Here is a 71,273-nt window from a genome sequence, read left to right as displayed (position 1 = left end):
CCGGATGACCGTCCACGAGCCGGGCGGGAGGTGGGGGAACAGGCGGTGGACACAGAGGACTGCTACGGACCGGCTTGACCTGAGAGACGTGAAACGTCGGATGGACACGCCAGGAAGCCGGGAGCCTGAGACGGACCGCCGAGGGGCCGACGACAGCAGTGATCTCATAGGGGCCAACATAGCGGGGAGCCAACTTTCGAGAAAGCGACCGCAAGGGAATGTCCTTAGCACAAAGCCACACCCGTTGTCCAGGCCGATACGCCGGAGCGACAGAGCGGCGACGATCCGCATAATCCCGTTGCCGGTCGACAGTTGCAAGGAGAGCCCGCCGGACCCTCCGCCACACCCGCCGGCAGCGTTGAAGGTGATGCTGGACCGAAGGAACAGCCAAATCCGCCCTATCCTCTGGGAACAACGGTGGCTGATATCCCAGCGAGGCCTCAAAGGGCGACAAACCCGTCGCCGAAGACGTGAGAGAATTATGGGCATACTCCACCCAAGGCAACTGAGACGACCAGGCCGCCGGGTTCAGTGACGAGACGCAGCGAAGAGCGGATTCCAACTCCTGGTTCAAACGCTCAGTCTGGCCATTGGTCTGCGGATGGAAACCAGAACTCAAGTTGACCTTGGCACCCAGGGCCGTACAGAAGGCCTTCCACACTCGGGAGACAAACTGAGGCCCCCTGTCAGACACAATCTCCGAGGGTATGCCATGAAGACGGAACACATGGTCTGTAAGGAGCTGGGTGGTCTCTGCAGCCGTCGGCAGCTTGTCCAGGGCCACGAAGTGAGCCGCCTTGGAAAACCGATCAACTATGGACAGAACCACCGTCTTCCCCGAAGAGGCTGGGAGGCCGGTAACAAAATCCAAGGCGATATGAGACCAAGGCCTATGCGGGGTACTCAGCGGTCGGAGTAAGCCAGACGGGGGCCGATTAGAGGTCTTGTTATGGGCACAAACGGAACAGGCAGCTACATAAGCCTTCACATCCTTGTCCATAGAACGCCACCAGAAATACCTCTTCAACAAAGCCGTGGTCCTACTCACTCCGGGATGGCAAGTAAACCGGGCTGTATGGATCCAATGGATAACAGCCGACCGGGCGGCAGAGGGCACAAAACGCCGACCGGGCGGGCCGGTTCCCGGATCAACGTCGTCCCGTAGTCCTTGGCGTATAGCCTCCTCCACATCCCAGGTGAGGGAGCCAATCCTGCAGGTGGAAGGGAGAATGAGCTCCGGGTCCCGGGAGTCCGAGTCCGAGGAGTACTGGCGAGACAGAGCATCGGGTTTAAGATTCCTGGAACCAGGGCGATAGGAAATATCAAAGTTAAATCGAGCAAAGAAAAGGGACCACCGAGCCTGGCGGGAGTTCAGTCTTTTAGCCGTTCTGAGATAAGTCAGATTCTTGTGATCTGTCCAGATGATAAATGGATGTTCCGACCCCTCCAGCCAATGGCGCCACTCCTCCAAAGCCAACTTAATGGCCAGGAGCTCCCTATCCCCAACGTCATAGTTCTGTTCGGCAGGAGAAAGGCGTCGAGAAAAATAGGCGCAGGGCTGGAGCTTGCCACGAGGACCAGAACGCTGAGACAGCACAGCCCCCACCCCCACACTTGAAGCATCAACCTCCACCACAAACTGCCTACTCGTGTCAGGATGGACTAAAACAGGAGCCGAAGTGAAAAGTCGCTTGAGTGTGGCAAAGGCCGAGTGAGCCTCGGGGGACCAAACGAAGGGGACCCGGGAGGAAGTAAGGCGAGTGAGAGGCGCAGCCACCCGACTGTAGTCCCTGACAAAACGCCTGTAGAAATTTGCGAAGCCAAGGAACTGCTGCAGCTGTCTACGCGAACCAGGAACGGGCCACTCCACCACTGCCTTAACTTTTACAGGGTCCGTCTTCACCTGCCCTTCCGCCAGTAAGTAGCCCAGAAACGAGATAGACGAGACATGAAAGTCACACTTCTCGGCCTTCACATAAAGGCGGTTCTCCAACAGTCGCTGCAGCACACTCCGGACATGCACCCGATGTTCCTCAAGGGACTGAGAAAAAAAAAAAAATCAGAATGTCGTCCAGATAAACAAACACAAAAACATTCAAAAAAAATCCCGGAGCACGTCATTCACCAGTGCCTGGAAGACTGCAGGGGCATTGGTGAGGCCAAACGGCATCACCAGGTATTCAAAATGCCCCAGAGGAGTGTTAAAAGCAGTCTTCCACTCGTCACCCTCCCTTATGTGGACAAGGTGGTATGCATTCCTCAAGTCCAACTTAGAGAAGACAGTGGCCCCGTGGAGGGGTTCGAAAGCTGAACTGATCAAAGGCAGGGGATACCTGTTCCTAATCGTGATCGCATTAAGGCCCCTATAATCAATGCACGGCCGGAGCGACGCATCCTTCTTAGAAACAAAAAAGAAACCAGCGGCCACCGGTGAAGAAGAAGGACGAATGAGACCGGCCGCCAGCGAATCCCGGACGTACGTCTCCATAGTCCCCCTCTCCGAACGGGACAGGTTATAGAGACGGCTGGAGGGCAGAGGGGCACCGGGGAGGAGATCAATAGCACAATCATAGGGCCGATGAGGAGGCAGCGACAGAGCCCTGTCTTTACTGAACACTTCTTGTAGATCATGATATTCAGGAGGGACAGAGGAAAGGTCAGGGGGGGAGACAACCACTGGAGGAGAAACAAAAGCCCCCGAGGGCAGAGCTGACTTTAAACAGTTGGCGAGACAAAACAAACTCCAACTCGCTACTTTCTTCCCTGCCCAGTCAATGTGCGGATTGTGCTTCTGCAACCACGGAAAACCAAGGATCACTGGCACGTCAAGGGAAGAGGTGGCAAAGAGAGTTATGTCTTCCTGATGATTACCTGACGTGACTAACTTGACAGGCGCGGTCCGGTGAGTGATCATCGTGAACACCTCATTATTCAGAGCGGCGGCCGGGATCGGAGGCTCGAGCGGAATGAGGGGCAAATCGAACGATTTAGCCACCGCAGCATCTATCAAATTCTGCTCCGACCCGGAGTCAACGAGAGCACGGAGAGAATGAGCCTTAGTACCGGACATCAACGAAACCGAAAGCAAAAAACGGGGTTTATCACTCTTAAAAACACTGCCCACCCGTAACCCTGGACTTACCGGCGGGCCACGCCTTTTGGCCGGACTGGGCAAACAGCGATGCGATGGCCGCTTCCCCCGCAGTAGAAGCACTCTCCGGCTCGGAAACGCCGCTCCCGCTCCTCAGGAGTGAGCCGAGCGCGGCCAATCTGCATAGGCTCAGGGGAAGGAGATCGAGAACGGACGGATGATGTCACCGGAAGCGACGGGGGTAACGCCGAAACGGCCGCGGGTCGAAACAGAGACGGAGAGGGTTTGGACCGCCTCTCAGCGTCTCTCTCCCTCAGTCGACTATCGATCCTGAGAGCAAGAGAGGCAAGCGCTTCAAACGTGGCCGGCTCGTCGTGCACAGCCAGCTGATCCTTCAGTTGTTCGGAAAGGGACGCTAGGAAAATACCCCGCAGCGCAGCATCCGGCCAACCCGCTTCAACAGCAGCGGTGCGGAACTCGATCGCATATTCCGCAACGCTGCGTTTTCCCTGGCGGAGTCCCAACAGCCTCTTAGCTGCAGTACCCTCAGAGATCGGGTGAGCGAACGTAGCCTTGAATTCCTTGAGGAAGTCCTCATAGGAACACGAGGCAATAGGATGAGAAAACGAAAAACGCCTCAGCCCACGCAAGCGCCTTACCCCTAAGCAACCCAACAAAATGGGAAATCTTGGCAGCCTCATTAGGAAACGCGTGCGGCGTGCGATTGACGAACAACGACCACTGAAACAGGAACCCCCCACACAGCCCCAGCTCTCCATGAAAAGGCTCCGGTGGAGGAGAAGAGATGCCCCGATAAGCCGATTCAGGACGCGCAACGGCGGGTGCAGGCAACGGTCCCGGCTGACTAGGAAAAACGGGTGGATTAGGCTCCCTGATTTCTGACAACCGGGTAAGTAACTCCTCCTGTTTTTCACTGATAGCATTACACTGGTCCATTAAGGACGTCAAAGTCTGTTCATGCCGTCCTAACACCGCGCCCTGTTTGTTAATGGCGGCGCGAATTGGGTCCGCTGAGTCCATTAGTGGCCAGTTCGTTCTGTCACGGACGAGAATGCGGTGGACTCAAGAGCAGACTCAATTTGCTTAGAACTGTGTATAATTTATTGAAAAGAACAAAACGTGAACGGAACTGGGTTTAACAAAAACCATACGCAGAAAACTAAAGGAAATCCGTGGGCGGAGAAACCGGCGTAGAGCACGGGGAGACTTCTAACGGGAACTTCTGTAAACACAGGGGAGAAATGTTACTGAATGGGAAACAAACGAGTAAGGGACAAAGGTACGGAGTGCCAGTGAATAGTCTTGGGCTTACTTGGCGACCCTAGTCATTTAACGGGGAAAAGGCTGCCAGGGGTGTATTCCAAAGAGGGTCAAGAGTGGAGAGTCCGGTCCAGATTTCGAAGAGATGGAGAATACAGACTGAAGGGCAGGCTGAGGAGAAGTGGAGTATATAATCCTCGGGTTCCGAGCAGATGGGAGGACAGGATGGAGACCAAAAACAGCACTACTGGTGAGTGCGATGGGTGGAGAATCTGAAGAATACAGGAAACAAAAACATATTAACCCAAGGTCCAGATATACAGAGTCAGAGCTCAGAGGAGGCCGAGTTTACCACAGATGGTAGCAGGACGAACTGGCGAGGAGTGGCAGGCCGTGCTGGCTTAAAAACCCTCTAGGTGGAGCCCCGGAGATTGACAACAGGTGATGAGCTGGCCAACTCCACTCCCAGGGACAAATGACAGGAACCTGGACCACGCCCAACCAGACACTCCCACAGTATATGACAAAGAGAGCACCTTTGGGATGTGGTAGAATCAAATCTGGGGCAACTGTGTGACGCTGTTATATCAAAATGGACCATCTGAGGAAAGTTTCCAGCAATTTGTTAAATCTGTGCTATCAAACCGGTACTAATGAATTGTGCCTAATAATGTGCGGCAATGTCATAATGTCTCACTTAAATAAAAAAGACAGATATGAGAGACAGGAGTCCAGTGATTAAAATCCCCGTTTTTGGATCTCTGTCCTCCACAAACCTTACAACTACAGGACCACTGGGGGTCTGTTGCGAGCTAAACCTTAGCACTGATCTCTGCTGCACAAACAGTGGAAACCACATCACACATTCTCAAGAACCAGAGTTTAAACACAACACAAACGTAATGACTGTAATAACCACAACACTGCTCAACGGATAGATGTTACACTCACCACAGCAGAGCTCTTCCTTTCTCATTAAATGAAACATGTAGCACGTGATAACTCAGTGTGAGGGCATATAATTAAAAGACTAGTACAAATTAGGTTTAACGCACTAATTAAATTTAAGCAAGGTCATTATTTGTAATTACACTGTGTGTCTGTGATGTATCAGTGCAGGTGCTATTATGATTGATCCTCAGATGTCTTGCCTGGGCACGTCTTGTGTTTCTGTTACCTCATTGAGAAGTGCAGTGGCAAAGATAACACAAAAAGCAGATCATACACACGCGCGCGCGCACACACACACACCAGCCAGGCTTCTCATCCTTACTACACAAGCAAAACAAAAAAAGTTGCACAATGCCTGGAACAAGGCTGTGGATTTGTGTTTTCCTTATTGTTACAGCAACTTTACACTCTCGTCCTATTAACCGCTCATCAGCACATCCTTCTGAGGTTTGCAGGGGATTCTGAGTTGCCCAAGCTAGGACATGCACCCTTCAGGTCAGAAACGCAGAGGTGTCAATCATCACCGCAACCACAACCAATTTAAAATCCCAAGAAAACAGAAAGGAAAAAAATAGCAGTTACAAACTGCGCTGGTTTTCCTTGTCAGACAGGTTTCTTTCCCATGCCAAATGGCTTCCAGATACAAAACAACTTTTTCATAAGAAGTCGTTGCGTAGGATCCATTACTAGAGCAATGAAAAGTTTATGTTTACTGATGCTGTAACCAACCCCGAAGATCGTAAAGTTCCTCTTGTTGTACTCGCAAACAGAGCTATGTGTAAACTATGATGTTACAAGTCACAAATCAACAGACAAAATAGATCTGAAGTCCCTGAGAGCTGTCTGGGGCCAGAGACTTTATATTAATGATGGCTGTAGCTACTGTCAGTACAAAGCACAAACTTCACACATTAGTGGGATTAAACACGCAGCAAGTCACATGATTTGTCAGATAATTTAAATAAAGATGTTTCAAAAGACAGCCCTGCAGCAGCAACTTCAGCTAATCCCCCTTAATTGAATAAATGGAAAAAGATTGATGAATGGATGTTTAAAAAGGCACCAAGAACACAAACATGGTGGTGAGGTCTTTGCCATGGTCTCCCCACTCTCCCCTTCCAGAATCCCTCTCATCTGAAAGAGGGGGAAAAGAAAACTATTACAGGATAAATTTAAATCGCAGAGCCCCTGTGACATTATTAACAGACATAATGGATAATACCATCATTACTTCCCATAAAGAAACATGCAAATTTGTTTTTACTTGACCAGTACTTGACTTTGATTAATTAACTCCTTCATGTGGCCAGTACTTGCAGATGTCTGCAGAGCTCCAGTCAAACCATGAGACCACAGCTGATAGTCAGCCCTTTTTTAGCCCTCAGATCTCAGTATAATGTACAATTGATGGTTGCTATAAAAGTATATGGCAAAGCTAAAGGCAAGAATGCAACTGGCTAAACTTAATTTGACTTACAAAGAGGGACTATGGGGATTTTTTTTAAACCATTATAATACTAGAGTTTCACCAGCATGCCAGTATTGCCAACATACCACTTTTAGGTAATTGAGTCTATGCACCTTTCCTTTGAAAGGACACTGCCAGGAATACCTGCCACTTTACTTCCTTACCTCTTTACCCTCATTGCACTAAGATCTCATTATTTGACAGGGATCTTTGCGGCTCCAGCATCGGGAAACAATAGTATTTCTGTTCATAGAGACAGACACCCACAGAACTATAAAACACTTTATATGAGGGATATAAAAGACCTCTTATAGACTGATTTCTTACAAAAATAAATAAAGTTTATTCTGTTGAAATATTCAACGAATGTCAAAGTGTTGCAACTGCGGAGCTGCTGTGGTTTCTACACAAGTTTTATGCAACTTTCAAGTGCTGTCGGAACTTTTACATGAGTCGAGCAACTAACCAGAAAACAGTCACAGAAAATAACAGGGATATTGGGGATTGTTTGACATGATTATATTAACCAGTTTTAAGCAAGTTACCTTAACTCCAATCAGCAATCATATCAAGAATTCGATATTAGCCATATACTTATTCTTTAAAACATTCTGGTGTTTTCAGTCACAGAATAGGATTGTCTCCCCTCGGAGAAAATGATCTGTGTTTAGACAACTGACTACAACCCAACCTGTTAAAAAAAATCTCCTGGTGATGTAATTAACTTCTATTAATCTAAATGTGGCATAGCTATTTTTTTCAGCTGCTTCCTTGAGGGGTCACCACAACAAATCGTCTGCCCCCATCTCGCCCTTTCTTAGCATTCTCCTCTCTCATAACAATCCTCTGCATATCCTCCTTCACTACATCCACGAACCTCCTATGACCATGTCCAAACTATCCCAGATCCACATCCAACTTGGCCTCCTGACTTCTTGTAAGTGCCACCGTCTCCAAACCACACATGACAGCAGGTCTCCTCTCCACTCTTGCTGCTATGCTTCTGTCACAAATAACCCCTCTTCAGCTATGCCAGCTGAAAATCAATCATTTGATATACCATATATCATTAATTATGGCGCATTTACAACAGATAACGTTCTAAAATTCAACCAACTTTAATATTTGGAAGGACACAAACCCGCAAAATTTCGAACTTCTAAAATCGGAGTCTGAGATGAGGCCCCTGAACGCAGCATACACAGAGCGCTCGGGTGTGACGTAGAGCGCAATCAGGGCTGCTGAGGCAGACTCGGAGCTGAACTCACTCCACATTTAACGGAGGGCTGTCAGCGCTGCGCGGAGCTACTGAGTGAGTGTGTGTGTTTGATGGGGAAAGCGCTTTTAATCCCCTGAACTTTTCGAGAATAAAAGAAGAAACCCCGGGGAGCGCACGGAGCGGACCGTGGCACATGGAAACGCTATGCAGCTGGAGAGACGGCGGTGGACTTTATCGTAGTTTCACTCAAGAGGAGGCTAAGTGAGGCGAGATAAACATGCTCACCCCGATGCTGGCCTCCTTGCTGCCGCTTTTCCTTCTCTTTAGGATTTCTTTCTGCCAATACTCAAGCGACCAGTGCAGCTGGAAGGGCAGGTGAGGTCTACAGACTTTTTTTCCCCCCCCGTTTAACTGAATGTATTTTGAACGTCAAACTAAACTGCTAAATAAGAAAAAGCGAGGATGTGAGCAAACATGAAAGCTGCTGGTGGCGACCTGAAATGACTGTGACTGAAACTCAAGTCGCCGCGGTGATGTGGGAAGCAGGCGGCAGGGTTAGACGATAAATTAAAACAAAGCTAGCCCCTATGGTGGCTGTAGGAAACAAAAGATTTGTGTAGTTTGTGATATAAGTTAAGAAACTACCGTAATTTTTTGTGTGTGAAAAATGTAGTAATGTCAGAGACACGTGTGTTTGGGGTTGTTTTGGACGTATGAATGACACGATGGTTCAACCAAAGATTTTAATAACATGATGGGAGGACGTTGGAATACGAAAATAACATGTTTATGACATCCCACACACAAATCGCCTTTTTATTTTATTTATTTATCTTTTTTACTTATGTTTTATTCCCCCCCTCCCTTCCCCTAAAGAAAGTGTGTGTGTGTGTGTGTGTGTGTGGGACATATGCACACACTCATAGGCTCAAAGTATTAAAGGTAGCCACACAGAGATGTATGATTGATAAACGTCAGGAAATGAAGCATTCACTGGAAAGTTTCACCTCCCATCAAACATCTGCTGAAATCTGTTTTGCAGTTCAGAACTGCGCCTTAAATAAGTGTTTTTTTTTTTTTTTTGTTCTTGTTGTTTTTCATCATCCTGCAGTCAGGAGGGGCTGCCCATACTTTTGAGCTTTCCACCAATAATCTGTTGTTCATTAGGCAGACTCTTGACTAATCTCCTTTAATTGCCTGCAGAAGTGATGAAGTTAGAAAGGACTTAATTAGAGGCATGCTGAGGAGAGCCTGGTTATGGGGCTGCAGAGGCATATGCTCAGCATGTGCTGCGGGTTCCTTTTGAGATCTATGGCAAATTTTGAATTTCAGCATCTCATTTTCAGGAAACTGGGCGTTTCTCCTCCGGAGTCAAACCGCTAGCTTGGCATGTGTATGCTGGTAGACTGCTGATGGCTTCCTGCCTCAGGCTTTGCCACAGAATGACTGACAGAGCCGGAGTTTTCAAATCCCGACCAGGCATTAAGTTCTGGAGGGAGTCATTTGGTCATGCTGGCGCCAGAGGCCGAAGTGCTGCCCGGACAAGTCTCTTCCAGTCTCTTTGGTTGCTTGAAAGCAAGGGGAGGTTCGGTGCGTGACCTGCATTTGCACTTGCATGCTGCAGTCCCAGCTACTGTTGCTGCTGTTGTCTGCCCAGAAGCCCCTGTGTCCCTCCATTCATCCATTTCTGCCTCCAAACCCTTCCCAAAGGCAGCTTGCCAGTGATGCGTTTTGCCAAAGCGCTGGGCGGAACAATGCGGTACGGGGAGTGTGTGTTGGGAGCTGAGGTCATTTTGGCTGCTCCGGCTCGTGACTGGTCATGCAGCCAGTCTTGCGCACGGCCTTAATAATGCTTCAGGAGGAATGTGGTTTAATGTCCTTTGGGTCTGCCAGAGGTCTTCAACTTGGTCAGTTAATTCAGGCTATAAATGCCCCCAAAATCATTTTTAGATTAGTGAATAAGTCTCTTTATTCTTTATTTGGGTAAAGGGGGGTTGAAAAAAATTAAAGCTTTCCAGAGAAATGCCACTTTTATTGCAGCTTGTTTCATATGTTGTGCCTTTTTTCTTTTCTTTATCCAGCGGTCTGACCCATGAAGGCCACACCAGGGATGTGGAGCAGGTGTACCTACGTTGCTCCCAAGGCTCTCTGGAATGGCTTTATCCCACAGGGGCCATCATCGTCAACCTCCGACCCAACATGGTCTCTCCCGCCGCCGCTCGGCTCTCTGTCTGCATTAAACCCTCCGCCGAGTCCAGCGGCACCAACATCTACCTGGACCGCAACGGCAAGCTGAGGTTACTGCTGCCTGAGCAGGACCAGGCTCAGGGCAAGGTGCACTGCTTCGGCATTCAGGAAGGGGCCCTCTTTATTGAGGCTGTCCCCCACATGGACATCAGTCGGCGGATTACGGCGTTCCAGTACGAGCTGGTCAGTGACAGGCACAAGGCGGGGCCGCACTTGCTCGTTGGTAAGATGCATCTTTGACATCTTTAGTGATACCCCTGAAAACTGCTGCTTCTTTGATCTGTGTAGCTCCTATAAAGGCCTTACTTTAGATTCCCTCTAGAACTGAGTGCCTTTGTGCTCTGCCCCTGTGGTGCACACCGAGCACTAAATGCAGCCATCTACTGGTGGAAACTTTTATTAGGTTGGACTCTAATAGTAGGAAACTTAACATTTGCTCCAGCACACTGCAAATACTACATCCAAAGACTTTTTTTTTTTCTAGTAGCATTGTGTTTACATTAAGGATTTTTTTGGGGGGTGGGGGTTCTTGTCAAACTCATATTTTCACCGTGAGGATTAAAAGGTCAAAATCGGCTTTTAAACTTTAGTTTTTCGGGATAAAACGTTCACCTCTCAGCTCATGGATTTGACTTGAACGTTGCACTGTAAGCTTCTATTGTTTTCTTTTTTCTTCTTTTTTGCCTGGCTTGTGTGTGGAGGGGCACAGTCAAACAGAGGGCCTCCAATGGAAAAACAGCCGTGTATTTTCACGCTGCGTACCTGCCAAACCTGCACATTTTCAAGCTGTGCAGCTATGTTTTTTTTTCCCTTCTCTTCCACCTAAAGCAAAATATGAGCAGTATCAGGCCCACATCTGTTTTTACGGCTCTCTTGGTTCACATATTCACATCCTGCGTCATTATCTGGCACAGCAGACAGAAACAGACAGAGAGAGGGTTAAACGTAGAGTAGGAGTTGTTTTGACCGCATTAGCTCGCTCGGCTCAGCTCTGTAGTATAATCTGCTGCTGTAATGTGGCCTGAGATAGCACTGGGATGATTCACAAAGACATTGGTCTCGTGTCATCTGAAGCCTGGAGTCACAGATTGATTGCTGCTGCTCCTCCTTCTTTTTCATGTTTCTTCCTTTCCTCTTCTCTCTGACCTACTGTGCTGGGATTGAGTTGCTCACCATCAAATTGGAATGTATCTCCAACCAGATGTTGGGAGGAACTTCTAGGACCATATAGGCTTGTATTTCCCTTGCTGTCACTCCCTTAACCTCCCTTTCAGCTCGCTTGACTTATTCTCCCTTTTCCTGTCTTCAGTCTCACTATTTCCTACTTCTTAATTTTCTTTCTTGCCTATTTATCATTCTCGTATTTTTCCTTTTCGTTCCCCCCCCCCCTTCCTAGTTGTTTGAAGTGGGTTTCGTCTCTGCTGAGCGGTATTAGCAAGTTGTGCTCCATTACAGTGGAATGCATCTGGTCCCAGATGTTTCAGGGACACTCTAATGTGCCCCTCCACTCCCTCCTTTGCCACTCCTCCCATCCCTCATCCCTCTGTGCTCCTGTGAAGTGGTTCTGATCAGAGTGGCGCTGCATGTGCAGAGGGCCAGAAAGAGATGCTGACTCGGTTCTCAGCCCATTCCTGCGGTTCTATTTCATGTTTGACTTCCTTGGAGAAAAACATAAAAAAAAAAACCAACCTCTGCTCTGGGTGAGGTTGGCCTCTCTGAAGTCTTGGCTCTCCAGCTGCTACTAAGCCATCCAAGCTTGTGGCTGTTTGACCCTTGAGCCCTCTTTAGTGATGTCGCAGTGCCTTGTGTTGCTACACTAGCTGACCTCAAAGATCCCTCACCTCTGTACACCCATCATCAGACAATCCAGCTAAAAGCTAAAAATAAGGTTAAGCTGCGCTCCTAAATATGACCAAGGGTGAACATCACCGCTTTGGCAAGAAGTCTTATTAGATGTATTGCACACACCAAATTAATATTTATGCTCAGTTTTATGACTGGTTGTGCAAATTAGGGTGCTTTCCAGTGCACCGGGCCCACCTGAGTTAACATTTTTTAAACATTCTTCCACTTATTTTGTGGTCAGACGACTGCTCCTTCCTCACCCTCAACCCACTGCTGACTAGACAGTCCTCTTTTTGCTCCCACTCCTCCTCCTACCCCCACCTGCTTCAGAGTACTACTAAGGAAAACCAAAGCAGGTCTAGGGGTTAATAAAGGCATTCTGGTTAGGACAGCCACAGGACCACCTGAGTCAACTAATCACGGAGTTGACTGCTCTCATTAAGGGCCCTTTCTACTGCTATAAAACAGTCTGGACGAGGGGGCAGGCTGAGTTGCTGCTATGCAGACCCCAATCAAAGGTGAAATGGTGCCTGGAGCAGACTTTTAAATAATTGATGTGGGCTATTGTATTTAATTCACATTTTCTTTTTGGAAACTAAATTACCTGCACTTTAATTGCCCTGTGCCTGTGTAATGCAAGATGTGCACGAAACCGGCAAAATCTATCCTCTGTTTGCTTCTTCTGAATGTGGGCCCCCCTTGATGTTATAGTTGCAGTCTAAGTAGGCCTGCTGGAGTGCTGTGAGAGCTCAGGTCAGATGTAACCTCTACTAGTTTTGCTGTTCTTATACCCGTCATCTGGTCCTTGTTTGTCATGGGGTGTCAAGGGGTTCCTGTTTTGGCAAGGGAAGCTGACTGAACAGCTCCCAGGAGCATTAGATATGCATACACACACACACACACACACACACACACACACACACACACACACACACACACACACTCTCTTAGCTTTTTGAGTTGTGCTTACTATCAGCAGCGTGCCTCTGTCTGGTGTATAACTCTGAGCTCAGCTGAATCCTGGTCTCTCATTTCTAAATAAATATTCATTTGTCAGGATGGAAATGACTGTGACCCTAATTGTCTGTATGTGAGGAACACTTACTCAAACACAGCCACAGGTGTGTTTACTGGAAGTCTGTGGGCCTGTTAACACGATTTTTATCACGCCACATGCATTTTTTAATTTTATTTGCACACCATTTTTCTCTGAACTCATCCACCCTCTTTCTTTATTTCCACATAGCGTCCTGTCAGCCCTGCAGTGACACTGAAGTGCTTCTAGCTGTCTGCACAAGTGACTTTGGTAAGTGCTGTTTTGAAGAATTATAGGCTTCCTGCTTCCTGCTGCTGCATGGTTGGCGTCGATGTCCAATACAAACACACAGTTTGAAATATTGCTGTTACCAGTCTCTAAATCCCATCTTCCTGCTTGGTTTTTCCAGTGGCACGAGGCAGCATTAGGAAGGTGGATCAGGAGGAGGAGCACTCATCTGTCACTGTGGAGATCAGTCGCCTTTACAGACAGAAAACCCAGGTCTTTGTATCTGGGGGTGTCAGGGTACGGAGCTGGACTGGCCGTATCAAAATGCCCCTTCAGTGTGGGGTGAGGTCCGGTGAGGGGGAGTTTTTGTTCACTGGGGCCGTGAGGTTTGGGGAAGCCTGGATGGGCTGCGCACCACGCTACAAAGACTTCCTGCGGTTGTATCATGAGGCACAGCAGCAGGGCACCAACCCCTGTCACGTGGACACTAACTGAGCAGGTCATCTGCCCACATTTGGAGATGGAACAAGCCCTCAGTAACTGAGGAGACTGGCCCAGTGGCCCAGAGCCCCTCTCCTCTCCTGCTGCGCCGTGACTCTTTGGAGACAATGGCTGGAGCTGCTGGATGTTGCCAAGCAGCGTGCTAGCCGAACGCCGGTGATGCAACGTGGAATGTGTTCAGACCGCCTTTCTCACGCACGAGGAATCGCAAACTTTTAAATGTAGCAGACCCCATTTGGTTTTTATGTGTATAAAATGTGAATGAATATTGTACATTTTGAAGCTCTGTGTGCTTTGTTCAAAATCAAAACAAAAACAAAAAAAACGTGATGTACAGTTCTGAATTTATTTCCTATGACAGATGTATAAAATGAAAGACTCTTATTTTGTTTAAAAACGTATTGCAGTTTAAAACCTGAGTTATTTTTTTTCAGGTTGTACAATTGTTTAAAAAAAAAAAGAAACCAAAAAGTTTTTTTTGTTTTGTTTTTTTTGTCACTGAGAAGAATAAAAACTTTTATTCCCATGTGCATGCTTACATGTGTGATGTTTGCATACTCTTCATGTATACGTGTGTGTGTGTGTGTGTGTGTGTGGTGGCAGATTTTAGACAAAAGTATTAGTAATCGGAAGATAATTATTTAACTGCTTTGACTTTGACTAACTTGAGCTTTTATTTCTAATTTTATATTTTAGATAAAACTATGGTGGCCTGTAGGTACAAATACAAAACACAAAGGAATGAAAAGCAAAGCAACATTTGAGAAAACAAAGTAAAGACCTCTTTTATTTAAGAAGTGTATCAATATCTAATCTTTAAAAAAATGTTATAAACCAAATTATTAGAAATTAATACTCATTGATAATATTCAATCATTTTGGCCATAATGAACCTAATTTAGGGACACATTAGTGCTCTAAGCCTAAATGCTGCAATTTTAAAGAAACCTGGTGGGTCAAAGTAGCTCAAACAATATTCACAAAGCTGTTAAAGTTTCATTTTCACCTGATTCTCCATTGGAATGGAAACGCAGTCATACGATGTGCATTAGCTTCTTCACCTCAGCTTTGAGCTGAGACTCTCTGCCAGGGGTACAGAGAGATTGATATCAGAGAGTTGGGGTGGATTCCTCTGCACTGGTTCCTGTGGTGATGGGGTGGCTGTGTTTCAAGGTCGATGTGAAAGGCCCCTTTGTTCCAGCGCAGCAGTCTAGTATGGGAGAGACGACTGAAGACAAACCTGAATACAACCCTGTGACGGGGCACGCAGCATAAAGTCGCGCTCTCCAACCACGCTAATTTTGAATGACGTGCACAACTCTGCTCAGGCACCACATTTAAATGAAAGCCTTTCATTTTCATCACCTCTAAATAAAACACAAAGAATCGGAATATTGGAACTTGTAGCTGTGCAGCACCAGCTGATGCAGCCTGTGAGCCAAGCCTGTTGAGATGACATCCAGTTCATGGCCAAGGCTCCTTTTGTCTGACTTTTCACTTTAAACGGAAATGCACCTAGAATGTCTTTCAGTAAGGTGCCCCACACGGACAATAGCTTTTCCAGACAGCACTGCCCATTGAAATGAATGTCTGGATTCCAGCTAAAAAGCCAGAGGTCCTGGAATTGCTCACTGGGAAATGCAAACAGAGTTTCTATGGTAATGATTCCTTACTGTGAACATTTTTTTGCTCTGGCTTTAAGACCAGGAGCCATGGAGTTAGAGGAGCAGGAGGAAGAGGAGGGTAAGTGGGTATTATTTGACTGCTGGGTCCTTCACTGGTTCTCAAAAGAACCCTCTCTCCTTTTTCCCGGGCCAAACGGCATTTTCATTTCAGGTAACAAACACAGAGTGTTCAGGTGTCTACATGACTGCTGTGCTGTGTACCCTTTCATATAAATTTCATATAAGTATCTATATCAGGCAAGCTGTACACATCCTGTGTGTTATGAGGATATTTTCAGAGTTTGTATAATTTGGAATATATTCTTTCTTTCTTTCTTTCTTTCTTTCTTTCTTTCTTTCTTTCTTTCTAGTACACATTGTTTCTTATCCTTTAAAAGTTAAACAATTAATTAAAGGGGAAAAAAATCACAGATTAACCAATATCAGGCCAGGGTGCAAAGTTCCACGGGATGGCTTAAATCAAAAAGTGTTTGATTATACATTAGTGAAGCAGCTTTGCAAAAAAAGAAAAAAGAAAAAGAAAAGAAGCTATCAACAATATAAATACAATTATGATGACCATCGTGTATATTTTCCAGTCAGTGTAGCCAGCTGGTGAGCAGTTCTTCAGAGGCTCTCGTGTCATGAGGGCGTGCATTCAATTAATGCATTGCACACATGCAATCGGTTAAACCTTCTTGGGCGAGGTCAGATTTTGTTGTATTACCAGTTGAGAAGGATCAGTCTCAACCAGACATAAATATGTGGAGCCATTGTGCTGTCTGCGTGATTCAGCCAGAAGTCACTGCATGGTCATCTTGTGGGTGGAATTTTTTTAAAAAGAAGGGAAAAAACTGCTGTTGAAACTACAGCCAGGGTGCAAAGTCAGAAGGAAGGGCAGTCAAGTTAAAGAGCAGGAGAACCCCTGCAGTAGGATGAGGCCGAGTTTCTGAGTTTCGTGTAGTGGTTAATATTTCGGTGCCTCTTTGGGAAGTGCTGGAATGTGGGGAATGTGTTGACTTCACACACACATGCATGCGCGGCAACCCCCAACACACCGCCGCCTTGATTAGCCGGAATCAATAGAGTCTCTGTGGTTTTTCTGTTTGCATGCATGTGTGCGTGTGTGTATGCTAGTGCGTTAGTGTGTATGCCTCCACTGTGCACGTGGCTCTAACCCCAGCACACATAAACACACCGCCCCAGTGGCCAGATAGCTGCCACCCACACTGAGCCACAACTTACTCTGCAGCTGCAGTCCCAACGCCTCCAAGCTGACACAAATCTGCCGTGACACTTCTGTAATGCAGTCACATGTACACGGTGAACATAGTTTATCCGATTTTAAATCCATTTAAAATTTGCCCTTTTTCCTGTCTATTTGTCATGTGGAATATTATTATGCCTTTTATATTGTTTAGTGTTCATTTTATTTGATGAAACTGACTTCAGTTTATGGATTGTAGATGTATGTTTATTATACAAAATTACAGTTCAGCTGTGTACAATTTTCTAAAATTGTACATTTGTTTCGACCGCCTTGTTTTTTGACAGCTGGCCTTTGCTGGATGGGTTTTTCCTTCTCTACTAACTACTTTAAAATGCTGCTCCATAGTAAATATACTGCATTTCTATAGTGGTTTTCTATTTCATTCTTCTTACAAGGTTCATTCACCCTTTCACACACACATTTTTACAAAAACTTTTTTTTCTGTGCCTAACCATTTTGCCTAACATTCACACACACACTCACACTTAGATGGAAATGTCAGGGGCAGCTCGGTGTTTAGTATGTTGCCCAAGGATGCTTCAGCATGCAAACTAGAGACGCCAGGGATAAAACCACCTTCTGGTTATTATATGACCAGCCCTACCTCCTGCCCCAGCTGCCCCAATTGTCAGTCACTTTTTATCTTCTTTGAAAATTTCTTCTTCTGTGATTATTTAAGTGGGATATTTATCATGTTGGAAAATTTACCTTGTGCTGTTCATCAATCTCCTTTTCATCGTATCTTACAATATTTAATCTGTGCCCAGAGCTCTGGTTTCCTTGTGGACGCTGCCTGAGAATTCATCTCTTCAGTGCAAGGTTACATAAATCAAGAAATGCGTGTGTGGCTGTTTTCAAGGATAGCTGATAGTTTGTGTTTTACATAGTTGTGTCTTACTGCTTCATTTGTGATGTCTCGCATCTTTCTGAAATCTCACAGTTCAGTTTCTGACTTGTTTAGACCGTTCCTTTATATGTGCCGTAGAGGTAAAGCAGATCATCAACTAACCAGAGGTTGGTGGTTTGATCCCTGGCACTCCAGTCTGCATACCAAAGTATCCTTGGGCAATATACTAAAGTCTGAGTTGCCCCTTTTTCACTGACTCATTCACATAAGTGTGAATGTTAGATAGAAAGCACATAAATGTAGAAAAAAAGTGATAGTATGAGTGGGTGAATGTTGTGTAAAGCACATTTATGTAAGTGCTTTCATGTATTTAGTCTAAACTGCATTTGTACTCACTGTTCTTGCAGTGGTCACAGTGGCACAAAGGTTCTACTTTAGGGGTCCTTTTTGATAAACATACGGCCTGCGGTCCAGAACCTGCCCACCAAATGAACTAATCTGGCCCACTAATTTGAAAAATGTAGAATGTTTATTTGTTACACAGTAAAAAAAAATCTGTGAATTTACTGATAATTTATTTTGCTTTTTTAGTAAATAAAGCCCATTTTTCCCACAGTGTAAGCCCAGAGAGCCACACTGCAGTCTGCTACTGCAGCATTTCTTCATAATGTGGAAAAACTGAGACATATTGCTAAACACCTGCTTCATCTTTTTAAAGATATCCCAGGGACTGTATGTGTAGTTAAACACATTTTACATGTTAGCGCTTAAACTAAGGGAAGCAGGTTTTTTAATAGCTTGTTGGGCAATAGCCTTACTGTTCCCGCGCACTTCAGATGAAACCGGGCTGTATGTGGCAAATTATAAACGAGTTCTCACTCCTGGTCTAACCTGTTTGCTTATATTGATGAATAGAATAAATTGCTCAGTTTTGCTGCACTCTGCATTGTTGTGCATGATTGCAATCCCACTTCAAGACATACAGAGATGAAACCTTAGAAAAAGTGGTTCAACAAGCTGTTAAGGCCCCTCCCTGCATGATTATTAATCCCCAGTGGGTCATGAGTTTCCCAGTCATAAAATTCCTTGCAGTCACCTCCCCCAACAAGGCTGCATGGCAGGATTAAAGACTAGGGTGTTGGGTGTCTATAGCAAAATGCAACTGCAGGGTCAGAGCATGGCCCTGCATGTCTCAGTATCAGGTATCAAAGAAGATTGGGAAATAACGTGTTCCAACGTACTAAATGTGTAGTATGCATTAAGCAAACCAGACGCTGTCTTCATCAGATGGTTTGGAGATCACCGTAGGTTCGTTTTGGCTGATGGTAGCCTGTCAAGACAAGGTTTCGCTCCATCTTCTAGTTGGCAGACAAGTTTTGGGATCACATCCAGACAAAAATACAGAGTAGCATTGGCCAAAGTCTGCTGATGAAAATAGAGTTCATGCACGTGATAGAAAAACGCCAGACTGCTATGTTTTATCATGTAGATGACTCCCTCTTGGCTGATGTCTGTATTATGACTAATTATTTCTGTTTGTGTGAATGGTGATTTAGTGCTGCAGTCTGCTCCTACAAGACAGCCTTTTGTCCTAAACCGTCCTCTTTCTCAATGAGTGACTGTGCGGCTGCTGTCAGCTCACATGGATCCCAGAGGCAGCGTCGAGGTGCCCCGTTCCCTCGGCAAACATGCCAGTGTCCTCCAGAGTGGGGGGTCCCGCTGCAAGGAGCAACTCTGAGTTCCCCCCACAATGCTCGGCGGCCCAATAAGGGAACAGAATTTGGCTCGGAGGACGTCAAGCAAACATGCAGCAAATGGCACTTTTATTTGCTTGCCGTCACATCCCCTCCCCCAGCGACCTTCATTTACTGGGATCCACAGTGCCATTTCCAGCAGCCCCATGGCAACAGCAGGACTTGTCAACAGGGGTACAACTTTCTCATGATGTCACCGTGCCGTGAATGATTTGCAGCCCCTAGAAAGTTGATGAAACTCCTTGAACTGATATTTTCTTGCAAACACAAAACAACACAAGCTTTGGATTTATAGATATGAAGCTTCACTTTGAACTGGATAGAAGGAGCATATTTTGCATCAAGTTAATAAGAACACGGTCCTGCTTTCTTTCATTCAATGATGCGATACATTGTAACTGGAACATTATAGAAATATTCACAGACCTGAATGACAAAAGCCCATCCTGTCGCTACACCTACCCTGACTCAATCTTGCCTTTGAATGAGCGTGTTGTTGTGTGCTCTATACAACCTGTCATTCATCAGCACTTGCTTCTTTTCTAATTGTGATAATGTGACCTGCTCAGGCCCCATTGCTCTCAGGCCTGTCAGATGCATCGGTCAGAGAGGAAGATCTCCTGTTTGCACAGCCCAGTGAGCACCAGTTGCTTTGCCCTGTTGGTTGACTCCTCCTTGGTAACTGGGCCAACCCACTTTGACCTCTGACCGGGGCTGTGGCCTTTGGATAGGTGGAGAAAAAAATGGCTCCTGCCTAAATTCAGCCATTAAATTCTGGAGTAGACGGGGCCATGCCCTCTAGCCTCCAAAGGAAACACACATTTTAGGGCATTGTGGCATGACAAAGATCATCAGCCCATGGCGGTGCAAGTGCAGAGCGTGATAGATTGCGTAATTTAACATGTGACATTTGATGGATGTCCAAATGAGGGCTATAATAGGTTGTGTGAAGGATAGGTAGGAAGTGAACACTTAGATTTCCACACAGGAGCGGATGTGAGCTGTTTGCTCTGAGGACAGAATGATGGATCGATTCTGAATGGGGGACAACGGCACTAAAGAGGATCTAGGTGCATCCTCCCTGTGTTTAATATACAAACATTACTGTTTGTCCGGACAGCGAGACAGTTTCTAAGGCTAACACAATTCAAAGTAATATGTCAACAACACTGAACAAACCAAGAAATGAATGTGGCAAAAGTCACATTTAGCGAGGTAACAAATAAACATGTTTCCACCCTCATTGACTAATGCTCCACTGCTCCATTCGTGTCAAACAATCCCAATAACCATGCCAGAGTCCTTGGATCCAAGATTTCTCACAAAATTGCGTAGCCACCCCTTCTTTTCTTTTTTGTTTTCAAGGAGCCACACTTTATTGTAATATTTTAAAGTGTGCTTGAGTTATAACAGTTCTTCAGGCTTGTAGTTTTTCATTGGTGATTAAATCCTTTTTCACTCATTTTCAAGCCAGTCCTTGTACCTGACTATTTGAAGCCACTTAACGTTGCTCCATGAAGTGTTTAAGAATAAAAAGGCACCACACTCAAAAGTCCAACCAGTGTTGTGTCTACATACAAAAGGCAACTTAGGAAAATTGCATTTTAAATGACTTTGTTGCTAACAGCCTGTTGCAAAACAATAAATTCTTCCCTAATTTTCAAACTTAATCTACAACTAATGATCATTTTTGTTTTTTTTATTTTTATTTTTGCCCCCCCAAAAAGTGACTCCACCCAAAAATTGAAGAAACTGTAAAAGTGTCAGGCCTAAGAACTATCTGCAGTCGATGAACTATATCTGAAAATGATTTTCTTAAGAAATAGGAAAAAAAACTGAAGCATCAGATTCACAATGACTTCATTTTTCAAACTGAGAAATTACAAGAAAGCGAATAACAATACATGGCTGCTCGTATTTTCACATTTACAACATAAAGAATGGAGGGGTGACTTAAGACTTGTGAATAGCACTTTGGATGTTTAAGATATTTTCTTTCACACCAAGATTATGCCCTCCAAGTCATCTTGGCTCAGTTTTTTAATACACATTGGTGTTGAAACATCTTATACTCTGTATTCCAGGTTACATGCCACAGGAGAGCAGAGGGATTTCATTAAAATCATTACTGGCTGTAAAACAGTGCGCCGAGTCCTGAGCCGTGGCAACAGTTAATAAGCAGACAAGTGTTGGCAACAGCTGAATGGTCAGCTGGGAAAAGAATGGCTGAGGCAAGGGAAAGTATAACTACAGGGGGTCATGCACTCACACTTGCATATGTGTGTAGCTGTTTCGCATAGTAGCTTAGCACAGGTGACTCCCACTGACCATTAATCACAGTCGGGGAACCTGTTGTGTTGCACAGCAGAACAGAAAAATAAGAACACAGTTACAGACCGAGAGGGGATGAAACACATATGTTTGTGGTCTCATTTATCAAGAGAAAGAAAGAAAAAAAGCATGTTTTTATTTTCCCCCTGCTTTGTTTTTGCCAACAATTTATCCCCACTGACTTTTTTTCAGACTGTTTCCTTCTCTTTTTCAGTCTCACTCTTTGGTATCTATTCCAGAAAACTGTGTTGAGGCTGTATGCAAAGGTGGCAACACCGTCACGTCGAGTTTGCCCAGTCGCAGACTAAAGAGACAAGCGCTCTGTAGTGTGACATGCTGTGTAGATTTTGTGAGGATTATCACCGCTCCACTGTGGAATGTCTTACTGGGAGAAATCAGAGTGGATGGATGAGGCCACGGGAGCCCACTCTGCTAAAAATGTGAAGCGGGCTGAAGATTTCCATTTCTAGTTTTTGTCTGTAACTACAGCAAGGCCGAAATGTTAATCTTACTCTTCATTTTATCTTTAAATTGAATCGTTTTAACATATTTATTCAATATTCAGGAGAAGACAGACTGAGGTTTCCATATATTAGAAGTTTGGTTTGATTCCCAGCTCCTCAAGTCAACATGTCAAAGTGGGTGATTGTGGCTCTGAGAGCTTTGAGTGGTCGAGCTAGACTAGAAGCATAAATGCAGTCTGCTTACCATTTTGTGTTGCTTTGTGTTTAAAATTAAAATCCTCATGAATCTCCTTTTATTGTGCAATCTATCTGCATGCAATTTTGTGAGTCTTATATTACTGCATTACTCTTTAAGTTAATTACAAGAACTGCTGATGCTCACTGTACTGTAAAGGATCACACTCTTTAGGGACCCATACTACTTACCTCTTATACAAGTAGTTGCAAATTTTAAAATCACTTGTATGCAGATAGCATCCAGCTGTTCTGCTCTTTCCCACCTAACCAGATTTCTAAACTTGCAGATCTAAAGACATATTAGACTGCCATCAAGTGTTGGTTAAAAGCTCATTTTCAACAATTACATTTCTGACTAAACAGTAGCTCAGATATTTAATCCCAAAGATCAAACAATACCTCAGATCTGCGAGATCTTCTGTAGATTAAAATTTTGTGTAACACTGGGGGTTATCTTGGACAGTTACCTGCCTTTAAGGCTTTTATGTCAGGAAGCTGACTTGATCTTTTCATCTCAGGGACACTGCTGAGGTAAGATGAAATGTTTCCAAGGTGGAATTGGAGAAATTGTTCATGCTCTTATCTTTTCCCGCTGAAATATTTGCAACTGTCTACTTAAATGTCTTGAAAAATCATCTTTAAATCAGGTTCAGTCTGTCTAAAATACAGCTAGGGATTTCATATCTCTCATAATTTGGAGTATCTTCACTCTGCCTCCTCTTAGCTTTGGAGTTCTTGTTTTAACTCTCAAAGCTTTGAATGGTTAAGACACCACAGACCCTCTCCGAACTTTTACTGACCTACTCTTCCAAGATGTTTGTTACGTCTTTGAAGCGTAGGTTACTGCTGGTGCCTTGTACTCATTTTACACTTAAGGCATTCTTTTTTGGCATTTGGGAAGTTTCATGTGTGTTCTTTAATATATGTTTTCCTTTTGTGTATTCTTTTAGGTGTCAAGCACCTTGTTACTTTGTCTGTAAAAGGTGCTTTATAAATGTACTAGAATTGCTTGTAGAGGTTTGCCAAAAGTTGGTCATGATTGAGAAAATGTTCTCATTTCATAGTAAATTAGGCTTAAACAGGCAAAAACGCTGGTAGAGCAATGTTTTTACTCTATGTTTCATTGCTGAACACAGAAGGCTCGACTCGCTTCATTATGCTTTTGCAGCCCAATGTCGCCCCCTGCAGGTTCCTCTTAATGCAGCAGCTTTCGTCGGTGTCGTCGAGGTTGGGGTACATTCCCGTACTTATCACCATTAAGCCTGCAGTGATGGGCCGAGTTACATACAGCATTAAGCCACAAACCAAAGCCATAATAATAGTGCAGTGAGAGCACAGAAAGCGGGCTTTATGTTTAAAGTCTCTCTCCAGTCCCAGAGAGACTGCTCGTATTTCCATCTGTGGTGAAATGCGGATTTATACTGTAGTCATAACAAAGCCTGAACAAGACTGACACTGCGTAATAAAAGGGTTGGATGATCATTTGTTCTGCAGACATAGCTGTCCACAAACTGATGGATTGCTTGACTGTCTAACGTAACAGTGTATAGCATGTATTCATATATCGAGGGATTACCTAACGACACACAGAAGTAAATATACAATAAGGAAGAGCTGCGTCTGCCTTTCTGATGAGGAAAACTGACAAAGACGAGGCATTGCGGGTTCCCCAAAGGCAGCACCGACCCCACGAAAGAGGGAAACTGTACTCTCCTTTCTGCTGAGTGTGACTTGGCCGAGTGTGTGCTTAAAAACTGTGTATCCACAAGGGTCCAGTTTTCAGTGAGAGCCGGGCGATATTTCATACCAAATTTAGAAAGAAAACAGTTAAAGGTATCAAGTTGAGTTCATGACGCCTGGGAAGAAATCCTGTAATAAAATAACAGTTGTTTGCCTGCGAGGGATCTGAGAGGTTGTTTATAATGGGTCTGTGAACACTGATGAACTTTGACGCTATTTGATGACCACAAAAAAACAAGACAGAGGAGCCACGATTTCAGGATTTAATTACGCCAAATTACAAAGAAATAAAACACACGATGCTTTCATTTCTTGAGAAGTTGATGTACAGACTTATAGACAGATCTTTCCTCAGCATATGGAATATAAATAGTGTGGTGAATTTACAGATCAGCAATGGGCTTGTGTGGCCAATAAGGATGCTTTTCTTTGTCCAGCTTTGTTTCTGGGAATGTGTCATTCAGGTCTTCAATCGTCATCTGGTCAAATGGGATCATGTTCTTGAATTTTTCCAGCTGGGAAAGGAAGAAAAGATGATCAGAAAAAAGAAAAAAAACAAAACATGGCTTTAATAAACCCTACTAGGCCTTAAGTGGAAATGTCTCAGCCGACTTTTTTCTCCTTCAGAATAAAATGTGCTGCCAGTTTTCCATGAACACCCAATATTCAGAAGCACTGGGTGCTACTGAATATCCACCTGAATCTGATAAATACAGAGTAAAGTGGTTGCCCCATGATCGGAAGGTTGGGGGTTCGAATCCACTGAACGGCTATTCTGAGGTACCCCTGAGCAAGGTACTGTCCCTACACACTGCTCTCCGGGCGCCTGCTCAGTGGCTGCCCACTGCTTCACTGAGTGAATGGGCCAAATGCAGAGAAAAAAAACAAGTAATTTCCCCACGGGGATCAATAAAGTATACATCATTATTATTATCATTATTATCACTGACTGTGACTGTGTTCTGGACTGCCAATTTATTTAATATTCCTCTGTCTCTGAATGTGTGCCAGCCTGAAATTAAACTGTGGCTGTCAGAGTTGGTGGAGACACGTATACATAATAATGTATACGTGTATATATACACGTATACATTATTATGTATACGTGTGTATATATACATATACTTGTACTTCTGGGAGTATAAGTGTTGAGGGGGGAGCGGAGGCTGCCATTGCAACTTGGATAAATGCTATAATGATTACAGAGTATCTGAAGACTGCCCTTCGCCTCAAACAGGTGGAGCTCCAAACTGCCTTTTCTGCTAATTAATTCTGTGATGTTAACGCTGTGCGCCCCAGTGCACTTTTTCCAGCAGTCACCTGTTGTCTCGGGTGTGGCTATGATACTTTAACCTGATCTAACAGGTGCAAACGTTTTCTGGACCCCTGAGGCAAGTGAAAATCCCGTCATCGCTTCCTGTGTTTCTGCTCCAGCTCCTGACAAACTGCTGCCAGGTACTAACACCTAATGCAAAACCGAGTCAAGTCAAGTAGATGCTAGCGGAAAATAGCCTGATGTTTGAGCTTAAGGAAAGATGGTGTTGAAAAAGTTAAATGTCACTTAAGTTGTCCAAAAATAACAAATGAAAAGTATAAGGCTCACCTGTTTTTCATACTGAGCGATACGAGCCTTGGATGCTTCAATGTAGGCAGTGGCTGTTTTGTTCTGGAAGACAAGTAAACATTACAAAAGACTCATTCATGTGCATGTTCATTATCCGTGTTTATGTTGTGCTTGACTTTTTTTATTTTTTCAAAATTAAACTTTGGATTTTGTCCTTCTCAGCTTTATGTTCAGGATGGGACACACATTCTTACATCCACCATCTCCAAACAGAGGCACTCACCGCTTCCTCCTCCTGAGCATTTATAATTGCTGTCTGAGTGTCTACAGGCTCCGGGACCTTCAGGGCACTGAACTGTGGGACACATTAAATATAAGGTTTATACATTCAAGTAACTGGAAAAAAGGCCACAAGTACGCAAAATACACAAAGCACAGCTGCTAATTTTTTCCCAGTATTTTTAAGCACTGGTTCAAATGTTTCTAACCCCTGTGAAAAACTGTAACTAAAGTGAATCTGGCTGCTGTTTTGGTTTAAACTTTAAAAAATGCTGGAAAAAATGAGTGCAAATTAAAAAGCATGATTATTTTGCCAAAAGCCTGTAACTGGAAAATATCAGTAATATTAATATGACGTTAACATTTTACATTTCTTCATTAAAGCTATCATAGAGGCACTACGACACTGATTCTAAAAATGTTGGGACACTGTGTAAAATGTAAAGAACAGAATTCAAATCATATTTCATTTACAATTCGTTGCTAATAAAACATCTCATTTTGTAACTAATTAGGTTAATTGGCAACAGGGCAGTTGCATGCTTGGTTATATAAAAAGCAGCTTAGATAGGCAGAATCTCAAAAGGAAAGGTGGGCAGAGGTTCACCCATCAACAGACTTTTATTAAAAGTGGTAGATTTTTCATATTTGATATGTTTCAAACACGTTTCTAGGTTTTACTATGAATAAAAAAAAGGAGCTTATGAGATTTACAAATCATTGCATTCTATGTTTATTTGTATGTTGCGTGGGTGCCAACTTCTTTTGAATCGGTACATTTAGTGCAGGCTTACCTTCTTTTCAAACTCATCCACCATGCCTGCTTTAGCCACAACAGATCTGTAGTAGCTCCAGTCAATAGCAGGAGGTTTCTCGGGTAGAGAGGTGAGTCTGTGAACACACAACAGCTAACTTACTGTCATCACAAGACATGTAAACAGACAAGACATGACAGAAGAGCTCCTATTGACAAAATCTGCACACTTTCACAGATGTATTCTGGGCATACTCATGATGCAATGCCAATAACAGATGCAGAGGTCGTCTAAATAAAGTTAATTACAGTTAACTAAATACTAAGAAATAATACCAAACATGTATGACACGGGTGGCAAAGAAGAGCATGCTGGTGACTTCACATCAGGCTATTTTATGGGCGCAATGCGCCTTTGTAAAATGCTGGAACAGGGTTTGAAGACTGAATACACACTTGGCAGCAATGGCATCACTTCGTGTCTTCAGGTTGTTGAACATGGTCCTCTGGTTGGGCGGCACCCTCTCAGCGAAAGCCGTCCAGTCAATGGCCTTCAGTGCAGCTCGTCTCCCAGCCATGTTTGGGAATGTGTGAGCTGAAGAGGACAACAAGACCAGAGACCGGTGTTTCAGATTAACTGGTGTTGGTCAAACAGAACGCAGGGACTGAAGCTGTCACAATTTCAGCTTTACATTTGGATTCCTGTGCTGGTTGTTTTTAATGCAACACTTCAGTCATCAGAAAGACACTAAACAAAATCTGAAAACAAATAAAAGTATTCCATAAAAAGGTTGTACTGGTTTTCATAAGAAACATATTTACATTTGCTTGACTCATTTAAAGATTCTTCTCCTGAAAGTGAAACTCCTACAAATACCTCTGTTCCCAACTTTCAGGTGACAAACTTATACTGAGGCCATTTAGTAAATCCAGCAGCTTTTTAACATCAAAAGAAGGCTCTGCGCTGCTGCAGACATTAGTAAATCTGACCCTAAACTAGAGCTGGGCGATATGAGATTTTTTCATATCACGATATGTTTTTTTCATTTCAGGCGATAACGATATCTATCATGATATAAGCCAAATAACTATATTTGTAAGATTTAAATGTGCCGTTGCTCACAAGTAAAATGTGAAATAATCAGCAGCTTGTTTTTATTTAAAATTCAAATTCAAATTTTTTTTTTTTTATTTGTCACGTACACAGTCATACACAGTACGATATGTAGTGAAATGTTAAATATTTATTTCCCATAATAAGTTCAACAGGGTAGATGTACTTAAGGAACATGAGACTTTTTCAGATAAATAAAGGCAAATATTGCAAACTACACAAAAGGCAGCCGCTAAAGCGTTTAAGTTTCAAAATAGGACAAACGAAACAGACTAAATTGTCAATTCCACTTAGAAACAAAATATTAATTCTAAAAATAAATCTTAGTTTGTTTTACAGAAGAACAGACAAAACTGACTAACTTTTGTCAATATCAAATAAACTGAGAACTAAAAGGAAATTCTCAATCTCTCCTTGTTGTATAGCTGAGCTTTTCAAACAGTTTTAACAGTTACTTTAGTCTGACAAAAGCCGAATGACGAATTAGCGCTTCCAGTCAGAGACTGAGGCTACGTCCACACGTACACGGGTATTTTTGAAAACGGAGATTTTCCATTTTCGTTTTAAAAAATAATCCCGTCCACACATAAAGGCAGAAATGAAGGAAAACGCTGCTATGAACATGCCAAAGCAGCAGGTGGCGCTAGATTCCTAACCGTGCAGAAATGTTGGCCAATCAGAAGTCTAGAAGCCTCGGTGGGAAAAAGTAAACAAAGCTGGGGCATAGAAGCAGAACCGAGTCGTATGTGTGGAGGGACAGTAACTGTGTGTATATGTAAGCATTTAAACACTGCAGAGAGTAGAATTAACAGTAACAGTATTGTAGAAATTCATTTCACCGAAACAATAACGTGGCGCACAGTGTGACGCATGCACCAGTTTATTGTATTTCCAGACTTGCTTTCGGCACAATTTACAGTGCACGCTACTCTATTTTTGTCAGACTTGAAATAGCCGAAATACCTTCCCACTACGGAACTTCTATGGCTCTTCCGTTTGACAATCTCTCCGGCATTGGAACCATCATCTGCTTTCTCTTCGGTCACGCTCGGTTGATTTTTCTAGTCGGCACACTCATGTCCTCCATTACGCGCTGGCTCCATTACCCGCTGGCTGCTTCCCAAACAAACACACGTGCGGCTTGGCACTTGTGCTGTACGTAACAAGTCACGCGACGTGACGCTGCGGCTGTGATTGGTTCGGCTCTGCGCTACTTAATTTGGATTGGCTGACCTTTTTTTTTTTTTTTTGAGGACAAGAGCGGCGAGGTCTATCGCGATAGCTTAATTTCTCTATCGAGTAAAAGTTATATCGCGATACATATCGTTATCGTTCTATCGCCCAGCTCTACCCTAAACGTTCTTCCATCTTTAAAATGCCAGCCTTTGTAATAAGGGATATTTTTTCACAGGCTTTTCTCATTTAAATCACCCCATAAAACAACAGGGTTGGAACGCAGTGTGCCGCTTTGTAGTCCATCTTCAACACGGCGGACATCCTGAGTCACATCGTTAAGGAGAGACAAGTGTAAGGCTGTTCTCTTTTCCTAAGTCCTGAGAAATTCTCCTATCCACTTTTCCTTGTAAGAGTTTAGGAAAAGAGATTAGGACTAGGATACAGGAGGTACTTTTGGAAAGCATTCCAGGTGTAGTTGTGTCACAGGTTAACCGGGTTTACTGTCACAATGACAGCGTAACATGGGCTGACATCCAATCTGAGTGCAGATACGTGTATGTGTAATTGTATGGTGTAGTTGCAGTGATGATCGATCTCACATCAAAGAAAGCTTTCGGGAATATTTAAAATATCCTGGTATGTTTAAAACACATTGAGCTGGTCATTGTCTAAAAATGGAGAATGAGCACTGAGCATATAGCTGCCCACGTTAGACTGACTGGGTGAACAGCACCATGCAGGGAAACCCGAAAGTCGGTGGAGCTGATCGGTGATGTCATAGGGAAAATATCGGCTTGTGATTTATGTTACAGAAACACAAAGGTGCGCGACCGGACAGAAGGCTTTTTAATATTTATTTATTTGTTTTTAATTAAAATAATGTAATCGTTGTCTGAAGATAATTTTCATACTGATTATCACCTTACAATCAATAACGATGCTGCTTTAACTTTCTGGGTAAAATATTGCTCAGTGAGAGCCATTAAAGGGTTGTTTTTCTTAACAGATTGTTTTTTTTATTTATTATTGTTGTTCTTATTAAAATGTCCCATCCGCACACTTATGTTATACAGCTAACGCAATGTGCCTTCAGTCTAATGAACTTAAAACGTAGCTAAACATTAGCAGCATAAGCATCCCGAGGTTAGCACGCAGTAAACACAGTTTATACGTTGCTGTCGTTTTATTTTTTCTAACATTTTGTGAACAACTTTGAAAAAGATGTCCAAGATTAGACTGTGGCGATTAGTTTTAAGGTTTGTTTTGATAAATCTGAACTTCATGTACATACCAACTCCGCAGGGACAGACCGCCGACAGGAAGCGGAAGACTGTCTTCTTCTTCTACATATATATTGGCGGTTGGCAAACAACTGAAAGGTGCATTACCGCCACCAACTGGTATGGAGTGTGGTCTGGAACATCACTCAAAAAACCCTAAAAAACCCAAACAAACAAAGCCCATCATTAATCCTTTTCCCTATTTCCACCATAAACTCTGGGACCACAACTGCTACACCAGTTTCTCTCCACATCATATTGTAAGCCTTTTCTATGTCAAAAAACACTGCAACTACATTCTCTTTATTTATTTCTGCTGAGTTCATGTTCCAAACACAATACCGGATCCATTGCATTTCTCCCTCTTCGGAACCCACTTTGATGTTTAGATATATAGCCTTTACTTTCTGTATAGTATATTAATCTTTCATTTATCATTCGTTCCATTACTTTGCAGACATTTGATGTTAAAGCGATAGGCCTGTAAATTTCCTGGGTGGACACCACCACAGCCTCCTTCCAGCTTTGTGGCAGTTTTCCACCCTCCCAAACTCTGTTATACAACTCTAACAAAAGATCTTTAGCTGACTCACTGAGTTGGTTTAACATGATATAGCATGCCTGATCTATTCCTGGTGCTGATAATTTAGATTTCTAGAGTACTCGATGTAGTTCTGTCTTTGTAAAAGGAATATTTAATGAATCATCTGTATCCTCTACCAGTTCCAATAAGTCTCCATTCTCTGTAATTGTCATTTCTCTTCCTCATCGCCCTTCCTTACTAACATTGCCTGAACTGTGGATGTTAACAAAAGTTTTTGCCAACACATTTGCCTTTTTCTCATCTCATGTTACTACTCCATCCCTCAAGATTGGATAACGATACTCCCTTTTCATACCATTCATCCTTCTAATCATTGACCAAACATTCTGTATTTTTGTCTCCCTCCCCACTGAATTACAAAAACCCCTCCAGAATTCCCTCTTTGCATTTTTAATGGTTGTTTTTACCTTAGCTTGTTATCTTTTATATTCAGTGAAATTCTGAAAATTGTGATTCTTCTTTAATATCTTAAAAGCCTAATCACTTTATCACACTTCTTCGTCCACCAAGGTACAATTGTCTTCTTCCTTCTACCTTCTTTCCTTTTTATCACCCTGCTTGCCGCCTCTAAAACTGCCTCACAAATAGAATAATTTAACTCATCCACCCCCACATTCATATCAATCTTTTGCATTTCTTGATCACTAACTATTCTAAATGTATCCCAATCAGGATCATTAAAACACCACTTCTTCACCCCCTTATATCCTGTTTCTCTATAATCAACTCAATCTCTGTCATTATAGGATAATGGTCACTTTCAGTACCTGCCAGGAACAATTACCTCCCAATGAGTTTGACTCCAAAGTAAGGCCAATTGCTGATTCGGACCCTGTTATAACATTCACTCTTGTATCACTTCCATCATTTACGGAAGACGGTCAAACAGTTTAACTGCCTACATGGCTTAAAATTGCCATCTGCTGTTTGGTGTGTGTGACGATCGTGAATAGGGACGAAGGACAAATAGTACAATGAAACAAAGAAAAAAAAAAGAAGAAAAAAATAGAAATCAACTAAACATAACATTCAATACTGAAATGAATTATTCTGATAATAAATGCAAGTAAATAGCTGTAATTTGGCATGAATGTGCTTTACTAATTTTTCCAGCTTTACTCTAAAGAGCTGAATGAAATGAACCACAAACCTGGTAATTTTTACAATAAAGTAAAATTTGTAAAATTTTTAGCTGATTTCAAGCCAAAATAAACCAATAATTAATAATCTTTCAGAGACCTGAAAACAAAACACTACAAGAAGAAATACTGGTAAAATGAGAAACTTTATTTTACAACTGTTACATTTTTTTTTTTTATTAAGAATAAACAAATTATGGCCAAACTTTGTGTCGGACAAATGGCTTCACATTTGGCTCTAGAACACTCTGGTATACAGAGAGGTTCGTACTTGAATCAGTGACTACAAGACTCTAGTTTCCAATAGCTGGGAATCGAATAAGCCGTGCTACCATGTTTCTTCAGAGAGAAGGTGCTTCTTCCTGTTAACCCTTCCAAACAACCCATGGTAATTAGTCTTTTTCTAACTGTTCTAATTGTCATGGACTTTAACATTTGAACTGAGCCCCGTAGTGTCTGAGATGTAGCTCCTGTTTTGTTAGTTTGTTTTTTTGTTTTTATTACAGTGCCACTGAGCATTGCATTGCCTGACCTTGGGGTGTATTTGCTGGGGAAGAGTGTGAGATTGTGTTAGCATACACCTGAATGCTCCACACCAGAAAACTGCCAAAACCTCTACTTTTATAGAGGTGCTCATGCTGGTTTTTAAAAAAGCAACAACAAAAAAACCAAAAAACAAAATCTTAGTAGCATTTCACATAAGATGAACATGTGGATAACTGTGAATAATAAATAATCTGCTCTGGACTGCAGTGAATGATTGCACAGACAAGACAGACTGACATTGTTAATGATAGGAGGACAGCTGAGTTACAAAGAAAAATGTTGAACTTTGAATTTAATACTGACTACATACACTCCTAAAACTGTCCAGATTCGCTGTTGTATAGTGTAGGCTGCTCTGTTGTATCAGACAACTGCATTTCTTCTGACAGACTGAGCGATAAGTGATCAGTGATGACTATCAGAAGATCACTGTAGTCCTGGAATACTCCAAGGGGAACACAAGCAGACAATCAAAATTTGGGTGAATATGCTTTTACTTTGTCTTTGGTTTCATGAGCCTGTGGTGCATCATGCACACAGTTAACACTTAATATTAATGAAATCAAAGATTGCAATCCTGAATGCACTGAAATTAACCACTGACATTCACTTGGAAATGATTAACCCTGAATATACACGCACGTCAGCCAGTGAGGGTGAGTGGAAGTTAAAGATTACACATGAAGTAATAAAATCCAGAGCAAACCAGCAGTCAGCAATATTTATTTACAAGACCCAGCATTTTGCAACCTAGATGTATTTTCACTCTTAGATCCAGCTGTCAGTCCAATGCCGACACAGATTTTATCCTTGCTGCTCGGATCCTGTGCCCACAGTCTCAGATGTGTGAATGGACTCAAATACAGCAACACGTGGAAATCATGCTCCGCAGCTTTACTGCAGTGGTGCCGGTAAGTTTATGTGACTAATTTTTAGCACATGTGCAATTCTGAGCAGCATAAAGATTCATCATTTTTTAGGTTTTTTCATTGCATTGGCTCTTCAAAACGATCATTTTAATTGCATTAGTCATTTTATGCCCTGATTGTTCTTAGCTTTTAACAGTGAGACTGAGCTTGATTACTGTGCACTGGTGCATGTTTGAATGCATTTTTTATTTATTTGACTTAAAGGTAAATATTTAAACAATCTCTGTTTTGGAGGAAGGAAGGTTCAGGGTTTAAGTAGTCATCATCATGGGCTCATCTGATTAGAATGAGAATAAGCAGTCAATCATTTACAGGTTTTGTCATTTTATTGAATAATGGGTAAAGGAAGGAAAGACACATGGACTGCTATCTCTAAAAAGGACAAAGTATGATTTAAGTAGTGATGGGACGTTCTGTATCGAGGCTTCGGAGCGTGTGTCGAGTAATGGAGGGGGCGTTTCCGCGAAGCGCGTATCGAGGCTTGCTTCATTTATGGGAGGAGCTGAAAATGATGACGTCCGAAGCCTCGCTGCCCGGCTGTACCACGTGACTGGTTCATGAAGCGGTTCGAACTTTGCCGCAAATAATCATTTTCCATACTGCCAGCATAAATATACACAGTATACTGCCATCACTACACTATAGGTGTTTTACACACTCCTTTTGTTGTTGACATTTACAGGCTGTGTGCAAAATGCCACACTCTTCAAATTCATGCCAGCTATTATTTTTACGTCCAGTAGGTGTCCTGCTAGAGCAAATGAAGCTTCATGAAGCTTCGCGTTGGGGTGAACCAATTGGATGAAAAGCTCCAGTGCTTCATGGGGCTTCATCTGCCCATCACTAGATTTAAGTGACTCAAAATGATACATGAACTCAGGCGACTCAAAGAGAAACTCACCTCAGCGGCTGCCCCTTGTGGGAGTGAAGAAAGAGTGAGCGGTAGGTGAGTGCAGTCCTTATATAACGAGTGACAGGTGAGTGCAATTAAGGCCAAGCACCACACCCAATCAAAGGTGAGGAAAAGAAACAAGGTGCATCTGGTGAAGTGAATGTGCTAAAAGGTGAGCCTTTACAACAGCTGCCCCCATATTTCTACTGAGAAATATGGTCAAAGGATTAGAGATGCTCTTTTTCACGAAGCGGGGGCAGAGGAATCAGACATGCTACAGGTCTAATATAGTAGTGATGGTGAGATGAAGCCTCATGATGAACTGAAGCTTTCCATCCAATTGGTCGACTCATGGTTCGAAGCATTGTGATGATTCATTTGCTCTACTGCGCCATCAAGTGGACAATTCAAGTGAAGCGGGCTCTTTGATTATAATGATGTGTAAACCTTATGTACATCTGGATAATGACACAAACTAGTGTTTGGTGCTTCACTTTTTAATAAACTAAAAGACAGAAATCAGATTATAGGATGTGTAGTGTTGTTTATTTATATTTTGGTGTTTATCATTTGTGATATTTATTACTGTGTGCATACTTTATTAGGAGAGACAAAATTAAAAAAAAAAAAAAAACATCTCTTCCTTGCTGGTTCCATCGAAGAAGAAATGCACAAGTAACTATGTAGCACGTACGTAATCCAATTCCACAACACGGTGTGATGGGGAATCAGCTGTTTTCCTGCCCATGTTATTTCGAATCTGGCGCGAACCGGTGAACCAGTCCCTGAATCAGTCACGTGGTACGGACTGCCCGCGAGGCCTCGAACGTCACTGCCTACGTAATCAAAGCAAGCCTCGATACGCGCTTCAGAAAAACGCCCCCGCGATTACCCGACGCACGATTCGAAGCTTCGACACACAGGACACATCACTATAATATAGGTTCAGGGGGTCGACCTAGAGGTACACAACGCAGGCCAGACAGTTCAGGGGGCCGACCATGTAGCCAGCGGTGGCGGCAAAGCAGATCCAAATGCCAACCACGTGGGATGCAGTGGCAGGCCCAGACCTGCAGACCGTCGGGCAGTTTTGCAGGCGCTGGGGGCAATGTACGGGGCTTGGCAGAGGCAGGACCAGGTGATGCAGGAGCAGGCAGCGCCCTGACCACTGGCGGAATGGCAGCCACAGGCAGTGGAACTGGTGATAGTGGCACTGCTGGTGACGACGTAGGTACTGCTGATGGTAGAGTATGAGGTGGCTGAATGAATTCAGAGCCATCAGCGGACACAAGGATGTGCTGGAGCGGTTCTCCTGAACTGGAAGATGTGAACAAACATTGGGCATGCGTGGAACTGCTCTGGGGTTGGAAGTCTGTGATTGGACCTTGGAGTGTCCATCCTAAGCAGGTTTTGACTGCTGCAGGAGATCCAAATGGTCCATGTCTAACTGGTGCAATAGGCTAATAAGGTGGGTATGATCAGAGCCTATGAGCAGTAGTGGAGCTGCTTTGTTAATAAAGGTTAATGGGATACCTTGAAGATGCTTGTATCTCCGTTGAAGAGAGGATACGGGGTAGGTGTGGTCTGAAAGTGCTAAGTGACTTGTAGCGAAGGCATTATTAATTGTGTAAGTTTTCTCTGGATGTGCGATGGGAGAAATCTGGAAACTTACAGAAGAACCTTGAATAGTTTCAACTTCTTGATGGACAGTTCTGAGTGATGAGCTTCTCAGCTTTCCCAGTTAGGTGGAGATGCTGAGCTGCAGATGTCAGAAGCATGGTACGTTGGGAGCCATCATCAAGTATTGCATATGTTTCCAGGGTTCTTTTGCCATTATGCAGGAGCACTTTCACAACCTTTAATAGTACACTAGTACAATCGCTAGGTCTATCAAAGTACAGTGTCCTCACTACAGGATTAGTTCCAGTTCTAGGTCTCTGATTCACCTCACATAGGATCTGTAGATGTCTTTCCATGCAGGTGGCACATGCTTTCCTCAGATCACACCTCGCAGTGTGATAAGTTCTAGCACAATGCCAGCACCATTTGTTTCTCTTTATCCAGTGTATTTTCTCATCTTTTGTCTTGTTAATGAACTTGGGGCACTTGCTAATGTGGTGTTCAGGTGAGCAGCAATATGCACATCTTGCCTTAATCATTATGATGGGTTGTGCTGCCTGTACAGGATCGGATGCATTTGTCCCATGAAATATTGTTGTGAGTGGAGAGGTGTACTTATGGGCAGGTCGTGGCTGGTTAAAGGATGAAACGGCACTGTCCTTTCTTGGTTGACACTTTCATTCCATTTGCAACCAGGATGAGAACAAAGGTAAGTCATACATCATCTCCTTGTTCCTTGTAAATGTGCCGTTTGAAGCAACTGGAATGCTCTGTGGGCAACTTTTCAAGTAGGCGATCGACATGGGAGCCACAATTTAGTTCTGTCCGTCCTTGATCACCCATAGTGCTAAGCAAACCAACTAAAGCTTGCACACGAAGAGCAAAGTTATCCAGAGTCCAACCATCACCTGCTCTGATAGGAGGAAGCTCCAGTATATTCCGTAGCTCTTTCAATGCTAGCTGTCTTGGTTGCCCATAATGCTCATCAAGAGCTTTGATGGGTGTATTTGGGTGTATTTGAGTGTATGGGTCAGGAGCATAGGAAAAGGAAATAGCTAACCGTTTAGCTTTGTCTACTTTCAGATGATCGAGAAGGACATGATATTTGAAATGCTTTGTCTCATAAGGGTCAAGCAGGTTAGTAAGGGCCATTCGTAACAGCCTATACTGGATTTCATCTTCCCAGTAAGGTCTGGGAAAGAAGGACCCTCAAGCTTATACACATGTTCTAGTGCTAACAGGGTGACTAGAACTAGCAGTAATGGGTACCGAAGGGTTTTGTGCATGCAAACAATCAGATGTAGCTGGTTGCTCCTTTACAGGAGGGTGCTGCCTTGGTTCTGGAATGCAAACGAGAGGTTGAGCGGGGTCTTCGTCTAGAGGAACAGCAGGTTGAACACATGAAATCTGGTGGGGACCTTGCAGTGGTGTGGCCAGGAAATTAAAAGGAGTCTCATCAGGTGTAGGAAAAACTGGTCTAGGCAAACCACTTGAAGGAACTGCAGCATCTAATATTGTTGAATTAGGGAAAGGAGGGCTAGCAGCCAGAACTGCACCAGAGTGACAGCTAACCTGGGGGGGCTGAGAGGGTGATTGACATGTTGCTGGATCAATCACTGGGAACTGCTCATGATGCGTTTGGGGAATGGCTTGTAAACGGCATACAGAGGATTTGCTTTCATCAGATGAAACAGTGTGAATTGAAGATCTGGAGGAATGGGGAGGAGATAATTGAATCATAAATTGCCTAATCTCCCTCATTGTCATCAGGAGTTCCCTCATCACCTCATCTTGATTTGTGGGTAAAGGAGCAGGGGATGTCTCTGATTTTGTAGCAGAGCCTCTCACAACACTTTTCAACCTCACACTGGACATGAATAAAATTCCCTCAGTATGGAAATCAGCTTTTGTTGTTCCTCTATTAAAAGGGGGCGACCCAGCAGTGTTCAGGGCTCGCAAAATCGCTAGCCCGACGTCCCGGGGCTAGTGATATTTCCAGTCGGGCTACCAAAATCTATCTCAGCCCTGCCCGTCGGGCTATCATAGGAAGTAAACTTTCTTTCGCAAATGTAGCTGAGTAATTAGCTGAGTCCTCATCAAAGAACAGTGCTCTTTAATGAATGCAGCACATAACTTTACATCGTAGAGGTAACAGGGAGACATATCGAGTTATCAGATAGCCGTCTTAACTATATTCTAACTCTACAATTTCCCGACTGCACTTTCCTCTTATTTCACGACACCACCCTCTAGTGGTGCAATATGGTATAGTCAGACAGGACACAACATCACTCACTAGCTTACTCTTCAAACGTGACACGTGAAATCTCCCGCAGCAAGCTTAAACGTGCTAGAGGTTGACTGCGCAGAGAATTTAAAAAAAAATCTCTGGCATGTGTAAAGACAGATGGATTTACGCAGGTATTTTAGTTCTGCTGAGCCAAAAAAGACAGGTCAGGATGAAGAAGGGACAGGCAAAGAAAGACCTACCACAAAGCGGAAAAGTTATCATAAATCAGATTACGAGGCAAAAAGAAAGCGCAGTTTTTTGGATTCATGGACAAAAGAATTTCTGTGGCTGGAATATGACAAGGTAAATAACATGATGTTCTGCCGGGTGTGTCGTGAGTTTCCCTCTATTGCTGAGTCGACAAGCGCCTTTGTTACTGGGACCAGTAATTTTAGGAAAGACCCCATCAGAACTCATGAGAAATCTCTGCATCACAAGAAATGCATTGGTGCTCAGTCTGCAGCATCTGTCCCAGAACAAACACCAATTGCAAAAACCATACTAAAAATAAACCAAGCACAACAAGAAGTCCTGAAAAAGCTGTTTAGAACTGCGTACTATGTTGCAAAGAGTGAACTACCACTGGCAAAATTTAGCAGTCTTTGCAAACTTCAGAAAGCAAATGGCCTAGATCTTGGTTCCACTTACCTCAATGACCATGCTTGCAGAGAGTTTATTGGAGCAATAGCACAAACTTCAAGAGACCAGATTGAAAAGGAAATTCAAGAAAGCAGGTTCTTATCCATTCTTGCAGATGGCAGTACAGACACTGGTATAATAGAACAGGAGTTGGTTCACGTCAGGTATGTGAGGGATAATGGTGACATAGCCACATACATGATCAAATGTCAGCCAGTCAAGAGTGCAAATGCTGCAGGTATTTTAGAGGCTATTGATGAAGCAGTGAACACCATGGGTATCAGAGAGGACACATGGAAAAAGAAAGTAGTGTGTGCAAATTTTGATGGTGCTGCAGTGATGATGGGTGAGAAAACAGGAGTAGCTGGGAGACTGAAACAGAGGATACCCCACATCATAACAATCCACTGTGTGGCACACAAACTAGAGCTAGCCGTGCTGGATAGCGTGAAAGTCTGTGAGTACCTGGTGAAATTTGAAGATACACTGAAAACCATCTTTAAGATGTACTACTATTCCCCAAAGAAGCGAAGAGAGCTGACAGAAATAAGTGAACTGCTAAATGAGAGGCTGGCACATTTCAGTGGGCTGAAGAGCACACGGTGGCTTCCAAGCCGGCTGAGATGTCTAAAGGCTGTGGAAAAAAATTACACTCCCACTGTTGTTCATATGGAGAACATGGCAGAAGGAAGTGATGTCAAAGCCGAGGATGCAGCCAAGGCTAAGGGGGTGGTGCAGGAGATGAAGACTGAGAAATTTGTTCGCTTCCTGCATTTCATGTTGGACTACAGTACCATCTTATCCAAGTGCTCTACTGATTTTCAGCATGATAACCTAAACATCACACGAACAAATCAGTTAGTTGAGAGCACAACATCACGCTTACTCAGCCTAAAAACAAAACCAGGAGAATATCAGAAAACCTTGGACACAAAGTTCACAGCGAACCAGGATGGTAGCATTTGCTACTGTGGAACTCGGCTAACAAAAAGTCAGCGACCTGCTAGAAGAGGTGAGGGAACAGACAAAGACACCTTTGGTGCAGAGATCCAGAAGATTATTGACAACACAGTCAAGTACATGGACAACAGATTTAAAAATCTCCACGAAAAGCCTCTCTCTTGTTTCAAGGTTTTTGACCCTTCCACTCTTCCCTACCCCAGAGAAGAACTAGCAAATTATGGGGATGAAGAGGTGGATTATCTTGTCACACATTTTGCCTGTTTGCTAGATGCAGAAGAGAAAGAGAAAATTCCACAAGAATGGATGGATCTAAAAGTGTGGCTTGCAGAACGCCGGGGTCGCAAAGTAGATTGCTTGTACAGAGATCTCCTCTCTGAGAATCCAGAACATCTCTCTCATATCTTGTTGCTGGTGAAATTAATGCTGACACTTAGTCCATCGACAGCCATCTGTGAGAGAGGATTTTCTTGCATGAACCGAGTGAAGACAACACATCGTACCTCTCTACACCCTAAAACACTGAATGACTGCATGCAACTCTCCATTAATGGGGAAACAGTTGAATCTTTTTGCCCTGACAAGTCGATTCGTTTCTGGATGTTTTCTGGAAAAGGTTCAAGACACCTGGATCATAAAACCCCGACAAGAACAAAGAGCAGTGAAATGGAGGGCAATGCACAGGAAGAGAAAGCTGATGAAGGAGATGCTATGCCCTCAACGTCGAGTGGCATTTTCTCATCCGAGACTTCAGTGGAAATTTCAGATTCAGGATCTGACACAGACTAATTCATGTTCTACACAGTTCTAACAAGTTCACAGAAAATTCTGTTTAATTAGAACCAGATATTTGAGTTGATTGTAATGTTTACACAGTTGTTGTAATTTGTGTTTTAACAATTTTTTGATTGATGTTTTGTTTCCTTTACAATATTATACAATAAAAATAATCTTTTTTTATTCGGGCTACTCAAATTTATTTCGGGCTACCAAAAACTAAAGAGTGCCTGCCCGAAGGGCTACCAGGGATTTTAAAATTTTGCGAGCCCTGGTGTTAACTAATTACAGACCAATATCTAATCTATCTGTGCTGGCCAAAGTTCTTGAAGCTCTTGTGTGTGAGCAGTTAAAGGAGTTTTTGCACATCAATGCCATTTTATCTGAATATCAATCAGGCTTTAGGAAGAATCACAGTACTATCACAGCTGCAATTAGAGTGGTAAATGATATTACTATTGCACTTGATAAAAAACAACACTGTGCATCCCTTTTTATTGATTTGTCAAAAGCATTTGACACTGTTGATCATTGCATTTTAAAACTTAGACTCTTCCAGTCAGGACTCTCTGAGAGAGCAGTGGCATGGTTCTCAAACTACCTCAGTAACAGGACTCAGTGCATTAAATCTGACGGTCTATGTTCTGACTTTGTTACAGTGCACAGCGGAGTGCCACAGGGTTCTGTATTAGGTCCCCTTCTATTTATCATTTACGTAAACAATCTTAGTCTACATGTGCCAGATGCAAACTTGCACTTCTATGCTGATGATACAGTTATTTACAGCTGTGGTTCAACTCTTGTCCAAGCCATCGACTCCTTGCAGAAAGCCTTTTCTGCTGTCCAGCACTCATTACATCAGCTTAAACTTGTTCTCAACGCAGACAAAACAAAGCTCATGTTGTTTTCTAAATCAAGGAGACGAGCCCAAACAATCCCATCAGTAACCACTCTTGAAGGTAATAAAATAGAGTTGGTTCACACCTATAAATATCTGGGAATCTTAATTGATGACTCGCTTACCTTCAAACCACATGTAGAGAATCTTGTGAAAAACCTGAAGTTAAAACTGAGATTTTATTTTCAAAATAAGTTGTGTTTCTCTTTTAATACAAAGAAGCGGCTTGTTGCTGCAACATTCTTGCCTGTGCTGGATTATGGTGATATTCTATATATGAATGCTTCTGCTCAATGTCTTCGAATGGTTGATTCTGTGTATCATGCTTCTCTGAGGTTCATCACTAACTGTAAATTTCAGACTCACCACTGTGAGTTATACTCTCAGGTAGGATGGCCTGCTTTGGTAAGTCGGAGGAACTCTCATTTATACAGTTTTATATATAAGGCGATACTTGGGTTGCTGCCTTCTTATATATGTTCCCTGCTTGTAATGAAACATGCTGGTCGGTATTCTCTTCGTCCGCATGGTTACTTGTTGCTTTCTGTTCCATTTGCCCGAACTGAACTTGGTAAAAGAGCTTTTGTCCATTTAGCACCCTCGGCCTGGAACAAACTGCAGAAGGAATGGAAAATGACTGAATTCATTTCATTAAGTGATTTTAAATCTAAACTACGAATCCTTGAGGCCAAGTCCATAACATGCAACTGTTTCAATTAGATTGATTGTCATTTTAACTGACTTTTTATTTTATTTGAATTTTATTGAATTTTATTTGTATTCTTTCACTTATTGTTGCATGTGCGTTGTTGCTGCCTGTGTTTGAGTAATTTCTGTAACTGTGAGACATCTGCTGCTGCCTATCTTGGCCAGGTCTCCCTTGAAAAAGAGGTTTTTAATCTCAATGGGATCTTCCTGGTTAAATAAAGGTTAATAATAATGGTTGACTTTCTGACTGCCCGCCAGGATCCTGCAGCCCACGTGTGTCTGTGTCACTATGCTGGCATTCTGTTTGACTCTCTGTATCACATCTAGCACTTCTACTTCCGGGATACTGAACGTCATACTGCTGCAGGTGGGCAGGAGGTCGCCTTTCACGACCGGAACGTCTCAAATCTTCAGTCAATGGCTGCTGTGTATCCATGACGTTAACACTACTCCGGCTCGGAGGACCGTGTTTTGGAGGAAGGAAGGTTCAGGGTTTAAGTAGTCATCATGGGCTCATCTGATTAGAATGAGAATAAGCAGTCAATCATTTACAGGTTTTGTCGTTTTATTGAATAATGGGTAAAGGAAGGAAAGACACACATGGACTGCTATCTCTAAAAAGGACAAAGTATGATTTAAGTAACTCAAAATGATACATGAACTCAGGACTCAACGAGAAACTCACCTCAGCTGCCGCCCCTTGTGGGAGTGAAGACAGAGTGAGGGGCAGGTGAGTGCAGTCCTTATATAACGAGTGACAGGTGAGCGCAATTAAGGCCAAGCACCACACCCAATCAAAGGTGAGGAAAAGAAACAAGGTGCATCTGGTGAAGTGAATGTGCTAAAAGGTGAGCCTTTGCAACAATCTCCTCATTAATGACAATTACGACCTGTGGATTCCAGTTGGGTATTATCGGCAATAATATCACTAAAAATGCACTAAACTCACAGGTCGTACCATCTGATCTCCGAACCCTGTGTTCTATATCAGGGCTCTTCACGTGGACAGTCCTCCTCAAAACCCATCACTGACCACCAGCTATGTCCACGGCACCTCCTCTTTCTCACTACTCCCCCTGACTGTGAGCCAGAGTCTGGATGCAACTGCCCAACGCTGGCCTGAACGGGAAGCTGTGATCTTTGTGCAGGATGGCATCCGAAAAACGTTTGCACAGTTTCAACAAGACGTACGTGATTTCATCCATTTAGCTTTTGCTTTTTCATGCATTTGACAACCCTTACATGTTATTTATATGTATTTAGTTGTTGTTTTAGTGGTTGAATCTGACGTTTTAATCATATTAATATGGGCTTTTCCCATTAAGATCCAAGATGTAGGACCTTTACTGTCAGTGATGACTTTGCATAAGAATCTGGTTGATTGTTAAACCCGATTACATCATTTTAAGAAAAGCATGGACATAAAATGTGGTTCCTGGAAAGTATTAACCTGGTTTGATAGTGACTCTCTGTGCACCATCTGTAGTTTGTCTTTTGAAGAAATTAAAAAATAAGATTAGCTGTGTTAAAAAGCCCATCTTACTGACATCAGAAAGAGACTTAAAAACAAAAAGAAAAGACAGAAGAAGCTTATTTAAGTTTGCTGCTTTTTACCACAGAACCCTGTTAATCATTTTTAACTTTTGAAAGTGTTGTGTGTATTTTTTTTTTGTCATTTTATTTTTGTGCAGGTTGACAAGGCTGCTGCAGGCCTTCTTGCTCTGGGGCTGAAGCGAGGCGATCGACTGGGAGTCTGGGGGCCAAACACATATCAGTGGATCCTTTTCCAGTTTGCTTCAGCCAAGGCTGGAATCATACTGGTTAGTACAGGAGCTGTGTACATGCCCTTGAAACAGCTTTTACAGCACCGTAGCTTGTGTTATCAAACACAGTCAAATGTAAGTGACAAGGACATTGAACCTGGCAGTTGCATAGAGGAGCTGTTATGTAATCTCACAATTTTATGCTCACCAGCTCAAAAGTAATCTGTCATCATCACCTATAGTATAATGTGCATAATAAGACACCTTTCTCACTCACTATGTGTTAACAGACCTCTCTGCATTAAATCATACTTGTTATTAATCTCTGGCTCTCTTCCACAGCATGTCTTTTATCCTGTCTTCCTTCTCTCGTGTGAGGGAGTTTTTCCTTCCTACTGTCGCCAACCTGCTCACTCATAGGGGGTCATATGATTGTTGGGTTTTTCTCTGTATGCATTATTGTAGGGTCTACCTACAATATAAAGCATCTTGAGGCAACTGTTATTGTGATTTGGTGCTCTTTAAATAAAATTGATTTGAATGATATGGTATGATTTCTGTAGTCTTTTGAAAAAAGACAGTGAAGCTTTGCATGGATAAAACTTTTGTCTTTGAACTGTTATCTTTGCAGGTGCCCTTGAACCCAGCCTATCAGGTAAAGGAAGTGGAGTTCACTATACTAAAGGTACAGTCAGTTGGCCCTATTGGGACAATAGCCTGAAATTGAATAGAAATGTTTAGCCTGCTTACAATTTCTATGCTGTACTTCCATTGGTTACTGATAATTTACTGGATTATTCAAGCGTAAAGGAATTTGAATGTATTTAAACAGATTTGTTGCATCTAGGTCCAGTGTAAGGCAGTGGTATGTCCAACCAGCTTTAAAACCCAGAGATTTTGTGAGATGCTGAGGGAGATTTGCCCAGAGATTGGCACAACACCAGGAGGCAAATTTAAAAGCTCCAGGTTAGTCAGATTCAAATATCCCTCCTCTGCTGATATTAAGGGACTATGAAATCTTTTTATAACATATCACTTTTAAAAAAATGATAGTGTTGAAGTTGAAGCTGTTTAGGATTTGAGACAAAGATATGGTCATGGTTTTTTTTTTTTTAGGTTGCCATACTTGGAAATGGTGATTGTGACCGACAGCAGGCAGCCAGGGATGCTCCACGTAGATGATGTGATGCAAGCAGGGGAGAGTCGGCACCACAGAGAGCTGATGAATCTGCAGAGCAAGCTTTCCTTTGATGACCCCATCAACATTCAGTTTACATCAGTAACATTCAGTGTTTCAACTTTTTCCAGGGCACACATGTATCATATTGACCTGTAACAACAATTAGAGCATTGAAAACGATCTAATAATCATTCTGCTCATTGTTGTACAAATTGCTCATTTGTATAAGGGTACGACTGGGAACCCAAAAGGAGCTGTGCTTTCCCACCACAACATTGTAAATAATGCCTACTTCCTGGGCCTCCGCGTCGGTTACGGATGGAGAGTAAGTTCATGTACGTGTTACTAACAAGAAGAAAGCACAAATAATAGTGAATTACTTCCTTATCTCTATTCACCATCAGCCTCGGGTGCGAGTGTGTGTGCCTGTTCCATTCTACCACTGCTTCGGCTCCGTGCTTGGAGGAATGAGCATGGCAGTTCACGGCATCACGCTAGTTTTTCCTTCCGCAGCCTACAACAGCTGTGCCAATTTAGAGGCCATTCAAAGTGAAAAGTACAGCACCACTCATCTTCACTATCATAAGTGTCCAGCTGTACGAGAATAAGCACTTTCACAGATTACCATCCATGTCTTTTCTTTTACTCCAGGTGCAATTTTGTGTACGGTACCCCCACCATGTTCACTGATCTGCTAAGCCAAGATTTACAAAAATATGATTTGTCTTCAGTTGAAGCTGGTGAGAGACCAAAAGACATGACACCACATTTAATGGGTTAAAATTGGTGTCATGTCTACCCTTCATATTTGCTACTGCATTTTTAGGGATCATGGGAGGTTCTCCGTGCCCTCCAGAGATTGTGAGAAGACTGACAACAGACATGAATATGAAGGAGATAACAGTGAGATGATACCTCTTCAGATAACACTAAAACTTACCGGAGAAGCACGTACCAGCACATAGCAACATATGCAAATCATTTTTCCCCCAGTTATGCTATGGAACAACTGAAAATAGTCCTGTTACATTTCTTGGGTTTCCAGAGGACAACGAGAAGCTGAAGATTAACACCGTAGGATGCATCCTGGGTCACACTGAGGTATAATTTCTTTCCCACACAAACCTTCATCTACACATCCCTCTAACACAGTGACACGTGGTATTTTTGCATGCCTTAACCTTAGGCTAAATTGGTGGACCCCACTACTGGGGAGATTGTCCCTCTTGGGGCCTCAGGTGAGCTGCTGATCAGAGGCAGCTGTGTGATGCATGGGTACTGGGATGAGCCAGAGAAAACCAGAGAGGTGATCTCCCAAGACCGCTGGTACAGGACTGGGTAAGGTGGAGTTTCACATATGTCCCTAGATACACAATTGTTGAGTAGAGGGCAGTGTGGGAAGTGTAGTTGTTGTCTGTACAGTGACACAGCCAGTCTGAACAGTCTGGGATACTGCTCCATTGAAGGACGCATAAAGGATATGATCATTCGAGGAGGAGAGAACATCTATCCAGCTGAGATAGAGCAATTTCTCTACAAGCATCCCAAAGTAAAGGAAGTGCAGGTAAGATTAAACCACTTGGGGGCAGCATATGAGTACTAAGTAGTGTCTCTGTGTGGGTATAGAGCTTAAAAATACTATTTTGGTTGTTGTAAGCAATAAGCAGCCTCTGAGAATACGCATTAATCAGCTGTAGTGTTCAGTATAAACTGTAACTCTTCCTTCCCGTGCTTTCAGGTGGTTGGAGTGAAAGATGAGCGGCTGGGTGAGCAAGTTTGTGCTTGCATCAAGCTGAAGGAGGGTCAGAGTTCCAGTGCGGAAGAGATAAGAGCTTTCTGCAAAGGCCAGGTAGGAAGAGATAAAACATAAGACTGCTAGCACCTGTAACCACTTTAAATTGAAGCATGACTGTAGCTTGCCCCCTCTTGCTTTTAGATTTCTCACTTCAAGATCCCACACTATGTGTTATTTGTGGACAGCTACCCTCTCACGGTCTCTGGAAAGGTAGGAAATGTTCACACCAACATGCCATCTGTTTCCGCCATGTATTTATATACTCATAACACATAATTAATATGAAATGAAATATTTTTCTAGATCAAGAAGAACATATTAAAGGAAACAATGGAGAAGAAGTTGGGCCTTTAATTTTGTGTCCACGGTTGGAGAGCACCTGAAATGCAGAACAGTGGAAACTGGAACATTTCCATGTTCTTTTTAAATTGTAGTTGTGGGGTGCTATATAAATAAAAATTATTACATTGTTGTTGTTGTTGTTTTTAAACCAACCATAAAACTTTCTTAACCAAACTATGAAACTTAAATTGCCGAACTGTTCTGTTTTTTTTTTAAGATCTATGACAACACCAATATTTCACTGAATTAAAAGACAAATTGTACCATTGTGCAGTGTGACAAAAAGAACAAAACAAAAAAACCTTTGGGAAAACGATGCTTTGGAAAAGTAAAAGTAAGCGCTCTTTGTGCTGTGTAATCATGAAGCTCCTTTAAACCACTACCACCCTTCTAACCTGGGACACTGTTGAATGGTTAGTAATGGTGCTTTTCTATTCAGTTTGTGCACTCAAAGTTTTTTCTTATTACTAGTCTCATTTACACAGATGTTCAAATTATTGCTCATTTTCTATGTCGAACAAGTTGTAACCTTGTAACATTCTCACTCCTGATGGATGCGCTGGGTTTAATATCTTGTTTAAGGATACTTCAACACAAAGGCTGGAAGAGCCAGAGATCAAACCATCAACCTTCTGATTAGTAAACAAAACCACTATATCTTGATTCACTACTACTGTGTACATTTCAAAAAAAAACAAAAACAAACAAACAAAAAAAACAACACCACATCCATCATATCAATCTTTATTTAAACAATTTGATATCATAATACAATGGGCTTAACCACCGTACAATAGTAAAACCCATTATCCGAACACATGCCATACAGAATCTGAAATAAATAGGACCTTATTGCCAAATGTCAATATCCACAAAGTGGTAGGCAAAATTGTCATCTATACAAGCTATACACCAACTATAGAACCAATTTAAGTAACAGGCTCCTATTGTGCCCCAAGTGGCATCAAATGATCAACTAACAATGAATACAAGTCTTTGTGTGAGCCTTTAGGGTGCAAATTGGTGACGCTGAGGAATTAAAGATATGTAAGTGAGGGGATGCAGAGCCAAATATGTAAAAATGTAAGTATTGCCAAAATAACATTATAGTTGTTGTTATTAATGCACCATAACTCCAGATAAAACTGAGGGAAAAAAAAAAATCCTTGAGTCAGTTTTAAGCAGTTTGATTTGTATGAGCCAAAAATGACACCCATCAATAATTAATAGCTGCTAACTCCTAACATGTCACAATGAGGTAATAAGCCTGGAACGACACAAAAAAAAAAAAATCAATACATTAAATATTATAAAAAGGCAATACTGTTCTCTTGAAAAAACGTCAGTGGACGTCTGCAGAGGAATACACTCGACAGCAGCAGAAACCTGTAAATTCAGGTTTAACCCAGAGGGGAGAACAAGCTGATATTTCCACAAGCACTCCAGACATCAGCCAGTAACAAGAGGAACAACTGCAGCACGGCTACATGGCTTTAAACAGTCAACATTCATTTCGGTCATTCTTCAATTTAAACACATGCAAGAAAAAAATAAAATAAAATCATACAGGAAAATTTCACTTTAAAGTATACTGTGAGATAAATTAGTTAATGTGAACATATCCCTTTTTAAATATAGAAAAATCTAAACAGAAATTAGTTTAACTGTGCAATGCAATGAAACAGAAAAGGAAGGAAAGTTCAAAGGAAGCTGTGGTCTCTCATAGACCAGTTGTCAAGGATGAGTCTTCATATGAACTGTGGAATCACCTAGGTAACCGTGCCAGTTCAAAGTTGACATCTTAAGGTCAAAACATTGCAGTGACATTCATTCAAGCACAGTGCAGTACAGCTTTAGGCACAAGCAAGAAGAGAATGTGGTAGGAACACACACCAGTCAGCCACAACATTAAAACCACTAAAAGCTGATGTGAAAAATGATGATCACCTGGTTACGAAGCACTGTTCTGCTGCAAAGCCCCAGGTACTAAGCTTAACCTCATGGTATATCACTCCCTGATGGTAGTGCCCTTCCTGCTGGAGGAGAACACACCCAGCCACACTCCAAAACAGCTCCTAAACTGCCTGAGAAAGAGTATAAGGCATTGATCTCCAGAGTCCCCAGCTCCCAAACTTACTGAACATCTGTGTGGGAGGCACCAGAAACATCTGCTTCCCGTGCTCCCCAGACACCACAGCTGCTCCAGAAGCCCACCAGGTCCATGCCCCGATGGGTATATACACAATATAGGAAAGTGCTTTCAATGCTTTTTTGGCTGACTGGTGCAAATGACTGCACCTACTCACAGATGCACTTAGAGCTGCAAAACAGACACAAGCCTCTCTTGCACACACCGAGCTAAAAAATTCACACATCACTCCAGCTCTGTTTTCATTCACTCACACACTTACACACACATACACACCCTCTGTGTTCCCAGACTGTGTTGAGGAGATAAGAGTTTCTTTAGAGCTTTCTCTGGCTTGAGGAGCTCCTCAATCACACACTCAAAGGCAGCATGCCCGGTGGAGACAGGGCTCTGGATGGTGTCATGGAAGTCAAGGTGCTGGGGTCCAATCCATTAACAGTGCTGCAGATGTCAAAAGACATACTCAACATTAGCAAAGATATACACACAGCCGGGGCATCTGATTTTAACATCAAACTAAATAACAGAAGGACAAACAGACAGGGAAAGGAGAAAAGCACATGCTAAAAGACTTACGTTTTGTCGAAGTAGGTAGCATGTAGTGAGTGAGAGAAATTGGTGGCATTGCTGTTGAGAAGCATGCTTTTGTCTGTGGAGTAGTTTTTTCTTGCTGCCTGGTCTTTGGCAAAGTTCCTACAGGCAGCAAGTTTCGACTCCAAAGCCTAATGACAAAACAGGAAATCTCAAATTAGCATCATCATAATTATCTTTCCTTTTAGCGTCGCTGAAAAGACTTGCTCCTCAGTGCAACATGTGCAGAGCTGTTAAAATGTAAAGCCAAAACAGTAAAGTGAGTAACACCTACCCCGACTTTTCTCAGAAGGTCGCCAACAATGTTAAGAGCTGAGATTCTTGCAGAGGGAGTCAGAGACGAGTTACCGCAGCCGTTGGTCAGTGCTAGGACATATAAGCCAGAGTTAACTCATATTACAACTTTTACTCAAACAAGAGGAAAATGGAGTAGGAATAATTCTAACCTTTGGGGCTGATAAAAGAGTGCTCTATATTCTTTCCTACAGGTGTTGCTGGGAGGGATAAAGAGGCTTGTACAGCTGAATCAATCTTGTCTATGTCTAAAGTGGGTGAGCTGGGTGCTGACATCCTGTCTGTGGTCCTTTCGCGCACTGCCAGCTCCTGCCTCAGGTCTAAAGAAGGAAAACAAAAAAGAGAGAAAGTTAAGAAACACCGGCTCTTGCACAAATGATGCACGGCCCAGAAAGGGGAAGAATTCATTTATGTGGGCTTTATCTTTACCTCGTGCTTCATCTTTCAACCGCTGCACAGATACAAGGAGAGACTCTTTCTCATCCAGTTCACTCTCCAGAAAGGCATTCCTTTCAATTGCCTGGTTCAAACGGGTCTCAAAGTCTTCAAGAGACACTATTGTAGCCCTACAAAAACAGTGATAAGTATTTTATGAGTGCTGACATGTTTGAGGTAAATGCTAGAATACAAACAGAATTTGCACATTGCACGTCATTCTCACCTTTTTGCTCTCTCGAGGTCATCGTTGGCCTGTTCAAGCTCTCGGACATATTTATGGAGTTGATCCTTGATGCTGCGAGTCTGTCCCAGGTCGTCCTCTAGCAAAGAGATCTGTTTATAACTCTGGGCATATTGCTGCTCCAGCTTTTCCTGGAAGACATGGAAAATGTGCAGATAAGAGAATAGTGAGTCTATAAAGAGAAACAAGGACAACAAAGACGCTACTTGATGAGGAATCTAGTTTAAAAATAACGTTTTATCCACTACAAAGATCAGCATCAGTCAGAACGAATCTCAGGACGGTCACAAGGTTTCAAAGAACATCGTTGTCCGACAGTTGTTAAAGGAAGGCATAATTTATGAGCTCTCTGGTGGAGTTGTACAGTACAGTCACCAATGTGCATAACCAAACAAGCACACTGAAACCAGTGTTCATGTCTACTGTGATAAGAACTAGGCTTGCCTTGCAGTTTTCTATTTTCTTCTTCTTTATCCTGACATCCTATTAAGAAGTGCTGGAGGATTACCTAAGAAAACCCAGATTAACACCTACCATACAAATGAGGCATTAGACCTTGTGTGCAGGATCCAACAAAGATCAGATAACCTCTTAGGTAATCACAAATGACTTTATTAGTGTTCTAGCCAAAGGTAAACGCTTAATGAAGATCAAAAAGGCCCGTTACCTTGAGGTTGGAAACCTCATTCTTTAGCCTCTCGTTTTCACTCTGTAGGTCTCGAAGACGTTGTTCAGCTTGACCAAGTTGTGCCTCCAACTCAGCTTCCAGTTCTCTGCTCCCCTCCTGGAACTCCTGCAACTCCTCTTGGGCTTCATGGCAACTAAATGGCAAAAATACAGAGAGAGTGGGTAAAACCATAAACGGTCATTGTGATAAAAGCTTTCCTGTTCATCGTCCCCCATTCAGTTCTGCACAGCTAACCGGCTGAATGACTGTGCCTATGAGCTCTAGAAAACTGACAGACCTTTGTCCTGCAAGCTGAGCCAAGCCAAGCATGTTCTAGCAGCTTTCTACCCCACTAATGGCCAGAAATAAACCTGTATGAAAGCCAGTTACAGGTTCGTATTTGTAGTCTGGCCTCTGTCAAAGAGGAAATAAGGGTTCAGCTCAGCATTGTCGAGTTAAGCATTCTAAATATACAGCTCTGAAGAGACAGCTGAACTGTGACAGTAGCTGGTTCAAAAATAGGTGAGAAGAACAGGCATGCTGCCATGCATCTCCAGAGTGGAACAGGTTAAAGGTCACAAGCAGGGAAAAAAAACAGGAGGATAAAAGTTATGAAACAGGATGTTTTTACACACTAAATATTGCATAAAATAGTAATTATTTGTAAATGCATTTATGTAAAGGTAGAAAAGAGAGGAAAAGGCTTCTTAATATAATTTATTTTTCTCCTGCCGAGCTGACACTTGGTAACACTGGTCAGCTGACTCTGTGCTGGGATAATGCCTTCACAGTGGCTCCACAGAGCACTGAAATGCATGAATCAGTTGTTGTGTGTTCGACACATACCAGCATCACACATGGTGCTTGATCAGCAAACACAGGGCCCTGTAACATAACTATGTAACCCTAATAGATTAAATTGGCCAATAGTATTCCATACATCAGAATGAAAAAAAAGTTCTATTAATGATAATGATAAACAATGTTGCGGTTGCCTTGTAAATAAACTCAAAATAAAAAGTTTAAAAATATCACTTCAGTGGAAGGATATTCTGAGAAAATGCATGCCCTAAAAACTGCAACACACTATGGCAAATCTACTTGAAGCCACTTTTCTTTCCATGCACTGATGTTTTTTTCCACCATGTGCCCACAGGAATGTCTCAAAGTAAGCAGGACTTTAACCCCTGCTGTGCACTTTTACACTTCTTCTCATAGACTGTACATCCACAAATAGGAAAGGAAGACTAAACAAATGTCAAATGACACTCTTAAGTGACACTAATGCCCATCCTGTGGCCTGTGTCATTTCCTATTGAGTAAACCATGAAGTTTGTCAGTGCTGATTTCATTACTCTTTTCTGGCCATTTGCCTTATACGGCTAAACACAGCCTGTGTGGAAACTTTTGGCACAAAGTTATTATGTAATCACATCTTTCAAAACTACTGCGCAAACCACATAGTCAGCAAAACAAAGCAGCTGCTTATTATGCAAGGATGAGCATCTACTGTCCCCAAAAGCTGTTTTTCATCTTATGCTATATTTGAAGAATCGCTGTCATTCGATTTCCAACTCCGCTTTCTTTCAAGACAGTATGTTATGTAACCTAATTTTGGCTTAATATCAAACTGAAATGAAAAACTCACACAGGCCTGTTCTTTGAAGAAATGAAGCCATACACACCAACTCATACCATAAATAAATTCAGGCATGCATTGCTGTCAGATGCGACACAAATGCCACCTACCTTTTCTTATATTTGAGGGCTTGGGACTTCCAGTAATCAACCTCCTCATCCTTTGACGAAAATTTGGGAATCATCTCTGTGTCCATGTCAGGGCAACCTGAGGATTGAAGGCACATTTGTATTACATTTACAGATTTTTTCAGTTAGATTAGAATTAGTAAACGGACAGCTCAGCAGTTTTGCCATTTGCATCCTCTGACATGTTAAATCAAGCGGCGCACATTCCGTTCTTATCTCAGAGCAGAGCCACCATCAAACATTCTCCTCATTCATCACTGGAGAAGAAAGGCCCTATCTCAGCGACAGACCATCCTGACCGCGTAACCCTGTGGGATGAGGTCGTCCATCCTCAGTTACTCATAAATCAACAATGCTAAGAACCCCCCCCAACTTAAGTACAGTTTGAAGCAATTACTTCCAAATACCACAAATAATTGATAATAACGTGTGCTCAGTGTGCCAATGCCTTTATATACCTGGGAAATCTTCAGTGTTATGTGCATTAAATTATTAAGTTTTAACCTCTTAGCTCGCTCAACTCATGCAACCTCAACATGACGAGTTCATTTGCTAAAAAGATCAACATGTGAGTCCAGTTCTTACATTTTTCGCAAGTGGGTACGTTTTTCATCTTCCTTCCTGTTTGCAGAGTTACCACTTTAACAGACAGTCGTTCCTCTTTTCTGGTGAGCAATTCAACTCTGATGTATATGGACCTACGCAGCTGTTGTCAGGGAATCATTAAACACATCTGGAAAGAGCTGCTGTTGGCTTCATGTGTGGGTCTGGTGAAACAGCTGCCAAAACCAGCACTACCACTGCTGTAGCCCCGGGAATATTTATAATCTGGCCCTGGATTTTAAGGATTTCCTGCAGATAGGACCAGCAGCAAGTGGACATGACACAGGAAAACCCTGAGCTGAAATCAAATGTGCTCTGATTTTTGTGTAAACTGCCTCGACAAAAGTCTCCTATAAAATAAATAAATAAAGAGAATCTAGTGGCTTGCTTGGCTTGGGCCTGGGTGTTGCTTCTAAGTCTAGACTCAGAGAGATGATGACTTTGACTGCAGTTTCCTTTACAGCATTCCTCAGAGATGCCGTCATGAACAGCTTCCCGTCTATAAGACCCTCACGTGTCAGCGCGCTGCAGACCATAATAACGAGGGGGTAACAGAAAGTAAGGGAAATTTTTCAAAGCTTCCTCTGACAAAACATGCTGGATGTCAGGAGACCAGACACAACACTCTAGGGAAGTACCTAAAAAGTTTCTTTTGATTTACTAGACAAAGATCAAACACTACACATCTCTCTCAATGCTAGGATACAGAGGCTTGAAAGGGATCTGGTGCTTTCTGCTAAATCTTGTAGCCCATCAAAGCCCTACACAGGACAATAACCCAAAGTCATATCCTGTACCAGGTAAAAGCAGAGACAGTCAGAACAGGATAGCTCCTGTTATTTTTCATTTCCTTTGGATAGCTCTCTGGTTCATCCCTGGATCTGTTTGTCTACTGCAACAACACCGCTACAGACATGGCCCGAATCCAGCAAAGATCTGGAAATTACAGACAAGGGAAGGCAAGTAAAGAGAGTGCTTCCTTTTCCACATTTGTGTCTCTGTTGATGCTGACAAAGTCACTTTTCCCCCCTCCTGTACAGAAAAATCCTACATTTTTCTTCAGATTCCTTCTTGAAGTTTTGCTGGTTTGTATAGCTTTATAGGGTGTGGTGGCACAACCCCTGCCCTGGGTCCATATTTTGGTCTCCATGTTATGGATTAGCCCACCATACAGACAAACATGTTTAATGAGACAAAAAAAGCGTAAGATTCAATAAAAAGCATGAGACCAAGAACCTCTTATCGATTATGTGACGGCTGGTATTGATCTCAAATGTATCAAAAGGTCTAATTCAGCCCAGCAGCTACAGGCTGTGATTTAACGATGCTGATGATTTTTAGACGTTTGAACGTGTCGGTATCTGATAGTGGGAGGTATGACCGCACAGAGGCTCGGGCTCACGCCAAAAACTGTCGGCTCGCTCTCGCGTTACAAGTAAAAATGCAGCACACAGAACGAGCGGGATTTAAAGGTGTATGAAGCAAACATTTAAGGTGACACTTCTCGATATTTATCCCGAAATAACCATATAATCTTCGTAACGTTTAGGAGAGTAAAGTCTAAAAAACACACACACAAATGCCTCGACAGCTGGTTACACGGACAGGTCAAACACTAAAAACGCGTTAGAGGTCAAATTTAAGAGATTTAAACGGCTACCTGCTCATGTCAAGTCGGTCTACTGTTGTCTTCCGTAGCAGCGAGTCGATTTCCAGCCGGTAAAACACCCAACGATAAGCAGAGCTCCTCTTTGCCGGGCCTCGGGTGATACTGACGTTTCCCAATGAGGTAACTGAGCTCTGTTTAGGAAATTGCCAACGCGTCTCCCGGAACCAACGTAAATCCTGACAGGGGCGTACGTGATGACGTGATTTCACGTTACATCACACGTAGGCCTGCTCCTGAAATAGATCTTCGCGATTTAACCACACCACACCCTTTTTTCGGACTGAACCTCCACTAAACAATAACTTTTTTTTTTCTATTCCATGAAATGTCGTCAAATAAATAGGCATGATTATCAAACCCCTGCCTATCAATTCAATTCAATTCAATTCAATCTTTATTGGCAGACTACATGTCCATAAAAACAAGACAAGAAACACACACACACAACTCCCCCCCCCCCCCCCCCCCCCCCACACACACACACAACACAAGGTATACCATTAAATATATATATGTATATAAATAAGTATATAAAGCATTTGTAAAAATATAAAACCATAATATACATAAAACACAATTACTTAAAATAAATCAATAAATACACAAACACTTTAACCAGTGCTTTCTGAGACTGGATGAGTAACGGGAACCACTCACTGTCGGATCTGTAAGTGCTAAAATTATACTGTTACTCGAACCATCCAGTCGTTCTCTAAAACTGAACATTAACTTTCTTAAAAGTGCTTTAAAAGTCCAGACACCCACAGCTACAAACATCTGACTGGCACTACCACTTCTAGGTATCCTGCAAAGGATTCTCATCGCATCATTATATGCAACATGCAGCTTCTGCATGCTACATTGTTTGTAGGATGACCACAAGGGGGCAGTATATAGCGGTGTGCAATACGCTTTAAACAAAGCCACTTTAACTGGAAGTGAACAAAAGCTGAATTTGCGTGCAATAGTATTTGCCTGCACATAGAGCTTACATCGTTGTCTGTATATGTCATCATCATCATTCATTTGCTCAGTAATAAAGTGACCGAGGTATTTCACCTTTTTATGAACTTCAAGAGTTTTTTGTGCCAGTTTAAACAAAGGGAAATTTAGCTGTTTATCCTGCTTGGTTCTACATATCAAAACAGCACTTTTAGCAGCATTGTACTCAATGTCATATTGCACACCATATTCAGTACAGACATTAAGAAGATCCTGTAACCCAGCACTGCTTGGACTAAAAACAACCAGGTCATCTGCATACATAAGATGATTTATCAGTGCTTCACCTAATATACACCCAGTGTATATTAGGTGTATAATAATTCAAGAAGAAAAAAAAAAAACAACAAAAAGGGCAAATATCAAACATAAAAAAAAATAAATTAAAAAACTTAAGTAAATAGCATGTAAAGAAAAAATTGTTCTTTTTCACACAAACTACATAAATGACTGTTAAGCTTAAAGCAATCTCAAACTTACAGTACATGGACAAATATCATTGATTATCATGAAACGAACTAACAAATATATAAGATAACAAATATATGTGATAAAGATATCTTTGATGCTTCGTCAGCTTTATTTGTAAAACTGCTTAGTACTGTGATACCTTAGATTGGCCTCTTGTACACCAAGTGATGTGGCCTTTTTTTAAATCTCAAATTATTATTATTTATAACATTTATGTGAACTGTGGTGATACAAGAGAACGGAATACCAAATTGGGACAAGACAGTTCAAGAAACCTTTTTAATTTGAAATCATATATCTATGTTCGTCTTGATAGGATGTACCTTTGAAATAGGTCTAGGTGACAGGCCTAGGTGGTGTGACCCACTACAATGGTCCTGATTTCTCAAGTGGCACCTTGGGAAAATGAATTGTGTTCCTGATGGATAAATATTGAAAATCTTTGAAGAATACTCATAAAAAGCCCCATATGACAACTGAAACTGGAACAAAACACGCAAACCAAAACTTCACAACCAGGGGAACCAGTCAGTCACGTCACTGTTCCCACTGGCAACAGGACCTGTTTTACATAGCAGCTCGTCTCTCCACCTCAGGGAGGATTCTGATTTGCCTCCACTCCAGGTGTAGGTGAGGGAGAGTCAGGGAACAGGAATCGGAAATGACTATTCAAAACAAAAGCAACCTTGAAAATTGTCTTAAAAAGCACTGTACGTGATTTTAAGGGCTTTTGTAGTGCCCTGTCATAACACACGTGGTCTTACGTAATATGCTGTAAACAGATGTTACATATATACAAAGGAATTTTTAACTAACACTGGTAAATTAAGTTAATTGAGGGTTATACCATCATGGTTAAATGTTTTACATAATCTTATAGTCCGAGTTGCCTTTGAAACATTTACATTAGTATTTCATTCTTTGCTTGTTAAACACAGAATACTAACAGGACTTGTTAAGGGCCCCTGGATCCAACCTGGGGTGGATTTCTTACTTGCCTCTATGTTGTGACCTACCTGCCTTACTCATCTCGATCATGGAGGTGGCACATTTGTGCCAAAGGAATGGAAAAGTTCCAGCAGGGATAAATGCAGTTCTGGAAATTGTCTAAGAATAGACTATGCCTGATTTTCAGACTCTATAGATGTGCCTATAATTTTTAGAGTATATAATTTATTTAATATTTATGTACTAGTGTGTCCAATTGTTAAAGATTGCCACACTAAGTAATCCCTGCTGCTACAGATTCCTGACCTCTTTTACCATGCAGCTTTCCCCTCTACCCCAGTGGGGAATTCCCTCATGACAGGTTACCCAATTCCAATGACAACATAAATAATTCATTTCTACACTCAAATACAGCACATATGAACACTTTAGAAAATAGTGCCCAAAATGTAAGACTGTAAGAAAACAATGTGTAAAACTGTTCTTTAAAACATAACATCTTTGTTCATTCACAGATTTTGTTTTAAATTGTAGAACACTTGTTAAAAACATAGATAAAAAACAAGAGCTTTTCTGCCATTGTCATCTATTACTTAATTGCTTTAATATGGTATGAATAATCAATCAGTAGGAAAAGGTGTAAAACCTATGAAAGCACAACTGAAAGTCCAAAAGTTTATGCCACTTATCTGTGAGCTTTTTAAAATGTTTTTGTTAAACCCCCAAAAACAAATCTAAGAAAATATCGGTTTTCTACGGTCGTTGGTTTTCTCCGGGAGATAACAGACCATTCATGACCCTAGTCGGGCATGATGAACACTAGAGGTCGCTAAAATTTAACTCCAAACAAAAGTTGATCAGTTGCTTTTCAGTTTTTTTTAAAAGCGTGTAAAAACAAGTATCAAATTGTATAGATATCTAATTAAAATAATTACATTCATAAACTGTCAGTTTTTCTGATGACAGCTCGTTGGGGACGCTTTTTATCTACAATAAGTCAAATATTAATGTGTAATATTTGTTGAAGACATTTCTTTGTTATGGAAAAAATATTAAAATCATCATGAACAATACGAGTGGTTATTTCTAGAACTTTGTGTATATAATTTGGCATTTATCAAGACAAGATTGTTGATTCTTGCTGTCCTGTGAACATCATCGGCGTGGTGACGTTTATTTGTTTGCCGTTTTCGCGGTCGCCTCGTGATTGAGAATATCGCCAGGTAAACTCGTGACAGTTTTTAATGTTTTATTGTTCAAGTGCAATAAGCCTGTGTTTAAGGTGACCTCACAAATGTTGCAGATTATATATTCAGTGTTTATTTGCTGGTTTGTCGGTAGCGGCTCATGAAAAGCAAGTTTGCCACACATCTTTTTCACCGTCACCAGTTAATCTGAAACACCGGTGTTCCAGATTAACTGGATTTGGTCGAACAGATGTGTGGCAGACTTGCTTTTCAAGAGCTGCTACCGACAAATCAGCAAAAAAAAAAAAAAAAACAAAAAAAAAAAACGCCAAAGATATCATCTGTGACCCTTGTGAGGTTAACTCAAACACACCCCGTCAGTCTTGATGCTGTTGAACAACAAAATGTTTAAAAATATTGCGAGTTTACCTGGTGATATTCTCATGCACAAACAGCAAACAATTAACACCACGCCGATGTTGTTCACAGGACAGCAAGAGTAGACGATCGGGAGAATCGAGTCGTCGTTATCGTCCCCCTCGTACGTTTTATTATTCTGATTTCAGCGTTTTAACTTCTCAACTAAAGCGTGCAGTTTACTTTGTGTGAACTAACATGGACTCGAATCAACCAGCGCCACCTCTGGCCAAGTGCCATAGCCTACAGCCAAATCAACTTGTGACACATCTGCAGCTGGCTCTATCACCACTTTGAATTCTTTTCATGCACAATACACTTGTAACAAAAGAAAACCCGTTGAACTACATGAAATGCAGTTTTGCTTATTTTGAGCTTATCATACGCTTGAAGATTCCAAAATCAGCACTGCTTTTGTTTATATCATTTCACAGCAAAAACATTTGTATTCAACAAATATATTACAGATTGTTTGACTACTGTTGTCACAACACATTCTGTCAGCACAGTCAGCATTCATATGTCTATCCCTATTGTGGAATATATTTTCAATGACCTTTCCCAGGTATGTCGTGCCAGTGGTGAGAGAAGCTCAGGTGCAGAAACTGATCAGTGTGTAAGATAACCAAATTGATACCATTAGACGGAAACACCTTGAATGGGTTACTTAAACATCACTGGGTGAAATGTCACATTGATGCACCAACAGAAAACGTATAGTTCAGGTAACCTGCATGCCTTTGCACTTTAAAGAGACTGGAGCCCCTAAAGGACACATGAAAATATAGACTGATTCACAGATAAGGCTTTTGCACAGAAAACTACATTACCTGCACATTTGAACATGTTTAATTGCGTCACTCAACAGCCTGACGTCAGATGAATGACTCTGACAATCTAATTTTTCCTGCAGATTGAATGTACCTTCTGTGTAAATTGGTACCATGCAGTGTTTGTGGACTTCCCCTGTAAAGAAGGCGACTACAAATGTGTGCATGCCAAATAAACATGGGGGGGGGGGGGGGGAAGGAGATCCCTGTGGTCTTTGCTTAATGACTGTTTTTAGTGTTGACAATCTACATTGCTGGCATTACATCTTTCAACATGTCTGTGGGTGAATTTGAATGCACTAGGTGTAAGTGCAGCCACTCAGTCTCTACTCAATGTGACCATATGCAGGTGCAGATGTGTCACAAGTTAATCTAGTAGTAGGCTATGGCACTTAGCCACAGGTGGCAGCAGTGGACTGACGCTCCATTGGAGACTGGTCCAGCTGCTATGTGATAGTGGATCTGCTACAAATTGAAGATCATATGCAAGCCCTTAGCCCTTGCATTATGTTTAAAAAAAAAAAAAAAAATTGTTGTTGCGGGTCATTTTGACCCGTAGTGAGTAAATCCACTCAGAATTGTCAAAAAACTGCAATAAAACAATAGCAACTTTATTTTCCATTACATAAACATGTAGGACAGACATACAACAGTTTGACTTTACATAACTATTTTTAGGAACAATTTGGTAAAGGTTTTTCCTTCCTACAAACACATTTCTTTTGAACTTGCCCGATGTTCTCGGTTTTTCAATGTTCAACATTTTCAATTTTGTCCACATGATGGACAGAATGTAACTGTGTGCTTTCTGCAGATGTACTTCTTGCATTTCTCACAAAAAGTGGTTGTTTTAAAACATGAATCTTCCTAACTTAGATTTAAAACAAAAAATTTCTATGTCTAGTCCAGACTCAAAAACAGATGACAAACCAATCGACACGCCTGAGCCACTCACTTTCTTAAATCCACTCACTCTCACTGGCTCTGTTTATTACTAATCACTGTGTAACTGCCATCTCCTTACAAATGTTTACTGGATTAACCACACTTATACAGACTGTCTATAACTACCAACATAGTCTTATTTTTCCAAGGCGTATTTCATTGTTATGGAAAAAGAGAATATTAAAATCACGATGACCAATTGGAGTGGTGATTCCTATTACTTTGTGTATGTAATTTAACATTTTTTGTTTTAACAGATGTAGGCCAAAAATAAATACATGATATCATTTCATTAATGTCAAAGGTTTGCATGACGCACAAACAGACACAATTGAAAGGTACAGAGGTGGCGCTGGTTGATTCGAGTCCATGTTAGTGCACACAAAGTAAACTGCACGCTTTAGTCGTGAAGCAAAAACGCTGAAAGCGGAATAATAAAACATAGGAGGGGGACGTTTCCCCAGCAAGAGGAAAATACTACTAAAATTTATACATACACCTGTAGTCAACCATTTTTTACATTTGCCAACCTAATTCAGTAAATGCACAAAGAGAATTTAGAAATGTAATTATTGTCAAGAGTGAACAAGCACTGTTAGTGTAATCTACAGCTGTGGCCAAACGTTTAGAGAATGAGAAGTGTTGTTTATTTACAAAGTTTGCTGTTTCAGTGATAGTTGTATATCACTTCAAACAGAGGTGATCCAGTAATGCTGCACTAATGAATTAGACTAACTATTCACTTTAGCTAAAGTTATTAAGTTAGCTAAAGAGTTGGGATGCTGTGTAAGACATAAATAAAGCTAAAATACAAAGGTTTGGGCCCCGTTTTGCATATTTCCCTACTGTAGGGGTCTCTGCAAGCATACAGAGGGGGTACTCTGAGAGGGTACAAGATGACAACTTTGGAATTCTACTAGAAACAGTCAATCATATTTGTTTGTCAAAGCTGAATTCAGGGCAAACTACGCTAAATTAGCGTTTTTAGCTAACAGCTACAATAAGCATAAAAGTTACTGTACGGCTATCATTTGTTAACATGACGCTTGTTCTTATACATGTAATACATTTATTACCAACCTGAGAGTTTATCCGCTGGTCATTCGACATGACGAATGACTTCTGAAGTCTTAATTCAGCTCAAGACGCTGTAGATTCCCGTCAGTAACACTTTCGGTCCGCTAGTAAAACTTAGTTCTATTAATCTGCGCTTGAACCGGATGTAAGTTCCAAAAAACTGAATTTTGGAACTGAAATTGAATTGTAGAACTGAAACTGAATGGTGAGAAGTGAAACTGAAATTATTCGAGAGCTGAATTTTTAAAGGATAAAATGCAGTTTCAATTTAGTGATGATCATTTTCAAACCATAAATTCAATTTCAAATTAGACTAATTCAAATTCAGTTTTCAAAAGCATTCATTCAAGTTACAATTCAGATTCAATCTGAGCAATTCAAATTCAAATTGAACTTATTCAAATTCAGTTTCTGATGGCACAGATTTCTGCCCATACTCAGGTTTTTATAATCAGCGACCAACTGAAACCCACGACACGCAACGATACTGCTGTCACTAGGGCTTCCTAAATGAGACTGCATTTGCCTGGTAGTTGTTAGGTTTGTAGCTTGAACCCATCCGCTGGAACGTTGAAGACAATATAATTACACTGCTAAGCAAGACACAAGTAGGCAAACTTCTTCATGGTACTCGTGCACGGGAGAGAACCGGACAAACGCCGTTCCTTCGCTTGACCCCAGTAGCTCTCGTCCGTTCTCCCATACACTGTCCTTTTATTGAGGTTACATGAATATGCATAGGTTCATTAACATACGACGTCTACATACAAACAAAGAGTACCTTGCCTGTGTGTGTGTGTGTGTGTGTGTGTGTGTGTGTGTGTGTGTGTGTGGGCTGCTGATCAAAGGGTCAAACATCCTTGGTCAGGAAGAGGGTAGCCTCCCCCTCACCTTAGATGGTTCATCCTAGATAACACGGTGAGGAAGTCCTGCAGTTCATCTAAACAAAGAGCACTTAGACTAGAACAGACGCAACTACGTTAATCCTACCATAAAATAATAAGACACGGTATGACCTCTCATGCTCCCAAAGTGCTGTCTAATACACACAAAGTTTGCAGACTATCAAGGATCAAAACCTCTACCAATCTACAACTAATTACAAAACTCTAAGCATATATAAGTAAATATTTCTAAGCATAAATGACAATCAACAATACAAATCTAACATTTCCCCCCTTTTTGACCTTTATGCCTGAAAAGTTCCCAGGTATGAATACCTCATGTCTGACAGTTTCAATGCAAACATTTTTATACTCAGCATATGTCAAATCACCCTAAATTACTGAAAAGGTACACAGTTCAACAAATGTATTAGCAGTTATCCCATTCATTGAGCTCATCTCATGGCAAACTGCATCTTACGAGCAACCAAAGAAATTGTTAATTTAATAGTGAAACTAAAAAAGTAACATTTTGAAAAACATCTCAACTTGGTGGTGCTTCCTCCGGGTGTGCACATCACATGTCTTTCTGCAGAGTGGTTTAAGCTCTGCAGGGCGTCATGAATGTCTCTTCCAGTTGTTTCCATCACTGTCCATAGGACCAGAGTCCAAATGTATGTAGAATAGACATTCAAACATACTAGTTGGTTTTGTTGTTTGTCAACATGGTTCTCAGCTATTTCCAAAGCTGCAGACCTCTCAGCACTCTAGTTTTATGGCCTCTTACCAGCCCCCATCACCTGACTTCAGACCTTCGTCTTGTGAGGGGGATATTTATGACTCCTTCATTGTCCATACTCTGCAGAAAACACCTCTGTGGAAAGGGTGCAGGGTTGTCTTACTGCTATTATGATCCCAGCAGCCTTCAGAGTGTCATCGTATGCACAGTATAGTGGCACAGCATTAGGTGATGTTCATAGGAAACTGCTGTCATCACCACCATAGCTTCTGGTTCCTGTGCTTTCACAGAATCATGATGTCATCCTCGAACTCCTTCTACGCTGTCGATGGAGCTTGGCACGCTCCCCTCATCCCACGAGTTTTCATGTTCCAACGCTGCTGAAGGTTTAAGGCAGAGCACGTCGTACACCTTAGTCGTCTTCCTCAGCGTCAATATTGAATCTTTCATTGTATTTAAAATCTTGCTGTGGGAAGTCTCCTCTTGATTTCCTGGAAGCTTAGTAGCACAGCTCTCTGTGTGATGTCTGCTGTGCTGAAGATGATCTCTGATCCTCCTGAAGCCTCTCTCCCATCTTGTGGACGATCCTCTCCTCTATTTTGCAGGCAGTTTCATGGTCCTTGCTGTGGCTCCAAGGTCTGATTTCATGATGGGCCCCAATCAGCTTGATCTTTGACCTCAACCACTGCCTGGTCCTGTCAGCTATGCGCTTCTCACTGGGCCTCTGAAGATTTCTCAGGAGATTACTGCTGCACCTGTATTTCCTTGCTAGGAAGACAAACTATTTGGAGAGCATGTCAACAATCATCAAACCACATTCTTTAGTTCAGTGAACTTCACTTATAGGCCATCAAAGCCTCATCTGAACATGGGTGCACCACTTGCATAGGTTTAATATTTGTAAATAAACGGCTAATCACACAAATCACTGCAACAATAATAAAAAACATTGTTTAATGTTAATCCTTGGACCCCTCCTCTTGACGCATGGACACACCCATGCGTCAACTCACCAAACCTGGATTCCAGTCTTAAAGAAAAAGATTAGCTAGATCATATCCCAGGCAACATCAGGGCATCTCCTCCCCTGGAGCAGCACCACCCTGGACCCATAATCCTGCAATGAAAATGTTAGTGTGCTTTGCATATTAAGTTTGCTTAACACCCGGCTCTCCCAGGAGCCTGCATACACACCATCATGGCCTGGAAAACAAAATCTGGAAGTAAAATCAAACTTCATACCTGTAAACAATTGTATCATAAGGACAAGAAGCATTCAACATCAGCAAGACAAGTGTCATGTGCAGGTTTTCTCAAATCAGTAAACTACAACTATTTTCATAAGTCGCCTCAGACATGGATCATCCCATGTACTCAGGCAACATTAATGTAATCGGTGACTGCTCTTAAGCAAAGTCACTCCACTTATATATTACTATGGGCTCAAAAGTGGCCAGCTAATGAGCCCATATCAAACTATCCCAGAAACACTGTATCTCTTATTTGTTTTACTCATGTCACTTGTCCGTTTCAGCTGAATCTTCCACAGCATTCTCAAAGAAACTAACATTAGCAATACACATTGACTGTAGTCAGACAGAGGTCAGACACAGGTCAACAGGTTCCAGAGGTGCCATAAAAACACCATAAAGTCAACCCTAGCTGTGGAAAGAAGTAACACCAGTTCTCAACACAGGAAATTTCACACAGGTTATTCACATTATCAAAGTAACCTTCACATTTTCCCATCAACACAATGCAACAGCATCACCACTCATAACCTGTAAACACAGTTTTCCTCACACATAAACCCAGAAATCCTGTAGTAGGAAAAAACATCAACCAGTTGTCCTGGTATAAATCGCATCATCAATTCACATGAAGAACTGGCATGCTGTAAGAAAAGAAAATGCAAATATTAGCGCTTGCGCAGGCGTATGCATACTTTGTCACAGATATCTCTGTGAGCAACTCAAGCCTATGAATAACACACCTGATAAATGCACAGACACAGAAAATGGCATTTAAAAGGTTAAATCATCATGCAACCTCGAGTGTTGCTGTCATCTTTCTGCTCCTGTAAAAGGAAACACATGGGTTCATCTGCACCTTTGTCAGGTGGGGGTTAGCTTCACACAATCATGTTCAGTCAGTCAGTCAGATATTTTAAAATTCTTACTCATTCACTCAGTGGTTCCTTCTTTTGCTAATTGTGGAAATTATCATCGCATTCGTTTCCACGCTCAGCAAAACGACGTTATTTCAAAAAGAAAAATAATTTAGACTGGATTTCCTCGTTGAATCCTTTTTGGGGGGGACTCTCATTTCCTAATTGTCCCAAATAAGTGGCTTTCTCCTGAACCCATTTTAAATGTGGAGAAACTCACTTGCAACAATTTTCTTGACGACGTGTAACGCTTTCAATTCCCGACTTGCAGATCTGCTCAAAGAAAAGAAATTCACAAGCAAAAATCAGTGCTTGTTCAAAAATGAAAAATAAAAAATAACAGAGATTATCAAACCAAACTCTCAGTGCACTGTGAAAGTATCAAAATAAAAAGGCCTTGTTAAGTCATGACACAAGCTCCTCATCTCAGGAGGGTAAATCATACCATTAGCATGGTTTATCATACCATCATACTAATCGGCAGGCTCAACTTCACACCAAAAGAAAAATCATCAGCTAGATTCACTCCAAATCAACCATCAGCTGCACAACACACAACATAATCCTAATGTCTTATTAGCTATGAGTTTAATTACCAGGTCTGTGCTCTTCACTCATTTAGGCCACAGATCTATTTTATTCAATTTCCCTTTTCCCTTCATCATAAAACATGTGACATGCTGTCATGCACTTCACAAAACAGTCTGTTCTGACGTATTCAGAGTTGTGTATCTAAATACAGGATTCACTCGCACATCAAAGCAGGAAACTCAGTGTTTTAGAGTCTCCACTCAACACACAACAACTCCAACACATCTCATTCACTCATACTAGAATTCAGTCACCTTTCATTAATCTAAAACTGATCAACTAATTTGCATATCAGCTATTAACCCACTAAGTTGACAGGACGACAGAAAAGCATGTTCAAAATAGTATCACAAAAGACAATTTCCCTCATACAGTAAATTACATGTGCTGCCTCAATCAAACAGGAAGCTTCTCCCAATTTACCATTTTAACAACTAAATTTATTGTCTGATCACTGGTTGGTCAAACCAGGATCTTTTTTCTCACAAAAGTTAAACTGTTGTCCTGCAACTTGGAGAGTCAATTTTTTTCTTTAGGATAAATTCAGCATTTGATAACAAGTGTCTGCTAAATTGACACTATTGTAACACTGATGAAAGATAACAAGCTAATTTTCATTGCATGGGTTTGTGTTATTAGGCAGGTCTAATGCATGTCTGTGGAGCTGCATCTCCAGCAGAGCATGTTCTTAAAGCTGCCTTTCCTACACACTTCTCTGCTATTATTTAATCATTTCTTAACTAATGTGCTATGAGTCTTCATGAGTCATTTTGTGTTTGGAATTGTTAGTAGGGTTAATGCATGTTCTGCTTGTGTGTGTGTGATTTTGTATATGTTTCTATTTTCGCAATGTTTCAGACTCCGTCTCAATTTTCCAACTTAAGCAGTCAGTTTTCTTTTCCCCAGGTTTGCTAACCCAAATTTTGATTTCCCACATTAAATAATTCCTATGTGTTCTCACCTAGTCTTCTCACTCTGTTGTCCTCTCACTCTTTTGTCCTCTCCCTCTTCAACAGTCCCGGCAGTTCTCCTTCAGCTTTGTCCTGTCTAGTAGCTGAAGTGCTGCTGCTGCCTTCTTGGGCGACTTCTTAGCAGCTGCTGCCGGTTTCTTGGCTTTGGCTGCGGCGGGCTTCTTGGCTTTGCTCTCAGTAGCCTTGTTCATCTTGAAGGATCCGGAGGTCCTGGTGCCCTTCGCCACCAGGCTCTTGATGGCGGTCTTGACACGGGCCTTGTTCTTGTCCACATCGTAGCCTCCGGCAGCCAGAGCCTTCTTGAGAGCGGCCACAGACAGGCCGTTGCGCTCCTTGGAAGCGGCCACGGCTTTCACAATCAGCTCGCCCACGCTGAGGCCGACCTTCTTGGGCTTGGAAGTCATCGTCTTCTTCTTCTTGGCCTGAACCTCGGCGCAGGGCGTGTTTATGATGGAGCCTTTCCCACCACAGCGCTGGCACGTTGAACGCATCATGAAGGGTCCATTTCTTTCATGTCGCTAGCCGCATGTGGCTTGCCCGAGTCACTCAGTCCTTTTTGAGCATTTCAACATGCTGCCGCCGCAGACCCTGGCCTCAGATCCAGCAAGTTTAGCGCGCTGATCTCCAAAAAAGTCCCGAAGGCCAGAAAGACGTCAAATAAGTGTCTCGTGCTGAGAACTCAAACAAAAACTCCTCTTCACGCTGCCATCTTGCTCGCCCCTCCGTGAAATTCAACCAATCAGACAGGAAGATGGGTTTGCTTTCTTCTTCTGCTGCTGTTTATCCACATTGCTGCTGCTTTGCTGGGACTTTTTGTGCTCAGGACTTGCTGCTGTCTCTTTATCATGTTATTGCTTTGGAGCTGCATTCCTTATCTTCAGGGAGGAGTGAGCTCGCTTGTGAGGTTGAGAAACACATGGCACTGTAAATAAGTCAGCCAGAAACTTGGCCTGCATGTTTCCAATGATGTTAAACTATAACTTTCTTCCGACCGCTGCATGTGGAAAATTGATTCAGGTCTGCTTTTCACCTGAAAGTGACAAACTAAGACATTTCATTATTATCATCACTGCTTAATCAACACACATCTCTCTCTGTGTGTGTTTTTGTGAACAGTCTTTTCTTAAAAGCAGAAAATGAAATTGTAGTTGTTTTTGGCTGATCAACACAAAACCTTTTTCCTATGATTTTTCTTTTTCACTCTTTTTTTTTTTTTCGTTACAATAGCTGGTGACCTGCAGAATCACCGCTCTCACTCACAATCAAAGGCAATTACTTTTACACAGCGCACAAAAACACTGTGATGTCAGACACATTCACACTCACTTTTTCATCTGCATAAATAAACCATATGGCTGGAGATATGTGCCATGGTGATCCATAAGCATGATCACCAGTTTATTTAATTATTTTTAATCCAACAAAACAAATAAACAAAAACATGATGCTGATGCTACACACACACACACACGAGTCAAGGTGCAGAAAAACTGCTCATGGAAACGCTGCACACTCTCTGTTTCCCTCTCTTTGAGTAGTTCTCAGACAGCTCTTGATCTGATAATGTGTAGCTTGCTCATCAGCTCAAAAAACAAAAACAAAACTGCAACGCGACATCACACAGTAGTTGCATGCTCTGCCCACAGTGGCAAAGTCTTACACTTACATATTCAACACAGCTTCTCCATCATGTATTTTTAGATGTTTCATACAGGGTTCAGCATATTAGTTGTTTTCACAGATGTGCTCTATATCTCAACAATGGCTCATAATAAGACGACCGTCTTCCACACAGGTCAAGTGCCTCTATGCACTTCATGAGTTTAAATATTTACCTATATCACTTCTCCTCACATGTCATTGTACTGAATTTAAGCAACCACAAGTTTAATGTAGGTTACTTTTAACAACTATCCACCTCAATGGTTTGGCACACAGGCTGTTAACATTTTGTGTCAGGAAGGGGTGGGGGGAAAGCCACCCACCAGAGCACAGCTGCTGATGTGGGCTGGCCTTTTCCACACACTCTTCAAGGCTGGTGTGTTTTCTGAAAACTTCTAACATTTGAATCTCTTCCATTTATAAGCCTGCGATTAACCGCACGGCTCAGGTCCGCGTGAAACCCGCGCGACCGCATTCGCGTGCACCCACGCAGCTGTGGAGCCTTCGCTCTCTCTCTTTTATACATAAATACTTTGTGCTGCCAGGAGCAAAGTCCAGCACAAACGTCTTTCTCCCTCTAACTCACTCTTGGTTGCTTAGAAACCCATGATAACAACAACAGTCGGTGTTACAGACCACGTGTTCTGCTCCGCACACACTCACACAACAACAACAACAAAAACGACGACGACGACAACAATGACAACAACACAAAATAGGCCTACTCCGGACTCACACCGGACCGCTCGGGACCCTGACCCAGTTGTGGGACGCTCACCCACTCGCGCGACAAAACCCAATGAAGGGACGCTCGGGACACACACCCAGGGCGATTTCAAAACCGGACACTCACCGGACGCTTGGGACCCTTGGGCGATTTAACCAAAACTTCTTTTTCGGGACACTAACCCAGTTATCGCTCCACAAAGCAGCGAACTTCTCAACGCCTCACAAAATGGCGGAGACTGCACAACGACACGGTTATAGAGTCGGCCTCTTTAAACTTACTTGGCGTTGCTTAGCGTGTAATATCAGCCTGAATCCCGCCGATCGCCATTCATCGAGGAGAAAGACAGACAGCGAATCCACAGGAACTTCCTGGCTGACGTCAGTCTTTCAGCGTGCCTCCCCCCCCCTCGGTGAATGCGATCCCAGGGATCCGGCATCAAAGGACCAATTAATGTTAGGTTTGTAGCTTGAACCCATCCGCTGGAACGTTGAAGACAATATAATTACACTGCTAAGCAAGACACAAGTAGGCAAACTTCTTCATGGTACTCGTGCACGGGAGAGAACCGGACAAACGCCGTTCCTTCGCTTGACCCCAGTAGCTCTCGTCCGTTCTCCCATACACTGTCCTTTTATTGAGGTTACATGAATATGCATAGGTTCATTAACATACGACGTCTACATACAAACAAAGAGTACCTTGCCTGTGTGTGTGTGTGTGTGTGTGTGTGTGTGTGTGTGTGTGTGTGTGGGCTGCTGATCAAAGGGTCAAACATCCTTGGTCAGGAAGAGGGTAGCCTCCCCCTCACCC

The 71,273-nt window shown here is 42.3% G+C and overlaps 4 protein-coding genes and 1 pseudogene across 5 annotated transcripts; 2 read left to right on the top strand and 3 right to left on the bottom strand.

Annotated features, from left to right (window-relative positions):
* Positions 1-8,042: 8,042 nt before the first annotated feature.
* On the top strand, positions 8,043-14,393 carry metrnla (meteorin like, glial cell differentiation regulator a). The gene is made up of 4 exons (XM_085404121.1): positions 8,043-8,385; positions 10,092-10,480; positions 13,349-13,408; positions 13,548-14,393. The coding sequence occupies exons 1-4, from the start codon at positions 8,288-8,290 to the stop codon at positions 13,859-13,861; spliced, it is 861 nt and encodes a 286-aa protein (XP_085260247.1). The 5' UTR covers positions 8,043-8,287; the 3' UTR covers positions 13,862-14,393.
* Positions 14,394-24,423: 10,030 nt separating this feature from the next.
* On the bottom strand, positions 24,424-30,422 carry atp5pd (ATP synthase peripheral stalk subunit d). The gene is made up of 6 exons (XM_085404120.1): positions 30,353-30,422; positions 27,228-27,366; positions 26,812-26,908; positions 26,022-26,093; positions 25,778-25,840; positions 24,424-24,689 (listed from the first exon to the last, which is right to left on the bottom strand). The coding sequence occupies exons 2-6, from the start codon at positions 27,347-27,349 to the stop codon at positions 24,558-24,560; spliced, it is 486 nt and encodes a 161-aa protein (XP_085260246.1). The 5' UTR covers positions 27,350-27,366; positions 30,353-30,422; the 3' UTR covers positions 24,424-24,557.
* A 2,947-nt stretch (positions 30,423-33,369) lies between these two features.
* LOC146671767 (medium-chain acyl-CoA ligase ACSF2, mitochondrial-like) lies at positions 33,370-47,579 on the top strand. Its single transcript, XM_085404119.1, has 16 exons — positions 33,370-33,541; positions 43,335-43,530; positions 44,035-44,163; positions 44,738-44,791; positions 44,954-45,072; positions 45,223-45,385; positions 45,516-45,611; positions 45,691-45,842; positions 45,938-46,026; positions 46,113-46,189; positions 46,280-46,387; positions 46,473-46,624; positions 46,709-46,850; positions 47,025-47,135; positions 47,223-47,291; positions 47,385-47,579. Exons 1-16 carry the CDS (start codon positions 33,420-33,422, stop codon positions 47,433-47,435), a joined length of 1,830 nt encoding a protein of 609 aa, XP_085260245.1. The 5' UTR covers positions 33,370-33,419; the 3' UTR covers positions 47,436-47,579.
* Positions 47,580-48,608: 1,029 nt separating this feature from the next.
* Positions 48,609-65,494, bottom strand: ndel1b (nudE neurodevelopment protein 1-like 1b). 2 transcript variants are annotated; one of them, XM_085404118.1, is made up of 9 exons: positions 62,723-65,494; positions 53,553-53,649; positions 51,804-51,957; positions 51,119-51,267; positions 50,887-51,023; positions 50,610-50,777; positions 50,438-50,529; positions 50,149-50,294; positions 48,609-50,013 (listed from the first exon to the last, which is right to left on the bottom strand). In XM_085404118.1, exons 2-9 carry the CDS (start codon positions 53,636-53,638, stop codon positions 49,923-49,925), a joined length of 1,023 nt encoding a protein of 340 aa, XP_085260244.1. In that variant the 5' UTR covers positions 53,639-53,649; positions 62,723-65,494; the 3' UTR covers positions 48,609-49,922. The 2 variants fall into 2 exon arrangements, with proteins under 2 accessions (XP_085260244.1, XP_085260243.1); XM_085404117.1 differs by lacking the exon at positions 62,723-65,494 and adding an exon at positions 55,834-55,991.
* A 1,345-nt stretch (positions 65,495-66,839) lies between these two features.
* Positions 66,840-69,485, bottom strand: LOC146671765 (histone H1 pseudogene; annotated as a pseudogene).
* Positions 69,486-71,273: the final 1,788 nt, after the last annotated feature.

Source organism: Rhamphochromis longiceps, linkage group LG4 (genome assembly GCF_057381845.1).
Source record: "Rhamphochromis longiceps isolate RC_006_pf linkage group LG4, R_longiceps_female_GT1.1, whole genome shotgun sequence".
NCBI classification, from domain to species: Eukaryota; Metazoa; Chordata; class Actinopteri; order Cichliformes; family Cichlidae; genus Rhamphochromis; species Rhamphochromis longiceps.
This window is presented reverse-complemented; position numbering and strand designations above follow the sequence as displayed.

Bases quoted from the DNA above. Each gene is read 5' to 3' on its own strand.
- LOC146671767 (XM_085404119.1), top strand. From the start codon at position 33,420: ATGCCGACACAGATTTTATCCTTGCTGCTCGGATCCTGTGCCCACAGT. The intron at 45,612-45,690 runs GTAAGTTCATGT...ATTCACCATCAG, and splicing joins GCGTCGGTTACGGATGGAGA to CCTCGGGTGCGAGTGTGTGT. The intron at 46,190-46,279 runs GTGAGATGATAC...TTTTTCCCCCAG, and splicing joins TGAATATGAAGGAGATAACA to TTATGCTATGGAACAACTGA.
- metrnla (XM_085404121.1), top strand. From the start codon at position 8,288: ATGCTCACCCCGATGCTGGCCTCCTTGCTGCCGCTTTTCCTTCTCTTT. The intron at 8,386-10,091 runs GTGAGGTCTACA...TTCTTTATCCAG, and splicing joins CAGTGCAGCTGGAAGGGCAG to CGGTCTGACCCATGAAGGCC. The intron at 10,481-13,348 runs GTAAGATGCATC...ATTTCCACATAG, and splicing joins GGGGCCGCACTTGCTCGTTG to CGTCCTGTCAGCCCTGCAGT.
- atp5pd (XM_085404120.1), bottom strand. From the start codon at position 27,349: ATGGCTGGGAGACGAGCTGCACTGAAGGCCATTGACTGGACGGCTTTC. The intron at 26,094-26,811 runs GTAAGCCTGCAC...TGTGTCCCACAG, and splicing joins TGGATGAGTTTGAAAAGAAG to TTCAGTGCCCTGAAGGTCCC. The intron at 25,841-26,021 runs GTGAGTGCCTCT...CTTGTCTTCCAG, and splicing joins ATGCTCAGGAGGAGGAAGCG to AACAAAACAGCCACTGCCTA.
- ndel1b (XM_085404118.1), bottom strand. From the start codon at position 53,638: ATGGACACAGAGATGATTCCCAAATTTTCGTCAAAGGATGAGGAGGTT. The intron at 51,958-53,552 runs GTAGGTGGCATT...TTTGCCATTTAG, and splicing joins GCCCTCAAATATAAGAAAAG to TTGCCATGAAGCCCAAGAGG. The intron at 50,014-50,148 runs GTAAGTCTTTTA...TGACATCTGCAG, and splicing joins GCTACCTACTTCGACAAAAC to CACTGTTAATGGATTGGACC.